The sequence below is a fragment of the Amblyomma maculatum genome, chromosome 6, assembly GCF_055883805.1.
Source record: "Amblyomma maculatum isolate TAMU_Amacu chromosome 6, ASM5588380v1, whole genome shotgun sequence".
In the NCBI taxonomy this organism is placed as follows: domain Eukaryota; kingdom Metazoa; phylum Arthropoda; class Arachnida; order Ixodida; family Ixodidae; genus Amblyomma; species Amblyomma maculatum.
The window spans coordinates 171501-242718 of record NC_139349.1 but is presented as its reverse complement, the minus strand read 5'-3'; the positions used below and the strand labels follow the sequence as shown (position 1 = coordinate 242718).

Below are 71218 nucleotides of genomic sequence, written 5' to 3'. Positions count from 1 at the left end.
TTTATATCCGTTCACGTGTGTAGCACGTTGATGACATGCCGCTGCAGCATCTACCTTCTGTGTTTTAATTTCGGGGCTGCATTCACCACGAAACTCGCGAGCGACAGCGCGAAACCAGGCAAAAGCCACTCGCCGCCGCTGAAGCAGACGCGGAGCGGACAGTGAGCAGGTCGCGCCCCTTGCAGTGGCGGAGTGCGCAACTCAAGGAGAAAAGTTCCCATTGTTCCCACGGCGATTGAGAAGGCCGTAAGAAAGAGCGCGCGCTCTCTCCCGAGACCGGCCGTGCACTGTGTAATTATAATTGCAACAACGCTAGAAGCAATCCCCTCCCCAAAACGCGCACATACGTACACACATGCCGTCCTACCACAGATCATACTTAAGTGAAATAATGGACAGAGCTATAAAGGAATGTTCCGTTTCTTGAAGGGGAATATAATTTTCTCCTTCCTTAAATAAGGGTCAGCTTTAAAGGAGAATGATCTTCTCTTGACCGCCGCTCTCCTTACTTCTGCAGAACAAATATTCATGCCCGATGTCACGATCAAAAGTTGTTGTGTCAGTCGCGAGAGTACATACTCTTTCAGCCGATTGATATTGTTCTGAATGTAACATATTCAGAACTTAGTGAAAAGTTCACTGCATTGCGCAGCCGCAATTTCAACTCTGAACAAATTTTTGCTCTTTAACCTCAATCTGTGAAGCGCCAGGAATGATTGTTGATGCCGCTTTTTAGCTAGCTAAATAAAACGGCATCAATTGAGATTCCAGGATATTATTTGAACTTCAGAAGCCAAGCAAACGCTTTGAGGATGTAATTTAACACACTGAACATGACATATAAATTTTGTGTTTGCTCAAAATTTAGAGGCAGAAAGCTGTGATAACAGTAGATCAGGAGGTTCATGCGACCATGCAGTCGCACTGAGAGGAGCGCCTGTGCACAGGATTTTTCTGCATTTTATATCTCATAGATCACAAATCTCACAACGCTGGCTGCGCAGTGTTTGTATGAACTATAAAGATTTAAATGTAAGGACTTGCAGGTTTGCAAGTGATGCGGGTGGGGCTTTTAGTGGGGGTGCGTGCTTTCCTTGCTCATGAACTGCGCTAGCTGAAGCGGAGCGGTGAGGTAGTGGAGACCCTACCGAGATGTGGAAGCAGACCCCATTGGGGAGGCCGTAAGAAGCACGCTTTCCCTCGAGACAAGCCATGACTTGTGTTGCTACATGGGTAACTGGCTTGGTCTAAATAGAGAGGGCAGTGTATGCACATTTTTTATCTTGATGAAAGCTTGAATAAATTTAATTTGAAAGTTAGCATTCATAGCAAAATTCTCCTACTTTGTCCTCCGTTTTTTACTGCGGTGTTTTCTTGAAGTGAAAGGGAGTGACAGCAGAATAGTACCTCCATTGCCAGATCAGCTTTCAGTTAATGTGTTGCTTTTGTTGCCTTACACAAAAAGATGCTGTATATAAAATTTCCTAGGAGTGATTGAGGTTTTATAAAGTTCAGGTTTACGTGCCAGCCATATTGGTTTGTACACTATATATTACAGCCAATGCCAATGCTGCAGGTGAGTTGGCATAGCCCTACCACAGTTCTACTGCAAGAATGAATACACAGAATGGCATGCAATATTCTTGCCATGGCAGCTATGCTGGATGCATTGAAAGCGTATCATATGTGAATGAAGAATTACAAGACTAAAAAAAAAAAAATTTAGAACAGGCAAGTCTTCTTTGTGCTGTGTATTCCTCCATTCACAATACACTAATTAGCATAGAGCAACTAGCTTTAAGCAATATTCTAGGGATCCTACAGATGGCACCTAATCGTAATTGTGTCGCTAGGCCCACTGCTGGAGTCTACACAAGGAGTAACACTGACTGGGTGGGCCACTGGTTGCCGATGCAGAGACAGGCCAAAGATAAGAAAACTCATTTATTAATGCAATAGCTTGCAGTCCATATGAACGGGAAAACGTGGTGTTGGCAGGAAATTTCTTGCTTGATGGAGAGGTCAGGTCATGTATATGACCAAGCGCTGATTGGTTGGCGAGGAGTGTGATTTCACAAGACTGTGCATCTTGATCTCCCCAGATTGGGTGCAATCTGCATTAATTCACAAAAGTTCCATGCCGGTTCTAAAAGTTATGTATTTGACTCTGCCCTTTTTTATGCATTGTGCAAAGTGGTGCAGGCAAACTGTCACCGAGTCAGTGGGTACTTCGAAGAGATAACAGCAGAATCCAAGGCAGTTTGTGTGCATTAAGGCTGTTGCTATTCCCATCCAAAATGTGTCACCAGTTGCCTGTCAATTAAAAAGAGTTAACTTTTAAACTCCACAACTTGAGCTTTCTGTTGGCAGGCAGTGATGGAAGAGTGATTGTCAGACATTTTACTGGCAGGCATGGGCAGACTAACGGGCGAAGGTATAGGCTGACTAGCATTCTTAAAACCAATCGCTAAAGTGGAGGTACCACTGATGCTGATGCGGAGGACACCTTGTCAAAAAGAAATGGGTCTCCGCATGTTGTATCACACACAAAAAAATAATAATAAAGCCCCTCCCGTCTGCTACACATCCACACTGACTGGCTACATATGACCACCATAGTCATCTAGCACATGGAAAGCGTGGCAGGAAACACTTTTACTGAAACAAGCATGACTACAGAGTAGTCTGCAATGGAACAAGTCGAGCAGATATTTACACGAGAAGGAGACTTGCGGGGAGGCTGGTGCAGATGACACAAAACCGCACTGACAAATTGTACTTGAGTATGCTCTCAACTGGTGTAGAAAGCACAACCTAATGGAGCCCTCTGGCCAAATTTACAGGTGTGCTGGTCGAGTCGTATGGCCAAGAACAGTGGCTGGTTCATAGTCACCTTCAATGCTGTCCATGTCTACTGTAGCAGAAAAACAACTCAAAGTCCCTGTCCAGAACCTACTATAAGTGGTAAAAATTTTTGAAAGTACAGCAATGAGCATGTCAAGCTGAAATGACAGAAACCTACAGCAAGCAACGTTGCTCAAATGCTGGCGCATTCTATTCTTAAGGTGACTTAAGAATTCCCATAATTTTTCGTCATGGCAGAAAATGAAGAGCTTTTATGTAGGACAGAGTACATGCTTTGTATGCTGTGCGTTGACTACGGAAGTCCTCCATTCCTTGAGGGGGACATTTCAAGATTTCAGATTATATGCACGAAGCCTTGCCCCTTCACACGCTGACAGCTTGCGCCCTTTCAGGCCACATGTAAATCAACTGCTCCGGGTAACTGGCGTCACACATTCCTTGGCTTCATTCTTGTCCAGCTGGTGACAGGTGAAGGCCTCAGTAGCTCTCCTTTGCTCAGAAGCCTAAATTTGTGGAACTGGCTCTAGGACTTTTTTTGAGAAGTCCAATTTTTCGTGTGGCAGTTTGCTAGCTTGCAGATGAGAATATGAAAAATGCAGATGTTCAACAGGCTACCTTCACATAGTGCATGTGATGCAGCAGATGCTAACATTTACCATTTTATGCGATAGCTTTAAAGGCCTCGTTACCCAGAAAATCCTGCGGTAGCATTGTGAACAAAATATTGCGGTCATGGTGCTAGCAGGTTGTACGGTTGTACTAGCTGGCAGCTGACATGGCCGAGCACAGATACTTCTATGGTTAGTGCAACTTAACAAGATCACTTATCAGAGAGGTGGGAGGAGCTGCCAACTCTGGTTGCTCATTTGGGGTGGGAAGGTGGAATAAGAATCAACCTTCCACTGTTGGATGCCAAGTCAGGCACGCTTATACGGCTTGGTTAAAGCGGGGGTTTACATGTTGAATGGTTGCTTACATCCGGTAGATGGATGAGGTGATAGTTTAGTACTGTATGCTAATAAGAATGTGATATATTAGAGGCACAGACCAAGAGACTGGTAAATAAGCGAGGACTACATGTATGCAAATTAACTGTAAGGGGAGCTGCAGACGCTATATAGTCATATGCTTAAAGAAAGAGCTTAAGTGTCCCCAGAATTTGCTATCTTCTACACAGTATCAGAGATAAATTTGTTCTAGAAAAATGCGCCATGAGACAATTCCATCTAAATTTTGCTTTTAGTTGGAAATGAATGTGTGGCCCTTTCTGGCTATGATGATGTTTCGCCAGCAGCAGAAAAAAAAACAAAAAAAAAAATTACAAGGGTTCAACGCTGCTGAACCAAATATTCAGCGAAAGCATTAACTGCGGGTGACCGAGCGTTCTTCTTCTTCTCTTTTCCTTCTTCCTCAGCCCACATATAAAGCCCCGCTTTAACCAAGCCGTATGAACGTGCCTTAGTGGCCTATAGGGGTAACGTGAATGCCAGGGTCCTAGCAGGCTGATTCTGACATAACCGTCCCATGTGAAACGAGAGACCCAAGTTGGCAGCGCCTGCCGGCCGCTTGAGTTGGTAGCCCAGCTCTCACCCTAGTGTCACGCGGGTAAGACGTGGTTACCGGCCGCACTACGTTGAAGGCTCGAAACCTAGAGTAGTGTTGCTTTCGCAATAAAACTCATAAATTGGATTTGAAAATTTCCTTGACACTCAATTCAAGATTATGCCACCAAACTGATGACTCCACAATCACCATATGAAATCGAAGGGTGATGTAGCCTAGCCTCAAAGGCGTGCAAATAACTTTTTCTTCTTGTGGCCCACCTAGGCCACTGCTTTGCTAATAAAGGGCCGCAAATGGGCTTTATAGCATGATACAGATTTAAATTTGAAAGTGGGACAGTATGAGACCCTTTCCACAGTCATTTCATCCCCCCCCCCCCAAAAAAAAAAAAAAGTTGTCTACTATCATGTGGAACTCTGCACGTGAGGCAGATGCTCGAGCCACTAGGTCATCACTGTGCACCTCAGTTTGCTTACAGGAATGGCCAGCAATGGTGACAACTGTATTTCATATGTAGACATTTTTATAGCTTATAAAACCCTTGTCTAGGAGAATATGCACCCATCAATGTAGGGCTCTGAAACAAAGAACTGCTTATTTATGCTGTTGATTAAACTACTAGACAGTGCTGAGGATCAGAATTCTGAATGGTCCATAAAAAGACCGTTGTGTTGTATAGTCCAGAATGAGATCTCATTACTTCAGGACCTTGATCACACCATGCATCAAATTGTGTATTCTGCAGAACAGCGGGCGTTCTCGTTACAGTTGCCGTTTTTGTTGGCAAGTAAGTGATGATCATGTACATCAATACTAATTCCATTATTGAAGTCGTACCTAAGTTTGAAACTGCCACAGTCGAACAGACAAAAATGCAGACTGCTATTAGGTGTGCAGCATCCCATGAAATATTCCAAGTTTCTTAAAGTATCCTATTTCACCTAGCTGGGTATGTGGGTTGGGCAACTACAGCTAATCCATCTTTAGTAGGAGGTAGAAGGTTGAGTGTGGTTGTGCATCGAGCGACGCCTATGCCAAGAACAAGGAACGTTGGGACAAAGTGTTAAAAAGTGCTTCACTACATGATCAGCTTCGGGCTGTCCAGGAGGCCCGCGCGGCGGCGGAGAGCTTCGGGCTCTCTGTGCCGACGTGGGAGCTGCCCTCTACACCTGGTGCCTAGCCGAGTGTCCTCCAGGACCCCTACTGTGGGAAATAAAGTTTAACCAAACCAAACCAATCTTTAGTAGGCAACATTAAGGATGGATACAGTGAGTTTAATTATAATGACAAGCCACAGCCAATACCTACCATGTTAGTGACTTTTGTTTCAAAACTTGTGCTTATATATTAAATATGTGGCAGCCGTTTACTACGCTACATACCAGGCTTTGCACGCTGTATCAAGCATACTGAACCTGTGCTTTTTCGATCCTGTAAGTACAGTTTTTATATGGACAGAACCAATGCAACCATAATAGAGTTGAACGTTGAGCTAGTTGGTCATGCATCTCTTGGAAGAAGGCAGCAGAGCAGGTAACAACACAGAACATAAGAAGCACAAACAAACACACGGACAATGCTGCACTGACAACTACATTGACTAGAACCCGCATATCTTCACCCTTCACTTCAATGGCACCAAACAGAGCTAAAGGGATGTGTGTGCGGGTTAACAACCAGGACTTCAACTCTGGATGCAAAACTTCGCACCGGACTAGGTACTCCAAGTGTTTTCAGGGGATTATTTATCAGATTCCCTTGCAATATGGAAAGAAATATATTGGACAGACAGGAAAATGTATCAATGACAAGATTAGAGAACACGCTGTGGCAATATCGGACAAGTCTGGCACTAATCTCGCGGTGCACTGCAAAGACTGCGTTGTTTGTAGAGACCAAAAATGTCCAGCTGACCTTCACAATGTTAAGGTTATGAAAAGGATGAAGGATAAGTTAGCAAGAGAAATTTATGAAGCATATGCAATCAGTGACTCGGGAGACCAATGTGTCAGTATGCCTTCAGTGGTATTGCTGAAGAAGGAATTACAATTTCTGCGCAAATCGGCAGGACGTTAAAGACAAGGAAGAAGTTGGCTGCAGACGTGAAGTGAAGGGAGAAGATGTGTGGGTTCTGGTCAATATAGTTGTCAGTGCAGTGTTGTCCTTGTGTTTGTGTGTGCTTCTTATGTTTTGTGTTGTTACTTGCTCTGCTGCCTTCTTCCAAGGGCAATGCAACCAGTATAATTTGAGTTGCCAAACTTCAGTGTTTCTCTGGCTCAGTAGAGGCTGCAAAGTGGCAGCCTCTAGAATTGATCTGTGAAGCTTACATTATTACAAGGGCACTTCAAAACATACCTCCACAGTCGAAATCGTCAATAGTTCAGCACGGAAACCTAGCCCTACTTTGGCATTGTGAAGTGGCATCCATGTGGGAAAGAGTGCTCTTTAAAAATAGGCTGTGTGACATGTTGCAATAGAAACAGTATGAAGGAAATGACTACACCTTTAGATTTTTACCCCGTTGGGGTGGTGAAGTGGTTAGGGCACTCGACTACTGTGCCCAAGGATGCGGGATCACATCCCGGCTTAGGCGACCGCTTTTCAATCGAGGCGAAAAGCTAGGCGCCCGAGTGCTGTGCAATGTCAGTGAACCTAGAAGAGCCCCACGCGGTTACAATTTGCGAAGTCCTCCACTACAGCGTTTCTCATAGCCTGAGCTGCTTTGGGACGTTACACCCCACAAACCTAACCAAACCAAACCTTAGATTTTCAACACGGATTTTGGACCATCTGCAAATTGTTTTAGAAGTCAAAATACGACAAAATCTTGTACAACTTGCACAGTAGTGAAACATGGAAGATACTAGTGTCAATGAAACATTTGGACATGACATCACAGAAACTTGTAATGCCAAGTTTCCAATATGCAAGGATTAGGGCACAGAACAATCCTCATGCCAACAATTTCTAGTAAGATTTCTTGTATCTAGTTTTTTGTGATAACTACCACTCTGCAGTGCAACATGGAGCGAAACTGAGCACGAGTGGTGATGTCATTCACTGTGTACTACATTACTTATTTTCCTGAGTACATTTCACAACTGTGTTGCCTCCAAATGTTGGAAGCCTGAGTATTTATGTTTGCATTATGTTGATATCTAGGAGCGCTTTCGAGTAATGCGCAAGTCAGTGCGGCACCCTGCAGGTGTGCTTCTGCTGTAAACTGAACAGCATTTCTTTTTTATCTAACGACCCATACACCTACATCAGTATGATTGACCAGCAGAGCTGCACTCTGGTGGTATCTGCAGAGTTGCACTGCAGGCTATATGCCAGCACAAAAGGTATTTCCGTGCATTCCACAGATTCGTCGAAGTGCAAGGCTGTTCATGCTTATATGAATGCTCAAGATGATAAGTTTCAGATAGCACTGCACTATCAGACAAATGCAGCACCCTTTCCTACAATTCGCTCCACACCCCCATGGTGCAGTCAAATGCAATGGAATGGATGGTAAAGTACTGCCACCAAAGTGCCCTCAGTCTTCTGCAATGAGAGAGCATGTGTCATTGCATGAACAGCAGCAAACCACATCACACACTACTGCCATGGCATGCAATAATTAATGGCTGCATAAATTGCGTGCATTTAGAGCCGCGGTCCCTGCTTATTCTTACTATCTGTAGCAAAACATTGGCAGTGTTGCAGAATCAAGTAATTTACGTTTAAAACTGACAACGTTCTCATGCGTATTAGAAAAACCGGCAATCGATACAAGTGTCGCGACCTTGAACTCTATCTACCCGTCCTTAACTGTGAAAATACACAAAGCGACCGAATGAGAGTCGACACTGACCACTGTTTCTGCAGCACCGAAGCTGTTCATTAATATGCCTTGATACCCCAACCAGCGCGAGCAGAATTGTTGCGCTGCCCCTGGCCAGCAGCTATTGATAATACATAAAATACGAAGGCAAAGCAATGCTGAACTATTGCAGCAGTACTGCGCGGCACACATACCACTGTGCTCATTTTAGTGCCTTTCTCGTTATTGTATGCACGTCCTCGGCAACGCCCAGTATATCCTCTGAAGCATGGCTAGGACATCAGGAAGTTTGTTTACGATGCCGCACAAAACAGTTTATTTAAATATGCACAATTCCGACTAACTCACGGGAGTCTGCCCTCTCGATGGCGGCATAAGGGAAGCAAACTGTTTCTTATGAAGCTCTTAATTAAAATCGAAGTACGTAGCGGAATAACGAGGTGTAGGCGCATCGAAAGCAATGTTTGTTGCAGGAATTATCGGAAGCTTCTGACGTACACTATAGCTATAGTGGTCATTCCCGCACAAAATTTATGTTGTCAAAGTAAAAACTCGCATTTCTCAAATCTCGCTTACACAAAAACTCGGTTCGAGCCGAAAAGCACACGCTTTAATAACATACTCACCTTGTGAGACCCATCAACAGCTGCAAGCACGCTGTTTGCTGCGTTGTGCGTCGTGTGCGTGTCGTTCATCGTTGCTGGCACGCCGACGCCAAATGAACCCCATTCCTCCAGTTCGAGGCAGACGACGAACATGCGTGACGCCATATGCATTTTGGAACGCGTAGCTGTTGCCACGGCAACCGAGAACTAAGGAACTGACGTCTCGTGACGGCGACGATGACGTCAGCGTCTGCTCTCACCTGGGCTGGAAACGGAATGTCGCGTCCGGGCCGGATTCAATATATTGCTATGAAATATTCCGATGACGATTTTATTTGATCTAGAGCCACTCGATTGCGATCCACGCATCGCGATCGCGGATGTTGCGTATCGTATCTATCTTCCTTCTGAGTGAGCGCTCAGTCAGCTCATATCCAGGTGGTTGTCCCGAATTATGGCAACTATATTCTCAATCGCGATCTAACCCGGAACGGATCGACGACGACTGTTATTGTCCGTGTGACACAGGTATCAGAAAATACCCTTAATATTTTACACTGTTCATTAATCCAACTTTGAATTTTATTTACTCTTCGGTCTTTTCTTATGGTCCATGGTATATCGCGATGCCGCAGTCAAGTGCTACGAACGTCAATACGTATACGGGCCTCATGCTTTCGGATAGGTTACGTCGACGTTTCTGCAATTCAGTCATGCTTATTGCTAAGGTGATATAGGTGATAGGTTAGTGACGTTTTATAGCGTCACATATATGCTACAGAAAAGAAGGGCGATCTTGCTTTTTATGTTTTCAAAGATCGCATTCGACAATAAACACAAGCAGTCTGAATCTGACTTCAGTTTTTGTTCTTACTCTTTATTCATTTGTTTTATTAGGAAGTCACTTAATTGTTGCTTCATACATAAATGATTATTATGCGGTGCGCTTTCTTTTGTAACAGAAGGAAAGACAAGAAACAAAAGTGGTGATTGTATCACTGATTCTTTTTTTTTTTACAAAGTCTACAATATAGTAAAATTTGAGCAAAAAGTCGCAGCAACAATAAACAAGTAAAAATATAGAAATGCACCGCTAAAGGTTTTGGAGAAAGGCCGCACATATGACACCGCAATAATTTTAAAGTAGTCTGATACCAATTTTTGGTGGTATTTTTTTTTTTTTTCACTTGCTAATGATGCGCTAGATATTCCTGTAATTCTCCACGTGGATTCTCGCTTACCACCGCTAAGTAATTTATAATTAATTTTACTTTCTTCACCAGTTTCGGCTTCGCGGTTTCAGCAGCCGAGCGGTTGTTGTACGGTCACAATTGTCTAGGTCACGCGCGGGATTTAAAAAAAAAAAAAAAAAAAAGCTTTAACCACAGACTCATGTTAGCTCCTCATTTTGCGCTTTGAATACAGCCACTTGTTCTGCGCTCCATGCCAGTTTTCTCTTAGCTCTTCTCAGAGCGCGAGAAATGTTGCAGCATTTATTTGGCTAGTTGCATGCTTTTTCCTTCTTTCTGCGCATCTTGTGTAAGCCTCCGCTGGTATTTGCATTAAGCGCAGCTAACCCCTTCAGAGTTGACGGTCAAGCGACACTTTTTCTGCAAAATATATTCCCATGAATGATATGTGCTTCCTGAATCAGCTGGTTGCAGGCCACATTCGGAACAAAGACCCTCCAGTGCACTCTGCCTATATAGCTCTATCTTCAGCTTTAGATATTGTTGTATTGTACGCGCTTGTTTTTTTCTTTTCCGAGAATATACACTGTAGTGTCCACAGAACTGCGTTCAGGCTTCCAAAAGTTATCACTTTTTCTATGTACAAAGTGACAAAGTTCTTTTTTTTTTTTTTCTTTTAAAGGCTCGATAACGCGCGTAGGCTACAGATCCAGCAGGTGCTTCGGTTAATTTGGTCCAAGTTGCAGGTATGTAAACTGAGTCAAACGGATCCCGATGCTCAAAGTTGCACGTCTGCTGCTGCGGGCATGAGTTTTCGCTCGGCTCTTCTGCTGCCAGCTCCTTGGAAGCATTGTCAAACATCCTTGACGGTGCGTGCATGGCTGTCGTCTGCACCACTGGCATTACGGCACTGCGTTTTTTGTCGTTTAGCGGCCGGTTGGTCACAGAGGTTCCTCAACTTTCTTTTCGATGTCTTCTTAGGCAGAATATGGTTCGGATAATGGTCGAATAGCATTGGCACGGTTTCGGGATTAATTCGTGGTCTATCTCTATAGCGAGCTCATTGACGATGCCGTTTACTGTCACTTTGAACGTTCTCTCGATGTAGCTCTCCTCAAAATATTTTTCGCAGACAACACACGTTGAAGTCAACTTGCGGTCCTGTCTTTTAATCAGCCGCTTCCACTACGCAAGCTGCGCAGGGTCCGATGGCACACCGAACATAGAAACCTAGTCCTGATTCGAGCGGTAGCCACATGGTAGCCACTCCGACAGAGCGACACGAAACATGTCTTTTCCCTGCCCTGATGCTTTATTTTTAGCATCATTAGTCGTTGCAAATTTAATTATCTCATATGAATGCAAGAAACAGAACGACTAAAACAAAAGAACAGCGTAGACGCGTCCAAAGCGCTCGAACCCACTGATGGCTCGGCCAGCGCAGCTGCGGCAAATCAAGGGCGCGCCGCCTGCCGACGGCGTCGACGGCACGGATGGATGGATGGATGGAATATAGGAGCGTCCCCTTTGAATCGGGGTGGTAGCAGTAGCTATCATGCTCATTTTTCTCCCTATATCTTAATTATTGATTTAGAATGGTTAACTAAACCACCATTCTATTTATTAAATTTTGCTCCTACATTACTAACATTATGTCACTTCTCTGCTTTTAAGCCACCAATCTTCCAGCCGTTTTTTGCTAGTTTCCACCGCCAGTTTATTCACCCCTGCATCAACTTCCGGATGGATACCATTGCATTCGAGTATAATATGGTCAATTGTTTCACTGCAGTTTCCACATACAGCACATGCGTCATCTCCATTGTTAAATTTCTTTTTGTAGCTGCGTGTTCTAAGGCACCCTGATCTAGCTTCAAAAAGTAGGGCACTGCCTCTTGAGTTATCAAAGAAATCTTCCTTCCTGATCTGCATTTTCCACTTTCGGTATAATTCCACACTCTGTTTCTTTTCCATCGAATTTATCCAATTTTTACCTTCTGTGTTTTTCACCTGTTGCTTAATGCTCTTTATTTCTCCGTCCTTGTTACTAGCATACTTACTAGTTAGTTTCCTAGTTCTTTTCCTCCATTGTGAGTCAACGCTTTTTAGGTACAGGTATTTAAATACCTTAGCTGCCCATCTGTTACTGTCCAATTTCCTCAGGCGTTCCTCATATAATATTTTACTCTGAGCTTCCCGTACTTCGAAAGATGCCCAGCCCATATCTCCCTGTACCGCCTCGTTTGTAGTTTTGCCGTGGGCACCTAGTGCTAATCGTCCAACGGATCTCTGATTTGTTTCTAATGTCGACTGTACCTCTGATTTTAGGCACAAAACCGCATTTCCGAAAGTAAGTCCGGGCACCATAATTCCTTTCCAAATACCCCTCAATACCTCATACCTATTGTATCCCCACAATGCCTTATGCTTCATTATCCCGGCATTCCTTCGCCCTTTGGCCTTAAGTGATTGCTCATGTTTTCCAATGTATGCCAATCCTTCGTTTACCCATACCCCCAAATATTTATATTCTGCTACTCTAGGTATTTCAAGGCCTTGAATTTTAAGACCCTGATCAGTTGAGCCGTTGAAAATCATCAGACCCGACTTAACTGCGCTGAAACTGAAGCCTAGAGCGTCCCCTTCGTCTCCGCAATACTTAACTAGAGTTTGCAATTCTTCCAGACTCTCAGCTAGCAGCACAATATCGTCTGCATACATCAAACCGGGGAGGCGCTGCTCTACCGCCTTTCCACCTAATCTGTATGACAGGTTAAAACCTAGGTTACTGTCTTGTATCCTCCGTTCCAGGTTTATCATATAAAGCATGAACAGCACCGGTGATAGAGGACAGCCTTGTCTTAATCCTTTGCATACTTTGACATCCTCCGTACTTCTTATCCCTTCCCACGTAATTTCTACTTTGTTATCCCGGTATATTTCCTGTAGGAACTCTACTATCTCATAACCGATACCTTCTTCTTTTAATATGTTCCACAGGAGTTCCCTGCTTACGTTGTCGTACGCCCCGTTTATGTCCAGGAAGGCCAAATACAAAGGTCTATTTTCCACTCTAGATATTTCGATGCATTGGGTAAGCACAAACAGGCAATCATCTAAGCGCCTACCATTTCTAAAGCCGTTCTGAAGTTCTCCGAGTATCTTGTTACTTTCAACCCATGCTTGAACCTTTAATTTCACCGCCTGCATGGCTAACCTGTACATTACAGATGTTATGGTAATCGGCCTGTAGGATTTTATGTGCATCCTTTCTCCTTTCCCTTTATAAATCAAATTCATTTTACTCTGCCGCCAGCTGTCCGGAATTTGCTTATTCGCTATGACTGTTTCCAAAGCTTTTAACAACGTTTCCTTACTTTTTGGACCGAGTTCATTAATCAGCTTGATCGGAATTCCATCTATTCCTGTAGATGTGTTTTTAGGAATATTTTTTTCTGCCTTTTTCCAGTTTAGATTAGTCAGTTCTAAGCTGCTTTGTATTCTGCTACCTTGTGTTGCTTCCTGATTTGCGGAAATTACCCTATCGTCGTTCTTAAATGACTCGGCTATAACTGATGTAATGTAGTTCACTGCATTTTCTCCCTTTAAACAATTTCCCTCGTTATCTTGAATCCGATCTTGCTTTCTTTGATTCTTCTTCCCTAGCCAGCTTCTATGGTTCCAGAATTTTCTTGCTCCGCCTCTAGAGGCATCGTGTATATCAGCCATCCAGCGATCGGTGGACTGTCTTATTTTACTTTGCACGAGGGCCTGCACTTGAAGTTTCTTTTGTCGATATGATTCCCATTTTTGGTCGATTTCCTCCTGAGAAGCCTGTGCTTTCTTTGCCATTCGGTGTTCCCTTGAAGCAGCCCGTCGTTGTTCAATAGCTTCCCTGATTTCCTTATTCCACCAGCTCCGTGGCTTCCTCTTTCCATTCCAGCGGTTTGCTACTTTAACTTCCTGAATTTTACTCCTTATGAGTAGTTCTACCTGTTCATAATCCCAGTCTTCCATGGGGCTTTTCTCTATTGCTTCCTCTATGTCTGCAGCTATCTGCGCTATTTGATCGTCTTTTAATTTTGCGTTTACGTTTTGTCTAAGTTCCATTTCTCTTTTCATCAAGGGCCCCATCTGCAGACTAATACGTTTATGATCACTTCCCAGACTACACTCCCCTTCTTCGTCTATTTCCATTTTTGTGACCTTGCTATAAATTTCCTGCGACATTAGACAATAGTCAATGGTCGTCTGCCTGTTGCGGAATTCCCACGTGATTTGGCCTTCACATTTTGTTTCTCTATTTACTATAACTAGATCGTGTCGCTCGCAGAAATCTAGCATTAGCTTCCCGTTACAATCCGTGTATCCATCCAGATCGTCGATGTGGCCGTTCATGTCCCCCAGCAGAATAATATTGGCCCCGTTTCCAAACTGGCTTATATCGTCACTGAGACATTCAACAAGATCCCTGTTTTCTTGCTTGCATTGATGTCCTGTTCCTAAATAAACTACCCCTAGCCATGTCCTTATGCCGGCAATGGTTCCTGAAACCCAGATATGTTCTTTACAAGATGATTTAATTCTTTGCCAATTTGTTCCCTGGTGTATCAACATACCTACCCCTCCACCCTTTCTTTCCGTTCTCGTTCTGTTGCATCCTTCCCAGACGTAGCCTTCTATAAACGGCGGATCTTCTAGATCCCTGAGATGAGTCTCGCAAAGAGCGTACACACCTATTTTGTCATCCTTCAACTGCTGTTCTATCTCTAGCCATTTCGCTCTTTTTCTACCTCCTTGCATGTTTATGTAGCTGATCCTAGTGTTAAATTTCTTTTTTGTACTTTTCTTTCTCGACCTACTCTTTGCCATTTTTGGGGGCTCGGCCTCCATTATTACACTTTCTTCTGCTTCACTTCTAACTACCTCTGTGCACGGAGTCCTCGCGGACCCCCTAAAAAAGCTACAGCCCTGCCTGCCAGGCGCCAGCCGATCTCTGCTCCCACCCTTCTGTTAAAATGAATGCCATCTCGCTGAAAAGCCCTACCAAAACCTGCTTTACGTACCTCCCTGTTTACCTCAACCACTTCGAAACGCTTCTCCAGGCTTAACTTTCTTATGTCCTGATTAACTGTCACCACGTCCTTTTCCATCTTTCCGTTCAATCCTAGCACCTCTGGTACTGTGCATACAACTATCTGCGTCTGATGTGCTATCTCCCTGATCTCGTCAACTCCCTTAGCTAAACTTTCCACCACTCCTGCAGCGTCACCATTTAGGACATCGTTTAGACCCGCGGCTACTATTACCATACTGCGCTCTGCGGAATCCTTCAACAGCCTATTTTTACTCTCTTTTAGTACAGCCCTCATTGTTCTCCCTGGGAAGGCTCCAACCAACACTCTCTTATCACCCCTTACACGTTCCAAGATATCTCGCTTGCACCTGTTCATGTTAGAATCTCCGGCGATAAGCACCTGGGCCTTCTCTCTCCCTCTCCCAACTGTTGGCTCCTGCTTTCGGTTATCTGTGTCCTTATCTCTGGGATTTTCATTCTTCCTTACTTCTTCCTTTTTTTCTGGCGTCTTAGCTGCTTCTAAATAACTCTGACGGTTCGGATCCGCCTGACCTACTTTGCTGATGCCTTCCATGCCAGTGCTGGCCCCAGCCACGTGGCCCGCATTGGAATGTTCGTCCTTGTTGGTTCCAAGGACAAAGTCGGCCCCTTTCTTTTCAATCTGAGTAAGCTGTCCAAGCAGTTTCTGATTTTCCGTCCTTAGCAAACGTACTTCATTTTCTAAATCCTCCACACGAGACACTAAACTGCCCCTTTCTTGATCAAATTTATCTAGACGTGCATTCAGTACGCAACATCGACACAAAAAGTCGCTGCCTTCCGCTTCCCCTACAGAATCAAAACGCGTTTCTTTGAGATTAACCTGCGCCTCACACTGAGTACACTTTACCTTCTTTTGATTGCACATCTTAAGCGCTCATCGACTGAACTATAACTGTTACGAATTCTTAGAATTCGTAACACCTTTACGATGAGCAGCGCCCCTGGCGGCCAAAGTTGGAAGGCATCGCCGGCGCGGACACCTCCTCCCATTGAGAGAGCCCTCCGCACGGCACACTAGCCAGTATATTCTAGGCACTATAATACTGACTAGTGTGTCGAGCGCGCCGGCTGGGATGGCTCGGACAGCAATGAAAGCCGCCGGCAGCCGCATAGCGGCGCTGGTTGGCGCCAAAAGCTGACGATAGCCGAAGCCAACCGCAGTCACAGCCAGTCCCATGCCTTCAAATGTTGAAACGGTTGAAACCGTTGAAACGGTGTGTGCGTGCGGCGTGTGTAGCGCGTTTGGTCGTACATTCTGTGAATACAGTACAATTTGTGTTTTCTGTGGCTTCATTACTACGTCGTGTACGTGATTTTAGTAACTTTGGCTGTAATGGATCGGCATTCGCGTGAATACCACTGCGCAGTCTTCGCCGATTTCGCGCGCACTGCAGCAAGAGTCACCGAGTTCTTTTGTTTCAGCACATTCATTGTGAGTAAAAGTCCTGCATCCGTACTGCATTTTGCTGGAGAGTGAAGTGAGTGTGGGTGCTGTTCCTAGCTCCTGAGGCACATTATTTACCAGTGTGAGTAAAAGTGCTTCCATATTTTCAGTTTGACCTGTGTTCATTCTCATGTGGAGAACTTTGTAAGCTGCGCTTTTTCCTCAGTCGCTGCCGTTGTGTACGCAGCTGAAAACGCAAGTCTCGTTCGCAGTCGGCGCAAAAGCTTTAGTGGCCTACAACTCCCTTTTGATTAAGGCGAAACTACGCGGCGACAGAAAGAACACAAAAACCTATTTAATCGCTTCTGCGCATTTTTCTTTTCACAAACATGTTTCGTCACTAGGCATGCAAGACTGCAGCTAGTATGGCTTTTGTCAATCACTTGTGCAGTGAAGGTGAATAGTGGGCTTAACATACATGTGGAAGAGCACTGGAGAGTTGAGAAAGGCAGACTGAGCAATTCATGATAACCGCATGCAGTTTATATTTTGTATGATAAAAGTTGCTTGTCAAAGGGAGAGGTCAGAGCTGTTAAGTCATTCTGAATTTTGATTTTCACCAACTAACCCAGCAATCAGTTTTATTTGACTGTATCTTGCTTGGTTTCTCAGGTATTTCTGTTGCCTGTCTTAAGCAAATATCAAGGTATGTTACAGCTTTATATTGTGTCCTTTGTAGATTCTGTCTGGAAAAATGCCGACATGTATTCGGCATCAGACATGGACCTACGTTCTGCAGTTATGGCTTGGCTCAAAAGCTGCCCCGACAGGTTTGACCGCCACCATGAATAGGTATGTTTTTCTATGCGTCATAATTTATTTCTCACTTGTTTATTTTATAGTGATTTGTAAGCCCAGGCTTCATGTTCAGGGTAAGTCTGTTCACAGTGTTGTAGTGTTTATCAAAGCCTGGAATGCCCCGATAATTAATTTATTATTTATTTAAGAATACTTCAGGCAGTTACACATGGGATTTTTCAGTGTAGGTGCGGGAATATGAGAAGAAATGGAAGTACAAGAGATGAAATGTCAGGGCGAAAATAAGAAGTAAATGTAATAAACTCCTCTTTGGCAGTAAACAGAGGGAATAATAATTGAAAGAAACGCAAACTAGGCCTATCACAGCCAGTCAGTGACAAAGTTTGAACAAAATGAAAAGTACAACCTAATAATACAACAATGCAGTTCCTGGCGAAAACTTCACTTCTTGTAAATGAATCCTAATATTGCTGTAAGGTTTCATTGTTAATAAGCTTATTTCATTCTGTTACTAGTTCTTAGAAAATGACTGGTAAAACAAGAGTAACGAATAAAACATAGCTGTTGTGCTTAATCATTGGCAAAATAGTCTTTTAGATTCTGATGAGCATTTAACTTTCCAAGTCGAAAAAAGTCAGAAGGCAGTGTACTACAGAGCTAATTAAAGTGCCATTTGGTAACTGCATAAGTATGATGAACTGAGTTAATGCTGCTCTCTAGAATTGAAGTGATTGCGAAAAATTTTCGGAATAGTTATCGACTTCAGATGGCTCTGCTCCACTCCAGTTGTATGTGCTGTACTACGGCCGATGAATAGAACAAAAGTTGGGTTTGCTTCAGAAAAGATTTTTTTTTTGTATGGTGGGAGTTAATTAAAAAGGTGTTCTGGCTTTATTCACCTTAAGTATACCTTATAGTATATACCTTAAGTAACTAAAAAAGAATATGTAAAAAATTGCTGAATATAAAATTTAAAAAAAAAAAGAATGCTGCATCCAGTGGAGACATATCAGCCAGTTAAACAGGGTGTCAGCAAAGAAAGATGCTGGTGTCATATTCCAGTTATGAGCAGAGGGCAGTTTGTGTGTTTATCATTAGTAATAGTCGACGGTCTGCAAAAGGGCTCAACAGCCTAGTTTGGTATTTATTAAGAGTCATGTTCATTTTGACTTTTTCACAGTTATTTTATTTGATTTGGGACTTCCAGCTTCCAAAAGGATTGATACATGTCCGACAATCATGTACTGCAAGGCAGCAGGGTCGCCGTGTGCACAATTCGCACAATTCATGCTGAAACATATACAGGGTCTTGAATATTTGGGGGCTGGGATTTAAAAAAATCCTATGCAAAATCTACTACCCCATTCGAGCTGAAATAACGTTCACAAAGTAGCAAAATATACTCTACATTATCAGATAAGTGATTCAACATCGGTACTTGCCTAGATTTCCCGAAATCGAGGAAAAACTGCTCTCGGCGGCGTGCAGAATTTTCGCAGAAGAGAGTCGAAAAGCTATTTTAACATGATGCATCATCTGTCGAGCAGTGAGACAAGCTCCATCCCGGCCGTTGGCGCGCTTGCCTCGCTGCCCGACAGATGACGCACCATGTCAAAATAGCTTTTCGACTCTCTTCTGCGAAAATTCTGCACGCCGCCGAGAGCAGTTTTTTCTCGATTTCAAAAAATCTAGGCAAGTACCGATGTTGAATCACTTATCAGATAACGTAGAGTATATTTTGCTACTTTGTGGACGTTATTTCAGCTCGAATGGTGTAGTAGATTTTGCATAGGAATGTTTTAAATCCCAGCCCCCAAATATTCAAGACCCTGTATATTGGACGATTGCAGCACCAAGCCTTCATTTTTGTTTACAATAGGTAAGCAGGCTCATGCATTAATTAACTTTCCGTTATCACCTCAAATTCTTTTTCATGTGTGCAGGCATCTTCGTGGTTAGAGATGGAGCAGAGATGGGCAATTAATGCAGAAACCCTCATATTGGATAGTAGTTCACCTGTACCAAGGCTTCGTTTTTGTTTACTTGAGGTAAACTAATTCATGTGCATTAATTAGCTCTGTTAGTACCTCACATTCTTTTTACATGTATGCAGGCATCTTGGGGACAGCTGCGTCCTGCTTAAAGGGACACTAAAGAGAAAAATGAAGCGGGCTTGCGTCAATAGAATGCCAGTTCCCAGTTATATAAAAGCCACTCTTTCTGAAAACAGAGCTGTTATAAGGTAGTAAGGAGGAAGAACAGGAGTACAGGTATCGCCGCCACAGCCGAAACGGCTGAGGCTCGCAACTACAAATCACGTGACGCGCAAGGGATCCCGGAGGCTGACAAATGCTAATTGCGTTGACTGCTTGAATGCGTAGTTGGTTTTGTCTCGAATATGATAACATGCTTATATCACACGTAAACGACGGCGAAAAGATGAAAAGACAATGTAAATGCTGCAAGGCAAATATAAAAATATACTAATTTCGTCCGCTTGTCGGTACATGCCGCTATCTCAGCTAACACGGCGCTATAGGCGTCCACTTCAGTTTCGGTTATGTTCCGGCTCAGGCACTTCGTGTGTGCTCGGATAGTTTGGTTTGAGCCTGTGGCGCCTGAAATACGAGCTCGGAGCAGCAGATGCGCCTGCCCTAAGTGCGTATCGAATGAAGATCATGACTCGGCACGCACCTTCGAAGTATTCTCCGCTCCCTGTGCGTCAGCAATCACGGAGTCTCCTCTTGCGTTACAGTGTGTTTCATCCTACCCTACTGCATAGTAGGAAAAAACAGCTTGCTATCGCATCGGTCGCGTTTATGGAGGTTTGTCACAACGCTAGTCAAACAGTCTTTTGTGAGGCGGTACTACCGCCGTGAATTGTTTGAGGAAAAGTGAAAATGGCACGTGCTAACCGATACGACCACGATAAGCTGGTACGGTTTATGCAGATGCGAAATGTATTATATTGAATAGGCGCCAGGTCGGGGACTTGACTTTACTACTTTTAAAAAGAAACTACTGTTAAAGTGGGTATGTTCTAACGAGGTTCTACTGTAGTGAAAGTATTCTATTTGAGCTTCAAAGAGAGCCTTATCTGTGCCAAATTTGCCCTTCATATGAGGAGAATGCGTGTTTTACAGAAACCAGTTTGGACTAAAAACACAAAGTCTTGCAACAAAGCGAAAAGGAAAGCTTGTGGCACTTTTTTGAGAGTGAAGAAAGTTCTTTTATGGACTGATGTGCACAGATGTTCTGAAGCTTGCTTATGATGCCTATGAAAAAACAAAAATTCTCCGTCCTTATGACAGGTATCCCAAATTTGCTGGCAAACATTGAGTTAGCGCCTTTTTGAATAGTAACGATGCAGTTTTATCAATTCGTATGAGAAGTGTATTAAATGGTAAATGCGCAGGCATCCTCTAATCTCGAAAGCAGTATTTCAATAAGTCTATTTTTTGAAAGCAGTATTTCAATAAGTTTTATTGAAAGCAGTATTTCAATAAAAGATTTCCAGCTTCAGGCCGTTTCATACTTGTAGTACGGACAAGACTGGTGTTTGATGTGTAGAGAGCGCCGAAGATTGTTGCCACAAAAGGGGAAATAACTATCTTCTATTACCGGTGGATAATTGGAAGGTGAAAGGCTTTGTAGCTCCAGTCTAACCTGCTCTGCTCTTCTCCTGTCATCATGTTAGAGCCCAAACACGTCCTACTGTCAGCAGGACGTGCTTGCGCAGCACGTCTGTCACCTACCTCTCCCCAAACACATATTGGAAAGATTCAGTGCATTTCCGAAATAGATGGCCAAACGAGGGAATTTCTGTGAGCTTTTTGCAGCACTTTGTCCTGAATGTCCGATGCCTTATTGTAAAAAGCTCTGATTGTTGTGTACAGCTGCAACAGCCACATGAACATTGCAGCAATGCAGTACGCTAGAGGTAATGAAATATTTGTGGAGTCTCGCCCTGCGGACACGGCACCCAAGCTACAGGAACTTGATGTAAGCTGCTTCAAGGCCTTCAAAGATGCCTTCAATGACACATGTTGCAAGCCACCTTTTCAGTCGTATCAAAATGGAGAATGTTGGTGATAGAAATGATTTAAACGATCAGTATACACCAGCAACATAACCAGTAGTTTCTAGAACTCTCGTGCGTCGCTGCATGATCTTGATTTCGACGAAGTTACATTGCCAAGCAGAACGGGACAGCTGATTTACGGTTAAGGAGAAGACTCCCGCGCTAACTGCTCCTTGCTTAATTCGACCTAAGACACTGAATAGCCTGGTCACAGTAAAATGAACATGTGATCTCTCACATGTAGATTCTATAGAAATAAAAAGAAACAGGAAGTCGGAGACAAGCACTAGTTTGAGTTCTGCAAAATGTGCCGTTGAGTCTGATGCAGTAGGAAAGAAACGAGATAAGAAACTAAAAAAAAATATGTATGTATTAGGCAAATGTTTAACTCAGGCTAAACCTAAGTTGACAATGCGAAAACTAAGATTTAAACCTGTTTTAGCTTGGCTATAATTGCAGCCATACCGTAAAGTATCAACCGAAGCATAGCCAGGCTAAATCAGGCTTAATAAAAGCTTTCGCTTTGTCACCTTAGGCTTAGCCGAGGTGAACCTTTGGAAAATTTTTTTGTCATTTTCATTATAAACAACCACTTCGACTTCTCCAGGCTCTGCTCGTCCAGAGGCCCGGGCGACAGATGCTGGCTCCTCACGGAACTGCCTGCTTGGAACTGGATACTGTTCGCACTGAGGTATGAGTTTGTCAAGCCCATTTGTGGAAAAATTTCCGAGATCACTGCAGAATCAGCACTGGACAAATGCATAAGCTTCAGCATCACAGGGTTGTCCGAGAGAGGTGTCAACGGGATTCCGTGAGTGACAGATACTGCGCCTTCCCTTTCCTGTAAACCAATTTAAAATACCGCTGAACTTCAGTGCGTTCAGGCGGAAGGCTGGTTGTGTTCACCAAATGGGGCACGATGTACCATGTGCAGCAGCAACTCTCAGGCTTTCGCATCTCTGCACTGAAGATTCTGCACTGCCCTCGGAATTTCGCAGACGGCATTTGGTTGAATACCATTCTTACACACTTTCTAATCATTCCCCACGCATTTGTGCATGCAAATCACTCCCTTTCCCGCTCATTCACGTTCAAGCATTTAAAATGTCCCGCTACCGGAAGTCAGGCTTAAGTCACCGGAAGTCGAGTACCACGTGACTCCATTTGGACATCGACATTACCCCTCCAGGCTATTTCGACGTATGATTGACTTATTTGGGTCTAATTATTTATTTAACCACATGAACCATTTCGTCACTTGCACACCTTTCCTTGACTATCTATCCGATGGTACCATGCCTTTTCCGATGTGCCAACTAGTTCCTTGTTCTTCTTCATCTTCGTCGTTTCCTTCGTCGTCTTCTTTGTTTTCTTCTCATCCTCGAGGAGCAGGGGGTCCACGGACCACCTACTACGTGACGAGTGGTTAGACCTGGCATAGTACTGCTTTCGGAATAAGATATCTGTCGATTAGTCCAGGCTTTTGTACTGAGCAGGATTGTCTACTTCCTCCTGTACCTGCAACTGCAATTCGCGGAGAGAATGAAGGTCGAGGCCCTACAGGGCCTAATCCGACAGGCCTACAAGGCTGCCCTTGGACTCTCGCACAGCACATCTACGGAAAGATTCCTGGCCCTTGGGGTTCACAACACGCTCTCGGAGCTGTGTGAGGCGCACCTTTTCTCCTAGCTCAGACAACTTACTCACGCGAACGCGGGAAGGGCCATCCTATACAAGCTACACATGTGCGAGCAACTTCCAAACCAGGACGCAAAAACACAGTTACATAAACACAGTAGGACAGCTCTATTCATTAAAGTGGTATAGGCACCAATTTTTGAAGCATCGGAAGGAATACGGTTGTTTTCCTGGTTATGCAGATGCTCCCCAAGTAATCGCAGTGTCTCATATTGCCGCGAACATATTTTAATTTGATTTTAAACACAAGCCAGGCAAAGATTCCGTTTTTCAAAACCCATCAACAGTGCCATCTCTGCGACGAAAACGTGTACATAGGTAAGCAACATGACATCATCAAACAACTGGGACGTGGAGTCAGCAGAGCAAAGAGCAGTGACAACACGGTATAGCTCACCGCGTCTGCCCTGTCTGTATTGACTGGGCGCCCCAGGGAAAGCTCTGCGCTTCTGCTCGCTTGACTCGATGGCTTTCCACACTGTCTTCCTTCCTGCATGTTATAACTACTTCACCTGGCGTCGATTTCGCGGGAGACTCTTAACGGAGGTTCTACCGTGCGAACCACGTGACCTTACAAGATCTTTTATTTGTTTTTATTTGCTTTTCAGCGCGCAGCACCATCTCATTGTATAACGTACTACGTGTTTAAAAAATTTTCTTTTTCTCTTCCAAATTCGTCGCAGCATCTCATTAGGCGAAGGGGTAGAGAGAAATACCACTTGGGTCATTCTGGCCGAGGCCGTGACCACGGTATGGGCAATTTTCTCACCTTAACAGCTATAATGCATCTCGTGGGGAAAAAAAAGGTTGTGTTTTTTTGTTTGTGTGTGTGTGTTATCATCATCATCAGCCGGACTATACCCACTGCAGGGCGAAGGCCTCTCCCATATTTCTCCACTTAGCCCGATTCTGTGCTAGCTGCGTCCACTTGACCCCTGCGAACTTCTTAACTCATCCGCCCACCTAACTTTCTGCCGCCCCCTGCTACGCTTTCCTTCCCTTGGAATCCAGTTTGTTACCCTAAGCGACCATCGGTTATCCTCTCTTTGCCCTACATGTCCTGCCCATGCCCATGCCCATTTCTTCTTCTTAATTTCCACTAGAATGTCGGTAACTTGAGTTATTTCTCTGACCCACTCTGCACGCTTCCTATCTCTTAATGTTACCCCTACCATTTTTCGTTCCATAGCCCTCTCGGTATGAAGACCCAAGTCGTTACTCGTGACGACATATGTCACAGGGTGCCGTAGGGCTGCACGTTGCGGTTCTGGGCGCTTGTTTTTCTTTCATTTCCGAGCGTGCATTTAATTGGCGGCCGGTGGCTAGAGTAGAATTAAGCGCAAAGTGAACCATGTTCGCGTGCCATGTCAAGAACGTGAATGTAATTAGATCATAGATATCGGAGTGGTCTACGCATTTGGGATCGGTCATACTGTTGCTTCTCTCTCCATCGTTGCAGTTTGGCTGCTTTTGTTCGTCCTTTAGAATACGTTTAAAAAGATTCCTTTTTTCTTTTTACATGAAAACTCGTCGCCGCATTTGGTCTAAGCGAAGTAGAAAGGACCTTTTAAATTTTTGTTTTTATTTGTTTTTGAGCGCGCAGCGCAATCTTCAGTGCTGTACTATACGTTTAAAGAGAATGACTTTTTTAATGTGGATGCTTCGGTGAGTTGGTGTTCCACTCTTGATCCGCTGCGGCCGTGTGTGTTTTGTTTGTGTCCCCTTTAACATCTGCGGCCGTTGCGCTGTATCAAGGACTTTTTTTTTTCCTTTATTTTTACCTCATAACTCGTTGCGGCAACTCGTCTAGGTTAAGGGAGAGGGAGAAATGCCACTTGGGCCATTGTAGCCGTGACCGTGGCAGGGGCATTTTCACAGCTGGTGTTCACATCCGCAATCAAAGCTAGGAAGAGGGGAAATAAACTTTTATTTTCCAACAGAAATGGTATGCGGCTAGTTGCACATGTCCACATGACAAGAAAATGTAAGTACATCGAACATGATTTTGATGAAGTGACTTCATTTGGACAAACTGTTCCTCCAGAAATTGCAGCAAAAATCCATCAGCTTGTGAGAGAAGGCACATCAGAGCAGGTAGTAAGGAAGTGCCTGAGGTACTATGTAGAAGATGTGATGTTTGCAGAAAAATAAAAACCTGATATCACCTGCCGAGCATTCTATCCGATGAACAAAGATACATTTATTATGCACTTAAAAACAAAGGTCAAGTAACATTGATCAGGATGTGGAAGCAATGGCTGAAGCTGCTCAGAGCAGTAGCACAGGTGACAATGTCGAGTCCAGATCATACCACAAAAGAGCTAATTCAGAAACTGAAGAAGGAAAGGATTATAAGTTGGAGGCAGTTGCAAAGGAATATGAGCAGGCATTATAATTTTGGTACCAGTCGTGTTTTATGAAGGATTTGCTTTTAAAATATGGGCAGAGTGCTGTTTGTTTAGATGCTACCAATAAGACAACATACTGCCTTTTTTTCTCATAGTAGTGAAAACTCTGACTGGCTACATAGCTGCCGGAGCTTTCATAGTTCAGTTCGAGACTGCATCTTGCATAGCAGAGGCACTTTCTGTCTTCAAGCGTTGGTGCCCAGAGCTTTGAAAAAATTTTCTCAAACATGCAGTGATGCTTTGCAAGTTCCACAGAAAACAGTCATTTGACTGGTGGCTAAGGAAAAAGGAGACTGGAGTAGCTGATACTGAGGTGCACTTTCTCTATTGAGGAGGCTTGCCCATGCTATGTCCCAAGAGGAATACATTAAAACAGTTGATGAATTCTGACCATTGGAAAAACATTAAACTGAGGAGTTATATATCTTGCCAATGGTTACTACTAGCAGACAAATGGAGCATGTTCAACAGAACAAAATTCTCAGTTGTGATAACCACCAACAATGGCACTGATTAATACAACAAATTGTTGAAAGAACATTGTTTGAAATCAAGGAATGGCAAGCAAAGCTTATCATTCCTAATTAACTAGCCAGTTTTTGCCTGAGCGAAAGACAGATGAGGAAGTCCTTGAAGTACCAGAGGTATCATGATACCGTACCCATCTACCTACACAATATAAACCTCCACAAGTCATAAAGCACATCATGCAAACGTTGGACACTGCCCTGCAGTACACCCAAACTGATGTACATAATTCACCTGAAAATAGTATGTTTAAATACAGCTCCAGCACTCCTGGTCAATATCACACTGTAAGCTTTAACACACCAACCTGCACATGTGCAGACTTCAAGAAGTATAAACTGCCATGTAAACACTTCTGCGCAGTTTTCCAACTGATTGAAGGCTGGGGCTTTGAGAGGCTTCCTAAGCATTACACCAGCAATGTTCAACTGCGCCTTGAAACGGGTTCAGAAAAGTCGAATGAGGTGCCACAGCTCTCTCCACCCAAAATATCAGGCAGAATTCAACTCGGTATTCTTCCAAAACCTTAAAACCAGGGGCTCGGAGCCTCAAGAGCAAGGCTACAAAATGTGACCGACAGGCTGAGAAACATGGCTGTACACTAGAGTGACCAGGAAGCACTTGATGCTGCTTATGAGCATGTTTCAGCAGCACTCAATGCACTGTCACAGGGGACAGTGTCCACCAGTGGTCTCTTAGTCAGGGAATCCTCAATAAAAGGGTGTTCTGGACATACAAAAAGACAAACACCCACTCGGTCACGCCCAGACAAATTAAAGTGCAGCAGAGCAGGGCCTACAGAATCCTGGAAGACACATGGAAGAGTGAGGAAGAAGGCAGATGCACTGAGAAAGCACATAGAAGTACATGAGATACAGATTTGAAGAGTAAATCAGCACTAGAATGCCCCATCATTTCCAGCTTCAGAAATGTCCTACAGTCGAACCCGGATATATTGAACTCGAAGGGGATCAGGAAATAGTTCCATATATTGATAATTCGATATACAGAAATCGGCTTGAGACACCACTTGGGATCGTGAAAAATGATACGGTATTTGTTGCATAATCAACCCAGTTGCATAATGAACCCACCTCCCACTTTTGCCTCCGAGAATATGAAAAAAAAAAAAAAAACAGCGTTCTGAGGCGCGTCCCTCCGTTTCGACCGTTGCATCCACAGCTCATTTATCGGCAGCGCGCCAAGATGCTACGCAGTAATAACGTCAGGCCGTATTTATCTTTTGATAGATCCAGCGGTGACAGGGAGCGAACTTGCCAGAGTGCCCGTGATGGCTTGATTGCATAAGCCTGGTTCGATTTATCACGCCGCGCTTAGGGCAGGCGTAGTCCACTGCCACAAAATTATTGAAAGTGTGATATCTGCAAATGCCGTTTGAAAACACCGACCTAAAGGTCGGTGTCATGATCGCAGCTGACCGCGTGCGGACAAGCCGAGCTGGCTTGTCCGCGCATGCGTAGTGCGTGCTGCTGTGAACGAAGACTGGGAAAGAGAGAGGAAGGGCAGAGATAAAGCTTGGCAGAAGAGTGGGCACATCCTTGCGCTTCGCTCTATCGCATTTTTCTCTTCTCCTGAACACTACTGTTGTTCATTGGCTCCCTCTCATTCCTTCATGCACATGGCTTGCAAACATCAGGTGCTGGCGCGCGGCAGCGATCACCACAGATGCGGGCGCCTTTGGGGAAAGGGCGCGGCACTGCCTTAGACCAGCTGTCGCCGAACTGTGCCCTCTCATTCCCTCCGCGCGTGGCTTGAAAACGTCACGCGGCAAACGGCCGAGGGTGATGCGATCGTCTTTGGGGAAGGCGCACCGCACCGTCCAATGTGTGATGCGGAGTTTGATACATTGAACGACCGGTGAAATTGAGTTCGATATACGACACAGCTTTCCTATACTTTTACATGGGATTTTCAAGGGGATATTTCATGAGTTCGATATAACCAAAATTCGAAATATCCGGGTTCGATATATCTGGGTTCGACTGTATTTCTTTCATTTCATTTTGTACCTTGAAGCTCCCCTGAGGCGGCATTTCATAAAGGGTAGCATAATAAGAAGTTAAAAGCAAAGCCCAAGATTAGCAGCAACACTTTTACAGAATGTACACATATAGTATAACAGGTTACAGCTGTGATGTGACGGACAGTTTTGGTTCAGTTACGTGCCATATCCTATGAAAAAAATAGCATAAAAAATATGATGAGGGCACGCTGTTGTGATATTTCGAGTGTGTTTGACGTGAAGTAAGACTGTGCCAGTGATATTCACGCTGTGCTATAATCCCTGCATTTTATAGACTGTCTTCTGCTTGCTGTTTCTTACATTCCTTTTGACTATGTGTAAAAACTAGGAAGAGATGCTAAATTCTGTGTAAGCTCATTTGATCCACTGTGCCGTGTTTTCGAAGGGATATGCTTTCGACCACTGATATGTCTGCGGTCAGCAATAAAATACTTCAATACTTAAAAGATGCGTTTTGCGTCCAACCGGACAGGAAATGACATGAGACCATTCTGGTGCGCCCTCTCTTTCATCTATCTGTGTGCAACGAATCAGCACGCCGCAACATACTGCAAATCCGACTGGGGTGTTTGGAGCACGGCATTTCTCACGGTGTTCTCTTGTCACTACTAACTTCGTAGAAATATTGTCACGTAGCCGTTTAGGCCCGCAACCAGAAGGTTGGTTTTTAATAGGGGGTTGACCTAGCAGGCGCAGGAGAGCAGGTCCAGAGCACCGAGTGACAGCAACCGACTTCAGCTTCTTCTCGAACGCCACGGGGCCACTTCTTCGAGTCCGCGCACGAGACTCTCGATGAGCAGCCGCCTAGCGGCTGCTGTTGCACACGCTACAATATATAGCAGCGACCTGAAATAGCTGCAAGGTTCACACAAGCGGCATTATTTTTTTTTTGTTTGGAATTAAACTACTGCACATATGAGGGTAGTTGTTGCGAAGCAATGAACACAAGGTCGGCATCAAAATGAAAGAGAACACAATTTCTCACACGTTCACCGTTTCACTAGATTCTTAGGGATGAACGAAAGCAGCCAAACTGCGGCGATGGAGAGATAAGCAACAGCACGACTGATCCTAAATGCGTCATGTCTATGACCTAATTACATTCACATTCTTGACATGGCACGCGAACATGGTTCACTTTGCGCTTAATTCAACTCCAGCCACCGGCCACCAAATTAATGCATGCTTGGAAATGGAAGAAAGACAAGCGCCCAGTACCGCAAGTGCAGCCTTACGACATATGTCGTCGCCAGTTACAACTTGGGTCTTTATGCAACACACACACATAAACAAAAAAACACTAAACCTTTTTTTTTCCCACGAGATAAGAAAATTGCCCATGTCCTACCCCTTCGCCTAGACGAGATGCTGCGACGAGGTTTGAAGAGAGAGAGAGACAAACATTTATTATGAGCAGGTGTGAAATATTCAGCCCTGGGTGGGCAGCCTCCTCAGTCCAGGAAGCCATGGACCCGAGCCATCTCCCGAGTCCGGCTGACCAGACTACGCTGATTCTCCAGGCTAGGGCTTGACAGCTTAGGCTCCCACTGCTCTTCGGTTATGGCCATGGATGTTATAGTACCAGTTGGTCCCTTGCATCCCCACACCATATTGTAGCGTGTACAACAGCAGCCGCTAGGCGGCTGCTCATCGAGAGTCTCGTGCGCGGACTCGAAGAAGTGCCCCGTGGCGTTCGAGAAGAAGCTGAAGTTAGCTGCCGTCTCTCGGTGCTCCGACCCTGCTCTTCTGCGCCTGCTAGCTCAACCCCCCATTAAAAACCCAACCTTCTGGTTACGGGCCTAAACGGCTACGTGACAATATGTTGTAGGGTGTTTGGCACGTTGTAAGATGTGCATTTATATCTGTAGGTGGTGGGCGAGATTCTGTGTAGTAAGGTGCCGTGGACGTGGCTGTTGGTTTGGATTTTTCGGAGGGTGACTGCTTCTTCTCTGGTTAGTTTCTTGTGGGGTGAGGAATAGTTTCTTCTGTCAAGTCTAACGCAGGAGGATGTCAGTATACTTCTTGGTTACATCATGTGTGCTTCGAAATCCCTCTGGACGTGGTGCCCGGTTAGCATATCCTCGGGCTGAGGCGTTGGCGGCCTCGTTTTCTTCCAAGTGAGTTTGTCTGGGAGGGAATGAGTTGTAGTGCGACGGAGGATTTGAAGTGCTATGCTGGAAATTCTTCCCTTTTGGTAGTTTCTGTATGCAGACTGTGAATGACGACTGTGTTCTGTATGCAGACTGTGAGAATGACGACGTGTTCTTTGCTCGTCGAGACTGCCAATCCAATTGCGGCCTCTTCGGTTGCGCCAGTCATTTGCTGGAATAGTTGCAGAGGTCTTTTCTGTAAATGTGGAATCCATGACGCTAATGGAGTGGGCTTGTCTTCCCGAGTATTTTGATGCATCAGTGTATCTCGTTTCCGGATTTGTTTCGTGGGCTTTGCTCAGGGCCCGAACTCTTGCCAGGCGCCGGTCTTTGTTGTATGTAGGATGCATACAGTATAACCTCGTTAATTCGAAGTCATCGGGACCGCGAGAAATCTTCAAATTAAGCGGGTTTTCGAATTAACCGAACACACCAAGAAATAAGACTTAGGCAAAAAAATTCGTTGCAGGAACGTGTTACCTTTATTCGGCATATTTTGAATTACTACTGAAAGTAATCAGAGATGCTGGTTTGCCGCGTCCGGTAGTTTGCGGCTCCTAAGGTCATGCTCTCGAGTTGGTCAAATAGACGAAACATCTCTGAACTTCCACCGCGGCACTCAACAAAACTGCGGATAACGTTCCGCGATCCGATAACTTCACCAAGAACAGGTGCTCGGGGAGGCTCGTCGGTGTCGTCGTCGCTGTCATCGCGCATGCTCGTACCAGCAGTGATCTCTCTCCAAGTCAGAGTAGCCAGTCTGCTCTTCGCTCTCAATGTTGATATACTCGGCGAAGCCGACTGCGTTGGACTCATCCTCTGCGCAGAGCGCATTGATGCGGTCGCAATACTCTGCTCCTTCTTCGTCAAGAGTAGTAGTACATGGGTGGTCTGCATCGGCATCAACAGTGCTTTCACTGGAAAAACCAGTGTGTTCAAAACACCGCCTGATCAATGTGGGCTCCACTTGTTTCCAAGCGTACACCATGAGGCATATGGCTCCGAGGAGGTCGATGGAGTACTCCTTGACATTGTTGTAGCAAAGGAGCATGCGCTTGAGCAGGTGGTACCGATAAATCTTCTTAGTGTGGTGAATGACGCCTTGGTCTATCGGCTGTGAGATCGAAGTGGTGTTCGGAGGTAACCAGCAGTGATCTCTCTCCAAGTCAGAGTAGCCAGTCTGCTCTTCGCTCTCAATGTTGATATACTCGGCGAAGCCGACTGCGTTGGACTCATCCTCTGCGCAGAGCGCATTGATGCGGTCGCAATACTCTGCTCCTTCTTCGTCAAGAGTAGTAGTACATGGGTGGTCTGCATCGGCATCAACAGTGCTTTCACTGGAAAAACCAGTGTGTTCAAAACACCGCCTGATCAATGTGGGCTCCACTTGTTTCCAAGCGTACACCATGAGGCATACGGCTCCGAGGAGGTCGATGGAGTACTCCTTGCCATTGTTGTAGCAAAGGAGCATGCGCTTGAGCAGGTGGTACCGATAAATCTTCTTAGTGTGGTGAATGACGCCTTGGTCTATCGGCTGTGAGATCGAAGTGGTGTTCTGAGGTAAAAATACCATCCTGATGGCCTGGAGATGTGGGATGTCGCCATGTGCCGGGCAGTTGTCGACGACAAATAGGACATTCCTGCCCGTGGCCGCGAACTTGCAGTCAAGTTGCCGCACTTACTCTTCAAATATTGCACCTGTCATCCAGGCTTTCTTATTGTGCCTGTAGACGAGTTCATCCTTTGGCGGCAGCCGCGCATTTTTGAAGCAGCGAGGCTTCCCTGTCTTCCCGACGACCAGTAGCGGCAGCTTGTGTTTACCGCACATGTTTGCGCCGAACAGCACAGTAATCCTGTCCTTGGCCTGTTTCCTACCCTTGATGGCGGTGTTCTTCACTGCGAATGTTTTTGTTGGCAGCATCTTATAAAAAAGTGCAGCCTCGTCAAGGTTGTAAACGTCGTCTGCACCGTACTCGCTAAGCAGCGGCGCCAATGTGTGGTTTCTCCAATCCTCGACAACGCTCTCGTTAGTGCTGCCGCTCTCACCACAGACGGTGAGAAAGGTTAAATTATTGCGTTCTTTAAAACGGCAAAACCATCCATTGCTGCACTTAAATTCCTCGTGCCCAAGTTGTAGAGCTAGGTCGTTGGCCTTCTCCCGCAGTAGCGTTCCATTGACGGGAAGTTGGGCAGCGCTTGCTTTCTGCAGCCAGCGAAGCAGAGCAGCTTCCACATCTTGATACGTGGGAGCCCGCACTCGTGACCGCTTCAAAGAATAGGTCTTGCCGTAAGCCTCTAGTATTTTTGACTTGTTGCTCAATATTGTGGACAACGTCGAGAGGGGCACGCCATGCCTTTTGGCCAACTCGGTCTTCGAACAAGCGCTCTTGCCTGCTTCCTGGATCAAGCAGAACTTTTGCTGCAGCGTTAAAGTCTTGTACTTTGGCATTTCTGCACTGCTACGGTCACAAAGCTAGCACTTCTGCACAGTCCCGCCCAAAAAAACGGCACAGTAGCCGACCCCTAACCACAGCGCACAACACAAAAAAATGGCGCAGGCGAGACCGGCGCGGCGGTGGTGGTGGCGTACTTGCAGCGTCGGAGGCACGGGGGAAGAGTGGGCGAAGCACACCAAGGGATGGAGTGGGGGCGAGGTCACGTGATAAAAACCGGTATGCCCGCCGTGTTGCAGTGAAGCACGTCTTCTCCTCTGCAGGCGCGTGAAAAGCGTTAGAGAAGGAAACTCTCACTGAAGACTCATTTCAAGCCTTATATAGTGACCCATTGAGGCTCTCTCGATCTTCGGGAAAGTAAGGTCAATGTGCGGAAGGGAATGACATATGCTAGATGCGAGGGCCGTAACAGCTAGCATGACTACATTGTCAAGACAGACGTTTCATCTGAGAGCAAAATAAAATCAAGGCACTGAAGGAAGTGATGGCATCTCCTACCATTCCATTTCCCACTGTCACATATTCCGGTTTACCTTACGTCGCTGGATATATCGTTAGTGAATCAACTTCGGGTGTGACGCTTGCGCTATTCTTCTTGAAACTAGCGAAAGAAGTAGCCCCATGTAGTACACTCTTCTACGAGGACAATACTCTAGTGGACTGCATTATCCGAAATCAGAGCTTGTTGCCCTATTGGACAAGCTTTTTTTTTTTTTTTTTTTCGAAAAAGCTGCCGTGCACCTACTACATACAAATGTTCTCGAAGTTCTTAAGATCCTGATTCAGTCAGCATTTCAGAATTCAACACTGAGTTGCCCGAAAGGAATTGACAACAGCTATGTTATTAGGTCTGCTTCTTTGATATTGGAAAAATTTCTCAGAATGCTTCTTCTCAATTAATTACACCAGGAAAGTGACAGAAGACCGAGAGGCCAACTCCTTATGTGCACAAGCCGTTCAAGAAGATTTTGAGACTGAATTTTCTAGATGCAGGTCGCATTTTGATGAATTGATGAACATATAGTGCAATGTGTGACTTTGAAGGACAATTTTTTTATTGTTTGCCGCTCTTTTCGATTCTGCTTAACTGTTTATGCCGATTTCCTTGATTAAAAGTAGTCGCGAGACTGCATATACATCTTCGGTCTTTCAACTGACTGATATGTTTTGAACGAAGGTAGAACAGCCCACTCCACTAGACAAGTGAAATTTTTACTATATGAGTAAATTTTTGTTCTTTACTCTGAATCTGAGACGCGCCATGAATTTTTGCCGGTGCCTCTTCTGATCTAAACGAAAACGGTAGCGGTTGACAGAATCTCCACCCAACAGTGCACCATGCACTCACGTCAGGTCGCGCTACACCTAATTAAAACATTTAAAGGCACATTGCATAGCCTGGTAAATTTATTTTTGTGCAAAACTTAGGGGTAAAAAATGTGTAAGTGTACCCGAAGCTCCATTCGATCGTGCACGTCTGCACTGACGAAGGAGCGCGCGCGTGAGCGGATTGTTGATTGTATTTTATTCCTCGTACACGATAAATGTACGATGTCTCCTAATCTGTACAAACAGTATGCGCGGAGACAGAAGCCGTTCTGCAACCGGATTCAAGCGCGGTAGCCCTTCTTGCATCGGTGGGTATTTGTACCCATTTGAAACACTGTACAGAGGAATCTTTTCATCTCTAAGGCTACTCTTGCATGTATTGCACGCCATAGCACTGGCTAAATCCTCTTCATTCCAATGCGGTAAAGCTTTAAGCAATGTAGGAAACATGAGGGAACTCACCGGCGTAAGTTTTTCTTTGTGCCACAACCGGTCACACACCGAACATGCATAGCCAAACGGATTGTTAGTGAAGCGTCTGTTGAATTCACGTGTTGCCGCTTCAAACTCCTTCACTCTCCTTGCATGTTCTTCAGGGCGCTGTGCCAGAACACTTTCATCGGTTTGAGTCCGGGTAGCTTGGGTGAGAGATCTCTCTCGTGTTTTCTTCAAACGTTCCTCTCGTTGCTCGGGTGTTTTTTCAGCATGCCGTTTTCTTTGCTTTTCATCCTGCCTCTCTAGATACGCACGTTCCTTCTCGAGTCGCTGCTGCCGCTGTTCCGGAGTTTCTTGGGCACATCGCTCCCGTTTGGCTGCATTCCGGCATTCCCAACTAGTAGTGCTGGAACGAGATGCACATTCCACACTGTCGGCCAAACCTATAACTTCCTCACCTGCTTCTGCCGTTGATTCTGCTGCCGAAGACGCTGAGCGTTTTTTTCGCCTGGCTGCATCTTGAGCTCGTCGCTTGGAAAGCCGTACTTCTTCTTCTTCTGTCTCCGTAGCTCGCTGATGCTTTCTCTTTGCAACTTGCTGAAGCGTATAGGCTGGAGGCGGCATCTTATGGGCTTGACGAGAAGAGCGGGAGTCAGGCCGCGGCCGTGGCTATGTGCCGTGCAAGGCGACGGCGTGAGATGGGGCCCCGTTTTTAAGCAGATGGTATGACGTCACATAGCGCGCAGCGCCCCTGGTGAGAGGAGTGGGAGTCGGGCCGTGGCTATGCGCTGCGCCAGGCGACTGCGTGTGATGGGGCCCCGTTTTTACACAGATGGTATGACGTCACAGTGCGCAGCGCCCCTAGTGAGAGGAACGGGAGTCAGGCCGCGGCCGTGGCTATGCGCCGCGCAAGGCGACGGCATGAGATGGGGCCCCGTTATTACACAGATGGTATGACTTCACGCAGCGAGGTTACGCGAAAGGTCAAGCGTGGCTATGCGGCCGCGGCATGGCACGGGCTGAGGTGGTAGCTAAAGTAGTATTGCTTCACAATAAAAACTTGCTAGTGTAAGGAAATTTCGAAATCCTTCATTCTTACTGCAGAGACAAGGCACAAATACATTTTTTTACTCTTTTTTTGCACGCGAAAAATACAAAATAGCGCTATTCACAACTGGAGCATTGCCAGACCTTTGCTGGCTGCCTCTTAAGGCGCACGCAAGGCAAATGGTACCATGATAAACACCAGTCACACGATGGAGTCATGAGTATCAAGATTGGTCCTGCACGCTTCACATTTCCATTGTTGCAGCCTTTGTTTACATTGTACCGTATCAGTCACGGCTAGCCAGGCATCATCTGAAAAATGAGCTCTAACAGCATTTATGTCAACATTTTCGTCTAAAACACCACAGTGCACTAACTCTGGCTGTTGCTCAATGTCTGCTTCTCCCAGTTCCTTGCCTTGCATTGAAGCTTTTGCAGCACATTCGCCAACTAACCATGTCAGAATTTTTCTTTTTTCTCTTGCTGACAAGTGCTTAAAGGGCATGCGTTCTCCAGCAACATGTTCCCGTTTCTTAATCAGCCCAACTACGGTCAGTGTGTGTCCTTTTGGCCACCCATACTTCCGCATTGCTGGCGCAACTTTGATTTGACTTAGCACATCACTTGATACATCAATAGCCTCGTTTGCTGTTGGAAGGCTTTCATTTCTCGTGTTGAAAGCAGCTTCGTGTTCCAGATTGTCATTGTGATTAAGGTCATGTGCAGTAGAATCTTCGGCAGTTGTGGAAATCACCTTATTTCCCACTGGTACAGTGTCAGAGGTGCTCGCATCAGAGACTAGCAGGTCATCAGAGGGCTTTTTCTGATCAGTTGTCCCTTCTAGGGCAGGTTCAACATTCTCTGACGAACTATCATCTGCACAGATGTCTTCAAAGGCACTTCCTGTGTTCTTGCTGCCTGCTGAACATTTGCCTTTTCTTTGCAAGTGCACCTCATAGTCATTTATCCAATGGCAAAGCAGTGCAGCAGTTCCATTCGCTCTGAAAATTTTGGCATCGAACCTTTAGCTACAATGCTCGCAAGCTTTCCTGTTATCACAGCTGCTTTTCTAAATTTTTGGTGACTTGAAAGAACTCTTGCATCTTTCTGTTTTTAAATACGCAATGGTGCTGTTTATCGTTTATCCTTGCATGTATGAATCAGCGAAAGCACGTGGTCAGCTGCTGCGATCATGACGCCCGCCCCAAGCGCGGCGTGATAAACTGAACCAGGCTAGTGCAATCAGGCCATCACGGGCACTCTGCCAAGTTCGCTCCCCGCCACCGCAGGAGCTATCAAAAGATAAACACGCCCTGACGTTATCGCTGCGCAGCATCTTGGCACGCCGCCAAGGAGCTGTGGATGAGACGACCGAAACGGACTGACGCGAGCCATCGACATGCAAGCGAAAATGCTCGCGATTTCTGCCGCCGCGGCGACGCAGAAACCTTGTTTTGAGCTGCCGTGGTGGCTCGAGTGGCGAGAGGGACGCAGTTCTAACAAATTTGAAAATTTTCGCTCTGCCGCTGCCACTCGTTGCTGAAATCGCTCAGTCGCTTGCATGTGAACGAGCTGGCCTTAACGCATTTTTTTTTTCAAATTCTCGGGTGCAAAAGTGGAGGGTGGGTTCATTATGCGAGTGGGTTGATTACGCGACAAATATGGTATCATTTTTTCGCACCGTAAGTGCCGTCACAAGCCGATTTCTGTATATCGAATTATCGATATATCGAACTCTTTCGCGATCCCCTTCGAGTTCGATATATCCGGGTTCGACTTTATGTCGACCCTCCAAATTTTGGAAGGACATTTAACAACAACAAAAAAAAAAGGCTGACTTATATGCGGCAATATATGGTAATGAAATTGTGTTGTGTCTCTGGCAGATGCTAACAGCAAAAAGCTATTACGCTCAACCGTTTTGCATGCCGACTTCTCTCTGTAATTAGGAAATATAAAACTTGTATTGCTTATACTCTGATTGTATGACAGCACCAAAAAAATGATGACTTATGTACCAGTCTTTTTTTTTTTTTTGCGCTGTCTGTATTCATGGATTACCCACTCGCCCATGCATCTGTTATAGCCGGACTTGCACTCCTTTTAAGGGGAGATGCGGGTCGAAAAACGCGGGTTTTTTCGAAAATGACTTTTTTGTTTTTACTTGTTTTGTCAAGTTTAGTGTCTCTACCTTCATGAAAATAAAAAGCTGAATGTAATCAGGAAATGGGCTGAAATTGCGTTTAAAGAGCGCACAGTGGCAGTTGAATGACCATCATTATCAGCCTGACTATACCCATTGCAGGGCGAAGGCCTCTCCCATATTTCTCCACTTAACCTGGTTCTGTGCTATCTGCATCCACTTGACCCCTGCGAACGTCTTAACCTCATCCGCCCCTTGCTAGGCTTTCCTTCCCTTGGAATCCAGTTTGTTACCTTACCCTAAGCCACCATCTGTTATCCTCCCCGCACTACATGTCCTGCCCATGCCCATTTCTTCTTCTTAATTTCCTCTAGAATGTCGGTAACTTGAGTTATTTCTCTGATCCACTAGGCACGCTTCCTATCTCTTAATGTTACCCCTACCATTTTTCGTTCCATAGCCCTCTGGGTTGTCCTCAACTTAAGTAGAACTCTCTTGGTTAGCCTCCACGTTTCAGCCCCATAGGTGAGTACAGGTAAGATGCAACTGTTGTATACTTTCTTCTTCAGCGATACCGGTAAGCTGCTAGTCATAATCTGCAAGTGCTTGCCAAATGCACTCCATCCCGATCTTATTCTTCTTGTTATTTCGTTTTCATGGCCCGGATCTGCAGTTACTACCTGTCCTAAGTACATATTCGCCTACTACTTCCACTACTTCGCTACCTAATGTAAACTGCTGTTCCTTCTCGAGGCTGGTGAACATTACCTTAGTCTTCTGCATATTGATTTTCAAGCCTACCTTTCTACTTTTCCTGTCTAGGTCATCAATCATTATTTGCAGTTCATCCCCCGAGTTGCTTAGCAAGGCAATGTCATCAGCAAATCGCAGATTACTGAGGTATTCTCCATCTACCTTTATCCTTAACTGCTCCCATTCCAAAGTTGAATGACCGAAACTACACTATTTTCGAACGTCCTGCGGCTGGCACGGCGTGGTTCCTTGCCGCTGCGGTTCGCGTGAGATCACCCAAGCCACATTCTCCCAATCACCACAGTTGCCCGTCGTCTACAGCGGAAGAAAAATTAAAAATCAGCATGCTTTTGTCGCGTTTTTCGAGCGCTGCGACTGGTTTTTAAATCACGTGGTATGAATTGGGCATCGCCATTGGCCGCCGTGCGCGCACATGTGGCGAAGCCCACTTGCTGGCTCCATGCTACATCGAAGTGCGTTTCTGAGTGACGATAGTTCGGCAACTTTATCTTCATCATGGATGAAGCACAATCGAACCAGCGCAGTCATCGAGGAGTGAAATACCGTTCTGTTCACAAATATAGAGAACGTTAGCGAAATTCGAAAGCGAAGGCTCGTCCAATGACAACTTGACCTGTGGCAGTTAGGCCTAGTGGAACCGACGCCGATCCCTCTAGCGTTTCAGATGCCTCCGGGGAATTTGAAGCAACGTTAGATTGTGTGAGTGCCTCGGAAAAAAAGATTGGGCATTTCTAAGGTGAGGAAATAGCCTGCGATGAGGCGTCATCTGTCGTTACTGACTTGGCAGCGCTGAACGTTCTTGTGGGCGGCACGATTTGCCCACGAGAACTCTGTGAGAACTCTGCCTGCCCGCAATGTGTCCTTTCCACAACATACTGATTGCGGCGAGTTGCGGCGTGCAGGGACACGAGCAAGGATGCGAGCCAAGATTGACAGTGGGAGCTCGGATGAAAGCTTCGCCGTCAACGTCAAAGCTGCTGTGGTGGCCTGTTTATAGGAATTGGGTATGAGCAGCTAGTGCGATTTTCCTCAATTATTGGACTCCACAAGCCGATGGATCAAAGCTTGGCACATCCAGAGAAATAACAATGCAGAAACAAATGTCCTTGAAGCTGACTGCAGAAGCGAACACAAATCTCCGCACACTGAAGAAAAAAAGCACATCTCTGAGTCCACTCGCAAGGGTCGTGAGGGAGCCACATATGCTGCAGGAAGTTTCTAGTGCCAGTGGCTGCTTTATGGACAATTTTCTTTTGTTCCAAAGATTGATATTAATTGAAGTGCTTTTTTTTTAAAATAAACATCCAATTATAACTTAAATGCGTATTTCTCAAAATGCAATTTTGGGCAATTTTCAGCGCTTGCCCTCCTTGTTTATGGTACTTCTGATGCTCACATCTGAATGAAATTTTGCACGCATTGTCTCTGAGGTATGAGGAGTGCCGTTATCTCTTTCAAGAATAAATACTGATCAAATATTTACTAAAAAATTAATTACCACATGGTGGTGCCTTGAAAATGTAGACTTGCCAGGTTCAAGTTTTTCACATCATTGGCATGCTTTATATGTAGGCACTTTATTATTAGTTTTTGGCACTCTACAGTTTATATGGATCAAAATGAGCCATCGATGATGTGTGTTTATGGAAGTTTAGAATGAAAAAGGGGGGGGGCAAAAGAGTATATTTTACACACTGTCACTGAACAGACAAAAACTATGCAACTTGCACTAAAACTAATTGCAGATTAGAAATCAGCATAAGAAACTGAATTATTAACCAGTTTTATAGCTTTAAGTCAAATATTAAAGAAAAAGTGTCTTCGAGTAGCATCTCCCCTTAAGTAACGGCAAACGAAAGCCAAATATGAACCACTGGTGGCCGAAAACATGCGTTTTGCCTAAGCAACCTTCAGCACGAAGCTCTCTGATCCAGTTACATCTCACATCGTGGAGTGCGATCCAAAATTTTACATTGTGATGCGCAAAATCAAGAAAGTAGAAAGCAAAACGTGTGCATTACGTGAAGGGCAGTCCCAGAAAAACACGCCGCCACTGCGCGTAAACGGCGATTTACAGTTTGCAACCTTCATGGTCGACTACCTTCGTATATTGCGTCAACAAGAGAACAGTGCACTTTAAAATGTGGTTGTACTCTCTGGAACAGGGACAGGTATGAGTAGCGAGGCACAGCATACACCTCCATGCATAAGCGGTACAGTGCGTTAACGACAGCATTGAAGAACGATCACTCACAAATACGTATTCAATGCGAGGCATCCGCATGACCCACAGTCCTGCAGTCCCCTGTTCACACGCGCCTGAGAGATGTTGCCTGGTGTTGAGAGCAGGACCGCGCTAGCAGCCTGCGCGTGAGGGTAAAAAAAAAACTGGTCTGTAACTTTTAGCTTGTTTTTCACTGTGAAAGACTGCTGCCGAGTCATGGCACCAAAACAAAGGTGGTGGTGGTGGTGAAAACTTTATTTTCCTAAAGAGAGAGAGAAAAAGAAAGAAAGACATTTGTCAAATGATCAATGGGCTTCTTTCCGTTGGCTTCGTGATGTGGCCGCCAGACCGTGTCTTTCGGTGACTTCCAAAGCCCAGCTCACCGCCCGCAGTTGTACCACAGGTTCAGAGCTGGTCACCGCAGCCTCCCATTGCAGTGGGTTAGATAATAGCCATTCGGCTTTGGGTTGGAGCTCAGGGCACATGTGTAAGATATGAGCTAGGTCGGCCTTTTTGGCATCGCAAAGCGTGCATTTGGGGGTGTACAGCCCTGGGTTGACCAGTGATAGTTTGAAAGGGTTAGGGAAGGTATCCGATTGGAGCTGCCTCCACGTCACTTGCTGGATTTTACTGAGGGATTTATCCGGGGCTGGGTATTCTAGTCTGCTATTCCTGTAATACGTGGTGATTTCTTGGTATGTTATCATGCGTTCCTTCCCCCCTCGCAGGCACGATTGGTCCACTGCTCGGTTGACGAATCCTCGGGCTATATTGTGGGCTGCTTCGTTCCCCGGGTGGGACGAGTGCGCAGGGACCCAGATAATTTTAATCTGGCGGGGAGAGAAATGTGATTTTTTTAGGATTCTATATGCCGTTTCGTGAATTTTGCCTTTTCCAAAGTTACGCACGGCCGTTTTTGAGTCGCTGAAAATAATTCCACAGGCAGTATTGGTGATTGCAATTGCTATCGCGGATTCCTCCGCTTCTTCCGCGCGTCTGCCGAGGACGGTAGCGGCGGAGAGGTGTTTAAATTTTTGGTCTACGATGGCGAACGCAAAGGCGTCCCGCTCTTCGTGTTCGGCCACATCTACGTAGACTGCCTCCTCGTAGTTCCCATAATGCTTGTGAAGAGATTTGGCTCTGGCCTGTCTTCTCTCCTTGTGGTACTCCGGGTGCATATTTTTGGGGATCGGGTGCGTTACGAGGTGCTTGAATATATCGCGGGGTACGGATCTTTCGTTCGTTTTAGTTGTTTCGAAACATATTTTTAGTTCCTGGAGAATGTGTCTCCCTGTAGGTGTGTTGGACAACCTCTCGTATTGGCCGATCCTGAGTGCTTTGATTAGCTCTTCGAGCGTGTTATGGATGCCCATTTTCAAGAGTTTCGTTGTTGGTGTGAATCTTGGCAGGTGTAGGGTTGCCTTGTACGTTTGTCTTATTAAGCAGTTGATCTTTTCCTTTTCTGCTTTAGAAAGGTTTAGGTATGGAAGGGAGTAGATGAAGCGGCTTAGCACGAAGGCCTGAACCAGTCCTCTGAGGTCCGCCTCCTTCATTCCCGCATGCTTGTTGGCGATGCGTCGAATAAGACGGTTCGTCTGGTTTACGCATGCCGTGAGTTTGTTGATTGTCGCTGTGTTTTTGCCATTGCTTTGAAGGTGCATGCCTAATAATCGAATCGTTTGGACTTCGGGGACTAAGGTGTTGTTTACGTAGATCTCTATGGGGATAGGAGCTGTTCTGGCCGATCCTTTCGGTTTGTAACGCATGACCAAGAGCTCCGACTTTGTCGGAGAGCAGGACAGGCCTATCGCCTCCGCCCGCTCCGAGACAATGTCAGCTCCCGCTTGCAGCATCTGGTCTATATCGCCGTCACTCCCTCTAGTCCATAACGTGATGTCGTCTGCATAAAGGGAGTGCGAAAGGTTCGGAACTCGCTCTAGGATTCGAGTCATTGGTATGAGTGTGATATTAAAGAGCAGGGGTGAGAGCACCGATCCTTGCGGGGTGCCTTTGCTGCCCAGTTTGAAGGTGTCCGATTTGAGCGGCCCGAAACGTATCTCTGCCGTCCTATTGGATAGGAAGGCTTTGATATAGTTTTGGGTACGCTCGCCTACGTCCAAGTCTGAAAGTGCTGCCGTTATGGCCTCGTGTTCGACATTGTTGAAAGCCTTTGTTAAGTCGAGGGCTAAGATTGCTCTTGTCCCTTTGTTATACCCTTGGCTTACCACGTCCTCCGACAGCCGGAGCACAATGTCCTGCGTGGAGAGATGTGGTCTGAAGCCTATCATGGTGTTGGGGAAGAGTTCGTGTTCGTCCACATGTGTTTGTATTCGGTTTAGGATGACATGTTCTAGGAGTTTGCCTAGGCACGATGTGAGGGATATGGGCCTCCGGTTTTGAATTTCCAGGCTCTTGCCCGGCTTTGGGATGAAAGTAACTTTCGTGTGCCTCCAGGAGGCCGGCAGTTCCCCTTTTTCCCAGCAGTTGTTGGTTACCCCGTCAGCTCCCGGTGCTGAGGAAGTGCGCAGCTGGAGCAGCGCCGCCCTTACCTCCGCTACGGTGATCTCCTCGTCCATTTCTGGATTTGGCGACCCGTCGTATTTCGGGAGTTTTTTTGGCATGGACTTGACTAGGTACTTGTCTCTGAGCGATTCGAGGAGTTTGTCGTCCTCGAGCGGGTGTGCGTGTATGATTCGGCTAATGTTTTTGTTGTGCGTCGATTTGCAGTTCTCCGGGTCTAGGAGGTGTCTAAGAAGGTGCCACGTGTCTTTGAGTCCGAGCTTGCCGCTCATTTGGTCGCACGTTTAGCCCCATTGTTGTTTAAGCAATTCTTGCGCATGCGATTTTATGTCTTTGACGAGGCGTGCAATTTTAAGTTTTAAATGCCTATTATTCTTTTGTTTCATCCACTTCTTCTGGAGGCTTTCGTGCGCCTGCCACATGTGTAGTAGTCTACTGTCCACAGATAGCGTTTCCGCCGTGACTGGTACTGCCTCGGTCGCAGTTTCGACGTCTTTTTCTAGCTGTTTTAACCAATCTTCGAGGTTCTCTATTTTACCCGCTTCGTTTTGAGTTCGAACGAGTCAGAATTTATCCCAGTCTGTGATTTTGATTTCTTTCCTTCCCTTTTTCTTGAGCGACGTTGCCGGGATTGTAGTTTCGATAATGTAATGGTCGCTGCCTAGGCTACACGCGGTGTTTTTCCACTGCCCGTTTCCCACGTTCTTGCAGAGCGTAAGATCCGGGCTAGTGTCAGCTTGCACGCTGTTGCCTATTCGTGTAGGTTGTAGCGTGTCGTTTAGCAGTGTTAGACCTTCGTCTTGGATGTGGTTCCAGATTACTGTGCCTTTCTTGTTGTTAATTTTGTACCCCCAGGCCATGTGTCTGGCGTTGAAGTCACCCACAATAATCAGTGGTCTGCGTCCACTAATTTTGAGAGCTTTGCTTATGTCTTCCGTTACCGGAGGGTGTTGCGATTTCGGTGCACTATATACGTTTAGAATAAAGAGGCTCGCGTTTCCTCTTTTTGTCGGTATGAGTTCTACGAGGAGGCAGTCTGCGTCCGTCGTATTAATTTCGTGCTCAACGGCCGTTACGTTTCTATTTACCAAAACGGCTGCGCACGAGTTTTCATATGTTTTAGAATTTCTGAGCTTCACTTTGGTGTTGGTTTCCTGAAGTGCGATGACGTCCGGGATTTCCGAGACGCTCATATTCTGGATGTGGAGCTGCAGGTTCTCCCGCTTTTGGCGAAAACCCCTGCAGTTCCACTGCCATACTCTGATTTCCTTAAGGTTTCCCGCCATATTGGAGCTGTGCCTGAGAATTAAAGGGGTTGGGTTCTGAAGTTGTTGAGGCTGCAAGAATTTCCACATGGTTCTTGAGTTGGGTTTGCATAGCAGCCACTGTAGCCTCCGTTTGGCTGAGTCGTGCTTCAAGGGGGTCCATGCGGCTGTTTAGCTGGGTGGAAAGCCCGCCTATCTGGCCTTTTATATCGGCTCTGTTTTTCTCAGCGGTTTTCATAATCTTCTCTTCCAAGCTAGCGTTAGAGCTTTGTATGAGTTGAATTATGTCTTTTAGGGTGGGGTTCTCCGACTCAGTTGTCGTTTCCATGGTTCGCTTTTTAGCCGGGGGGCTGTTACGCTGTGGTGAAGTGGCTCGCGAAGAGCTCACGGATGCGGGTACCGAATTGTTTAGGTTAGCCCGTGGGGCATATTCTATCGGAGGGCTCGGAGTCTCCTTTTGTGGGGGGAGGGGTGGAGACTTCTTTTCTTTCTCGTTTGAAATCATCGTCCTAAGTTCACTGATTGCTTCGTTTTGCCGGTGAATTATTGCCCTGAGCTCCGCCATTCCCCCTCTATCTTGGGAGTGGTGCTGCGGTTTCCTGCTCACCTGTTTAAGGGCGCTCTTTGCTCTCGGCTCTCGGTAGGGGCGGGAAGGAGTCGGATCGGCCTCTGCTCCTCCGGTTTCTCTCGTTGAACTTTGATCTGCTCCGGGGCTCGTGTTGTCCCTGGCTGTGTTGAAGTGGTTGTTCGTGCAGCCGCGCGTCGTTGAAATCGGTGGCTGTTTTTTTTCCTCGCGGGGGGTTCCCGGGTCTCTCAAAACGCACCTTGCATTTCTTCGTTCCAGTGAAGTGATCTCCGCTGCATAGGATGCATATTGGTGTGCAATCTGGTTCTTTTTTTGCTGGGTGCTCCTTACCGCAGCGCTTGCATAAGTTCATCCTTTCTCTTGGGCAAACGTCAGCCCTGTGGCCAGCTCGTCGGCAATTAAAACAGGCTTCCACTTTGGCTCTGAAAGGGTAGCACGGGTAGAGCCCTCCGTAGAATCGAATTTGCCTGGGCGCTCTTTTGGTCCCTGTGAAGGTAATTAGCAGTGCCGATGTCTTGCCCAGCCGCCTGGCGTCGGCAATCTGGCAGTCCCTGTTCAGGTCGGTGATGTCCTTGAGGATTTCCTCGTGGGTTTGGTCGTCCAATGCATTGTAGACGATCCCTTTGGCGGCTTCGTCCGGGGCCGCCACGTAAGCGCTGACTTGGTAAATTTGGTCCTGTATTTCCAAGTTCTGAAGGGGCACATATTTGCTGGCTCTCTCTCGCAACGGGGAGCTCACGGTGAATGAATTGTTGGCTGGATTTATGCGTACTTGGTCTTGCTTTCTGGCAGCAGCGAAATCTACTTCGGAGCCCAGGCAGACCTTCTGCAGAAGGTTGTTGGCGGTTTGGGAGCGGAGGTCAAATCCTCCTTTGGGTCTGAAAACCACTTTATAGTCCTCTGCCGGGAGGCGTGGAAGCGGTTTCCTCTTCCATATTGGTCGACCCTTCGTTGAAGAAGTCTCCAGCTTGACGGTCTTGCCGGGGCCGTCCTTGGGTGTAATATCGGCGTTTGTTTTCTTCGGGTGCACCCGGTCGTGGGCCTTGAAGGCGTGGGTCCATAAATCGGGGTTGTCATATTCTTCCGGAGGAATCTTCTCTCCTTGCATGGTGTACTGCATTTCGCTCGGCTAGACGTAGACTGGCGGTGGGTTCCCTAGTCGTGCTAGGCCTAAAATAGGCCTGGCTCGCCCATATGCGGGTCGAATGCAAAAGTACCCAAAAACGGGCTGTCGTGCTAGGCCTAAAATAGGCCTGGCTCGCCCATATGCGGGTCGAGTGCAAAAGTACCCAAAAACGGGCTAAACTTGGCGGTTCCTTCCAGGAAAGGGGACGGCAGGGTAGTAGGCACCCTTACTGACCTCGGTAAGATGTTTCCGGGTCCTTTAGGTCCGTATTTTCGCTCAGTGATGCGCAAATCTCCGGAGCCCATGCGAAACACGTCCACACTGCTCGGTGGCAAGATGGCGACCCAAACAAAGGCAATCAGTGCAAATTGGGTCAATAGGGTGTTGAAACAGCACCTGACAAGAGGCCTAACAACCGCTGGCTGAACAAAGCGACCAATGGCATGGAGAATAAAGACTATTCTATGGATGTGGATTTGCCTACGCCTTCTGTTTGCTTCTTATCTGTTTGACAAGCGTTGATGACTATGGGAGTGGTGGACTACATGGGGAGATTGCGCATTGTTGCGCAACGACCACTTCAGCTTAGAGTTCTTTCTCGGCGTTGACCTGCCTTTCCTCCTCGCCGCGAACGGATCTTTGGTAGCCATCAGTGACCGAGCAGAAGGGCAGCTTGTGGGCTATTTAGTTTCGAGTTCGCATCTCAGCTTTGGTAACACCAGCGCTGATGCTAAGGTATCCACTTCAAAATTCGCGCCACGCTGTTGGCTATCATATCACTTGTGACCTACTCCCGCCTCGACATGGCCTCATTTGAAGCGGCACATAGCTAGAAGAATTTGCGGCGCAAGTGTTTCTTCTTGTTTCTGTTGCTGCGAAAAGTTCACGTGAAAGGCACAGGGTGAGCCAGGCGAGCTCACCAAGTACTTGGCCACAAAATCAACCTCTTTTTTAGCTTTAGAGCTAGCACACTTTCCAAGGAGCAAACAAGCTGCTTACCGAAAGCTTGTTTTCCTATCAAAGAATCTGTTTCCAGCCATAAGTTGTCGCACTGAAAAAAACTTCAGCGCCACCGGGTTCAATATCCAGGAGTGCCGCAAATACCTCGATTCAATGGATAACTTTTTTTTGTGCACTAAGTTAAATCTACGTATGTTCTGTGCCCCATATATTCAGCAAATTTGTAATTTCAAATGTGACAACTCATTTAAGAGCTTGGGTAAACTTATCATTATGAAATTATTTTCTTTTTCATCCCTTCAACTGCAATTACAGTATGACGGGCCGGGCCCGAGCCTTAAATCTAAGCACTGGGTCGGGCTGGACTTGGGTTTGTAGCGTTGGGCTCGGGTTTGTAGCATCGGGCCAGGCTCAGGCTGAAAATTTTGGCCCGTGCACACTTTTAGCAGGAACACGGCCAGCATGAATTTCTAATCAAGACAGCACCAATAACTTGTCAATGCCAAAAATCAGTAGTGAAAAAGTTTGGCCATTTCTACTCAGCTGTTAGGTGTATGCATATGTGTGTCCAGCAAGCATCCACTGTCTAGTCTCAGTTCTTCTCTGTCTGCCACCTCACTGCATGCAAGGAGTTGAAAAGCTGGGTTAGGCCTCATTCTCACAGCCGGTTTTTCTCTCCTCCGTCGCCTCCGTCGCGCCGGCGCTCGCCCGAGAAGAGGAGTGAATGGTGCCAGTACTCCCCGAAATCGGGTGGCCGGCGCCGTGGGGTTGCGCTCCAAGGCGGCGCCCCACGAAAGACGGACCAGTGAGCGCGCTCGCTTCTCTCACGTGACTCTACGTCACGGCTTGCGTGTCGCGACCAAGCGAGCGCCGGCGGAGCGGCCGCGCGGCCATCGCGGGCTCGCATGCAGACGGCAGTGCGCGAGCACAGAGAGAAAAAAAAAAAGCTGGAGTTGCCCTTCTCTCTGGTGCCCCGCGAAGCGCGCGCTGGCAAGAGACAACAAATGCTGTTCCTTTTTTTTTTTTCATTTCTCAATGCACCGGGTGTCGCAGCTGAACATGACCTCCTGCAAAACCTTGCGATGTTTCAGTTGTATATTTGAATGGGTTTATCAAAAGAAATCTTGCAAGTTCTGGCGACCCATTCCTTTATTGATGACAGAGTTATTATATGTTCGATTTCGCTGACTGCCATGAATAATATTATAAATAATATAGGAGTGCGCATTTTATGCTGAGCTTGGATACTGCCTTGATATATATTCGTACCCATTTGTTGTTTCGTAGTACGTGCGGTGTTTGTACTGAGGCTGAGATAAGAAGGCGTTCCAACTCCGAACTGCTGCGAGAAGTCGCGACACTAAATGTGGAATGCAAGAGACGGGGATTTTTTTTTTTTTTATCAGGGGCGCTGAAGTAACAGTACTATTCTCAAGTAGTAGATTTGGAATTTCACTCACTTCCATTCCGGAGCTACGCAAACGATACCTCGTTGCAAACAGTTAAGCGGGTAGTTTTTCTCGCAAACCTAAGCCGATCCAAACGCAGAACAGGTGCTTGGCAAATTTAAATCATATAAAGCATGTGGCTCATAATTTGAGCTAAGATCCATTATATAGACACAACCAGAAACACAAACAAGTACGGCGTAGCAAACAAGGTTCGGGACAGTAAAGATTCGGACGGGCGGAAAATCTATTGGCTAGGCAGGTGAAGAAGTCAAAATGACTGCCGCACAGGTGAAGGAAAAGAAAGAGGTAATGGGTGAGGTGAGGAAAGGAGCAGAGGAGAAAACCGAGCAAAGAAAAGAGAGAAAAAAAAAGCAAACAGTGGGTGAATGGCGCGGCAAGAAAACATCATGAATGGGGGGAGGTCTAAGGAACGAAATAAAGAAAAACCATACAATGGGAAAAAAAATTCAAGAAAAGGACGCAGCCTTCCTGCCAGACAGAGGACCCCTTTTATGAAAGTTGTGACGAAACTGCTTATCAAGAGTAATATAACTAGAGTGTGCATTTACACTACGTTTTAGTACTCGCTGCTTATAATCGTTCCCATTTGCTTCCGTGCTGTACGCGCGGCGCTTTGCAGTAAACTGTGGAGTTGCGTACAGCTACTGAAGCTAAGATGGCAATGCCTTCCAGATCCAAAGCACAAGAGGCTAACAAAAAATGCCGATTTTATTTAATTTTGCAATATGCAGGACGACACAGCTAACCTCGACTTCCGACAGATTTGCGTGAAATATTATTTCAGTCGGTGCCATTCTAACTTGATTTTTAATGCTTGTATCAAAACCATATTGCCATGCTGTCGCGAACAATTCTTTTATTGATAGAATAGTTCATTATGCTTTCTGTGATTGTGCTGATTGAGAAGAATAATTTCGCTGATTGTGAAGAATAATGTTATTGGAGTGAGCATAATTTTCTGCGGTTTAATACATGGTTGCTATAATTATACTCATTTGCTTTGGCGCAGTACGCGTGGTGTTTGTACTGTTACCGAAGCTGAGATGAAAACGCATTCTAGCTCCAAACTGCTGTTAGAGCACGTGAGACACCACGCTTCTTTTTTTTTTTTTCCGTACAGACGCGGAGCACACGACTTCCACTGCTGCAGGGAGGGCAGCCGCCCTCCGCATTTTTTTTTTTTTTTTTTGCAGGAGAAAAAAAAAAGCGCTCTGACGTAGAGTCGCGTGTGAGCGGCGAGGCCCCGCCCAAACAAGTTTGACGGCGTCCGGCGCCCTTTTCTGTTTGAACATCGCGCCGCTCCATCCGTCGTGCAGTGTCCCCCGCCGGTGCCGCCGCGACGGAGAGGAGCACCAGCTGTGAGAATGAGGCCTTAGTTGCATTGCAGTCAAGCTGGTTGAGGAATGCTAATGAAGTAACATTAAGCTATTTGAAGGAGCTAACATTTAAGTTGTAACCACTTGAAGCGACAATCCTTGGCGATGCGTCGTGTCATGACTATGCTAATGCCTGTCGTTGTCACTGGTGCACACCGCACAAACGACGGGACTCTGCAACAGAGCGGCGCATTTTCAGCTTTGCTCTGTTACTGCTGCCTCGCCGTTTGGTCTAGGAAAGTACAGTTAGGCTAATACTCCATTTCTAACACTTAACAGCGTGAAGTACGATATAACACTGATGAAATTTCATGTAACACATTGGATTTCTAATGGAAACACCACATTGGTGCGTGGTGTGCTCCTACGCATCGATGCAGACTTGCATTGGAAGCAGTGACTTCCTCCGGCTCTTTTCGAAAGTTAACAATATTTAGCCACTCGGTAACATTCGTTGGCATGGGCAGGACATGTAGTGCGAAGAAAGGATAACCGATGTTTGCTTAAGGTAACAAACTGGATTCCAAGGGAAGGAAAGCGTAGCAGGGGGCGGCAGAAAGTTAGATGGGCGGATGAGGTCAAGTGGATGCAGCTAGCACAGAACCGGGTTAATTGGAGAAATATGGGGGAGGTCTTCGCCCTGCAGTGGGTATAGTCAGGCTGATGATGATGATGAACCTTCGTTTTAATTATTACTCTACCACTCAACCAACTCGATGCCTTCGTATATGCATGGACGAAATGAAGTGATTGTCTGCAGGATCTTCCTTCGTCCAAACCGGATTATAGAAAAACTTCACTTACAGAAATAGCCAGAACGGAAGTTGAATACCCCAAAGCCCTCTGCAGTTGGCTGTCTCGCGATTTTATTCCGGGCAACATGCAAATTTACTAAAAACCCAGAACCTGAGCAACAGCAGTGAGCGGCATTGGTTAGCTGCCCTCAGTCCACTGTGCGATGCTTTCGCACAGTGTGTCTCCACGAATTGTTATTGCTTAAGGGGTGAGGCTACCCTTGAACACCAACTTCTTTATTTCTTGAGATATTTGAATGAAATTTTCAAGGTAGGTTCATAGTACAAACATTTGAAGAACTACCAAGTTTAATTGAGCTGGGCTGATTGATTCTCAACTTAGAGGAGTATATCAAGATGGTTTACATAGGTCCCTTGGGGCAGGCCTGGAGAATTTGCAAAACCTGCTGGAACTATGAAATTTGTTATGGTCATTCCTGGATAGTTCCCCCGGGACAAGACAATTCCCTTTTTCCAAATTTCCTCGCTGAAAAATTTTAGCACAGTACCAAAATGAGTGTTATCAGGCTTGCATTAACCAAGTTTTAATTATTTGTCATTAATTCCAGACACAATATCTCGAAAAAAGGAAATGGTCTTGCCCTCAGAAATTTGTTGAGGTATGGAATAAAAGAAACCTCATGAAAATCTGATAAGCGGTTCCCGAGATACGGCTGTCCTAAGCAGCCACATTAGGCAAAAAAGTGATTCTGAGAAAACTGCCAGAAGGTTAAGAGAACGCTAACGTTTTTGTTAAAATATCTCAATGAAATTATTAGGGCAGGCTCATAGCATGACATTTGAATAACTTAAGTTTCATAAAGCTGTGTATGTTGGTTCTCAAATTACAGAAGTATATAATATTGGTCACATGGATCCAGGCCTGTAGAATTTTCGGAATGTGTTGGCATTGCGAAAGTCATTGAGGTAATTTCTGGATAGTTATCGTGGGGCAAGACTAGGGGCTTTTTTTATTTCATTGTTTTCTAAGTTCCACTGTAACAGATACTAGGACGCTTTAGGCGTCGATGCAGTCGTCGTCGGTGCGCCTCAACATGAGGACAGGCTTTGCTTCCGTGCACTGAACGCGTGTCGCATCTCGAGGCATCGTGAGCAACCACACAATGTTTAGCACGCTGCTGGAAATTGTTCAGAGGGCATGATGAGAGATAGTAAATCCGGCTATCGCAATTGCGAAAGGCGAACAGAACGCACGAAGTACGACAGCAAAGAGCCGGAGCAGGTGACGCAGTGAAGTAGCAGGCGGAGATCGCGTTGGCGGGCGCAGCAGCCAATAGCAGTCGCCCGATCCCCCGCGTTCTCGCAGAGCGCGCGCTTTGCCCTTGCAGCTTTGAATTCGAGCGCGGGAAATTCGAAAGTTGTCGCGAGGCTCCCAATCCGAAGCAAGCCACGCCTCGACCGCGCCGCCACCGCCGAGGGTGGCAGAAGAAAGCGCAAGAATTCACAAACAAAACAAGACCAAGATGGCGGCGCTCGTTCGGCAGGAAAGGAATGGCGCGCACGCGATGTTTGGGAATTTTCGGCGCTTGCTTGCTGCTCTGCGGCAGCCGCCGCTTGTTATATAATTAATTTAGAGTATTTCTACGCAGAATTGGGCATTGATAATTACAGAAAGGGTAGTTTATAAGACATACTACCGGAATATATAATCTAAAAATCGACTGTTTCGTGATTTTTTGGTTTTCAAAGGTCGTGTCCCCCTTAAACCAATCATTTCAGAAGAATAATGTGATTGAATGCTCAAGTAGCCCTGTTGCAGTGACTCAGTGGTTAGGGTGCTCGACTGCTGAACCCAAGGATGCAGCATCGAATTCCGGCGGCAGTGGGCACTTTTCGAAGTTCATGAAAAGCAAGGCGCCGCTGCGCTGTGCAATGCCTTGCATGTGAGAAAGAACCCTAGGTGGTATAAATTTCTGGAGCCCTCCACTGCGGCGTCTCTTACTGCCTGAGTCACTTTGTGATGTTAAACTACATAAACAACCATTGAAGTACTTTTTGAAAGCATCTTAGTGTTGTAAATTTTCATTATGAATCATCATCATCATCATCATCAGCCTGATTATACCCACTGCAGGGCGAAGGCCTCTCCCATATTTCTCCACTTAACCCGGTTCTGTGCTACCTGCATCCACTTGACCCCTGCGAACTTCTTAATCTCATCCGCCCACCTAACTTTCTGCCGCCCCCTGCTACGCTTTCCTTTCCTTGGAATCCAGTTTGTTATCCTCAGCGACCATCGGTTATCCTCTCTTCGCACTACATGTCCTGCCCATGTCCATTTCTTCTTCTTAATTTCCACTAGAATGACTTCATTCATTCATTATGTCATTCATTCATTCATGTCATTATGTCATTCAGTCATTCATTATGAATGACTCTCTTTTTTCCACCCTCTATATATACATATTTTGTGTGCCAATTCTGTGTTTGCAGGTTCACTTGGGGTCGATCCTGTACGCGGGAAATGGTAATGGTATTTCTGGACACCTGCGACATTGAGAGAGAGAGAAGCCTCATGGGCTAACATTGCAGAAGGACTGCAGGCAGTGTTCCAAAGATGCCGGCAACCCCTGATAAAGTGACGGTAATCATGACTAAGTTTTGTTATATTGTCACGGGTTCTTCGCTACCCGGACGGCAGTCCAGAAGGACAGTGTAAGGCCACTTCTAAAGCGTTAGAGAAGGAAACTCTCACTGAAGACTCATTTCAAGCCTTATATAGTGACCCATTGAGGCTCTCTCGATCTTCGGGAAAGTAAGGTCAATGTGCGGAAGGGAATGACATATGCTAGATGCGAGGGCCGTAACAGCTAGCATGACTATATTGTCAAGACGGACGTTTCATCTGAGAGCAAAATAAAATCAAGGCACTGAAGGAAGTGATGGCATCTCCTACCATTCCATTTCCCACTGTCACATATTCCGGTTTACCTTACGTCGCTGGATATATCGTTAGTGAATCAACTTCGGGTGTGACGCTTGCGCTATTCTTCTTGAAACTAGCGAAAGAAGTAGCCCCATGTAGTACACTCTTCTACGAGGACAATACTCTAGTGGACTGCATTATCCGAAATCAGAGCTTGTTGCCCTATTGGACAAGCTTTTTTTTTTTTTTTTTTTCGAAAAAGCTGCCGTGCACCTACTACATACAAATGTTCTCGAAGTTCTTAAGATCCTGATTCAGTCAGCATTTCAGAATTCAACACTGAGTTGCCCGAAAGGAATTGACAACAGCTATGTTATTAGGTCTGCTTCTTTGATATTGGAAAAATTTCTCAGAATGCTTCTTCTCAATTAATTACACCAGGAAAGTGACAGAAGACCGAGAGGCCAACTCCTTATGTGCACAAGCCGTTCAAGAAGATTTTGAGACTGAATTTTCTAGATGCAGGTCGCATTTTGATGAATTGATGAACATATAGTGCAATGTGTGACTTTGAAGGACAATTTTTTTATTGTTTGCCGCTCTTTTCGATTCTGCTTAACTGTTTATGCCGATTTCCTTGATTAAAAGTAGTCGCGAGACTGCATATACATCTTCGGTCTTTCAACTGACTGATATGTTTTGAACGAAGGTAGAACAGCCCACTCCACTAGACAAGTGAAATTTTTACTATATGAGTAAATTTTTGTTCTTTACTCTGAATCTGAGACGCGCCATGAATTTTTGCCGGTGCCTCTTCTGATCTAAACGAAAACGGTAGCGGTTGACAGAATCTCCACCCAACAGTGCACCATGCACTCACGTCAGGTCGCGCTACACCTAATTAAAACATTTAAAGGCACATTGCATAGCCTGGTAAATTTATTTTTGTGCAAAACTTAGGGGTAAAAAATGTGTAAGTGTACCCGAAGCTCCATTCGATCGTGCACGTCTGCACTGACGAAGGAGCGCGCGCGTGAGCGGATTGTTGATTGTATTTTATTCCTCGTACACGATAAATGTACGATGTCTCCTAATCTGTACAAACAGTATGCGCGGAGACAGAAGCCGTTCTGCAACCGGATTCAAGCGCGGTAGCCCTTCTTGCATCGGTGGGTATTTGTACCCATTTGAAACACTGTACAGAGGAATCTTTTCATCTCTAAGGCTACTCTTGCATGTATTGCACGCCATAGCACTGGCTAAATCCTCTTCATTCCAATGCGGTAAAGCTTTAAGCAATGTAGGAAACATGAGGGAACTCACCGGCGTAAGTTTTTCTTTGTGCCACAACCGGTCACACACCGAACATGCATAGCCAAACGGATTGTTAGTGAAGCGTCTGTTGAATTCACGTGTTGCCGCTTCAAACTCCTTCACTCTCCTTGCATGTTCTTCAGGGCGCTGTGCCAGAACACTTTCATCGGTTTGAGTCCGGGTAGCTTGGGTGAGAGATCTCTCTCGTGTTTTCTTCAAACGTTCCTCTCGTTGCTCGGGTGTTTTTTCAGCATGCCGTTTTCTTTGCTTTTCATCCTGCCTCTCTAGATACGCACGTTCCTTCTCGAGTCGCTGCTGCCGCTGTTCCGGAGTTTCTTGGGCACATCGCTCCCGTTTGGCTGCATTCCGGCATTCCCAACTAGTAGTGCTGGAACGAGATGCACATTCCACACTGTCGGCCAAACCTATAACTTCCTCACCTGCTTCTGCCGTTGATTCTGCTGCCGAAGACGCTGAGCGTTTTTTTCGCCTGGCTGCATCTTGAGCTCGTCGCTTGGAAAGCCGTACTTCTTCTTCTTCTGTCTCCGTAGCTCGCTGATGCTTTCTCTTTACAACTTGCTGAAGCGTATAGGCTGGAGGCGGCATCTTATGGGCTTGACGAGAAGAGCGGGAGTCAGGCCGCGGCCGTGGCTATGTGCCGTGCAAGGCGACGGCGTGAGATGGGGCCCCGTTTTTAAGCAGATGGTATGACGTCACATAGCGCGCAGCGCCCCTGGTGAGAGGAGTGGGAGTCGGGCCGTGGCTATGCGCTGCGCCAGGCGACTGCGTGTGATGGGGCCCCGTTTTTACACAGATGGTATGACGTCACAGTGCGCAGCGCCCCTAGTGAGAGGAACGGGAGTCAGGCCGCGGCCGTGGCTATGCGCCGCGCAAGGCGACGGCATGAGATGGGGCCCCGTTATTACACAGATGGTATGACTTCACGCAGCGAGGTTACGCGAAAGGTCAAGCGTGGCTATGCGGCCGCGGCATGGCACGGGCTGAGGTGGTAGCTAAAGTAGTATTGCTTCACAATAAAAACTTGCTAGTGTAAGGAAATTTCGAAATCCTTCATTCTTACTGCAGAGACAAGGCACAAATACATTTTTTTACTCTTTTTTTGCACGCGAAAAATACAAAATAGCGCTATTCACAACTGGAGCATTGCCAGACCTTTGCTGGCTGCCTCTTAAGGCGCACGCAAGGCAAATGGTACCATGATAAACACCAGTCACACGATGGAGTCATGAGTATCAAGATTGGTCCTGCACGCTTCACATTTCCATTGTTGCAGCCTTTGTTTACATTGTACCGTATCAGTCACGGCTAGCCAGGCATCATCTGAAAAATGAGCTCTAACAGCATTTATGTCAACATTTTCGTCTAAAACACCACAGTGCACTAACTCTGGCTGTTGCTCAATGTCTGCTTCTCCCAGTTCCTTGCCTTGCATTGAAGCTTTTGCAGCACATTCGCCAACTAACCATGTCAGAATTTTTCTTTTTTCTCTTGCTGACAAGTGCTTAAAGGGCATGCGTTCTCCAGCAACATGTTCCCGTTTCTTAATCAGCCCAACTACGGTCAGTGTGTGTCCTTTTGGCCACCCATACTTCCGCATTGCTGGCGCAACTTTGATTTGACTTAGCACATCACTTGATACATCAATAGCCTCGTTTGCTGTTGGAAGGCTTTCATTTCTCGTGTTGAAAGCAGCTTCGTGTTCCAGATTGTCATTGTGATTAAGGTCATGTGCAGTAGAATCTTCGGCAGTTGTGGAAATCACCTTATTTCCCACTGGTACAGTGTCAGAGGTGCTCGCATCAGAGACTAGCAGGTCATCAGAGGGCTTTTTCTGATCAGTTGTCCCTTCTAGGGCAGGTTCAACATTCTCTGACGAACTATCATCTGCACAGATGTCTTCAAAGGCACTTCCTGTGTTCTTGCTGCCTGCTGAACATTTGCCTTTTCTTTGCAAGTGCACCTCATAGTCATTTATCCAATGGCAAAGCAGTGCAGCAGTTCCATTCGCTCTGAAAATTTTGGCATCGAACCTTTAGCTACAATGCTCGCAAGCTTTCCTGTTATCACAGCTGCTTTTCTAAATTTTTGGTGACTTGAAAGAACTCTTGCATCTTTCTGTTTTTAAATACGCAACGGTGCTGTTTATCGTTTATCCTTGCATGTATGAATCAGCGAAAGCACGTGGTCAGCTGCTGCGATCATGACGCCCGCCCCAAGCGCGGCGTGATAAACTGAACCAGGCTAGTGCAATCAGGCCATCACGGGCACTCTGCCAAGTTCGCTCCCCGCCACCGCAGGAGCTATCAAAAGATAAACACGCCCTGACGTTATCGCTGCGCAGCATCTTGGCACGCCGCCAAGGAGCTGTGGATGAGACGACCGAAACGGACTGACGCGAGCCATCGACATGCAAGCGAAAATGCTCGCGATTTCTGCCGCCGCGGCGACGCAGAAACCTTGTTTTGAGCTGCCGTGGTGGCTCGAGTGGCGAGAGGGACGCAGTTCTAACAAATTTGAAAATTTTCGCTCTGCCGCTGCCACTCGTTGCTGAAATCGCTCAGTCGCTTGCATGTGAACGAGCTGGCCTTAACGCATTTTTTTTTTCAAATTCTCGGGTGCAAAAGTGGAGGGTGGGTTCATTATGCGAGTGGGTTGATTACGCGACAAATATGGTATCATTTTTTCGCACCGTAAGTGCCGTCACAAGCCGATTTCTGTATATCGAATTATCGATATATCGAACTCTTTCGCGATCCCCTTCGAGTTCGATATATCCGGGTTCGACTTTATGTCGACCCTCCAAATTTTGGAAGGACATTTAACAACAACAAAAAAAAAAGGCTGACTTATATGCGGCAATATATGGTAATGAAATTGTGTTGTGTCTCTGGCAGATGCTAACAGCAAAAAGCTATTACGCTCAACCGTTTTGCATGCCGACTTCTCTCTGTAATTAGGAAATATAAAACTTGTATTGCTTATACTCTGATTGTATGACAGCACCAAAAAAATGATGACTTATGTACCAGTCTTTTTTTTTTTTTTGCGCTGTCTGTATTCATGGATTACCCACTCGCCCATGCATCTGTTATAGCCGGACTTGCACTCCTTTTAAGGGGAGATGCGGGTCGAAAAACGCGGGTTTTTTCGAAAATGACTTTTTTGTTTTTACTTGTTTTGTCAAGTTTAGTGTCTCTACCTTCATGAAAATAAAAAGCTGAATGTAATCAGGAAATGGGCTGAAATTGCGTTTAAAGAGCGCACAGTGGCAGTTGAATGACCATCATTATCAGCCTGACTATACCCATTGCAGGGCGAAGGCCTCTCCCATATTTCTCCACTTAACCTGGTTCTGTGCTATCTGCATCCACTTGACCCCTGCGAACGTCTTAACCTCATCCGCCCCTTGCTAGGCTTTCCTTCCCTTGGAATCCAGTTTGTTACCTTACCCTAAGCCACCATCTGTTATCCTCCCCGCACTACATGTCCTGCCCATGCCCATTTCTTCTTCTTAATTTCCTCTAGAATGTCGGTAACTTGAGTTATTTCTCTGATCCACTAGGCACGCTTCCTATCTCTTAATGTTACCCCTACCATTTTTCGTTCCATAGCCCTCTGGGTTGTCCTCAACTTAAGTAGAACTCTCTTGGTTAGCCTCCACGTTTCAGCCCCATAGGTGAGTACAGGTAAGATGCAACTGTTGTATACTTTCTTCTTCAGCGATACCGGTAAGCTGCTAGTCATAATCTGCGAGTGCTTGCCAAATGCACTCCATCCCGATCTTATTCTTCTTGTTATTTCGTTTTCATGGCCCGGATCTGCAGTTACTACCTGTCCTAAGTACATATTCGCCTACTACTTCCACTACTTCGCTACCTAATGTAAACTGCTGTTCCTTCTCGAGGCTGGTGAACATTACCTTAGTCTTCTGCATATTGATTTTCAAGCCTACCTTTCTACTTTTCCTGTCTAGGTCATCAATCATTATTTGCAGTTCATCCCCCGAGTTGCTTAGCAAGGCAATGTCATCAGCAAATCGCAGATTACTGAGGTATTCTCCATCTACCTTTATCCTTAACTGCTCCCATTCCAAAGTTGAATGACCGAAACTACACTATTTTCGAACGTCCTGCGGCTGGCACGGCGTGGTTCCTTGCCGCTGCGGTTCGCGTGAGATCACCCAAGCCACATTCTCCCAATCACCACAGTTGCCCGTCGTCTACAGCGGAAGAAAAATTAAAAATCAGCATGCTTTTGTCGCGTTTTTCGAGCGCTGCGACTGGTTTTTAAATCACGTGGTATGAATTGGGCATCGCCATTGGCCGCCGTGCGCGCACATGTGGCGAAGCCCACTTGCTGGCTCCATGCTACATCGAAGTGCGTTTCTGAGTGACGATAGTTCGGCAACTTTATCTTCATCATGGATGAAGCACAATCGAACCAGCGCAGTCATCGAGGAGTGAAATACCGTTCTGTTCACAAATATAGAGAACGTTAGCGAAATTCGAAAGCGAAGGCTCGTCCAATGACAACTTGACCTGTGGCAGTTAGGCCTAGTGGAACCGACGCCGATCCCTCTAGCGTTTCAGATGCCTCCGGGGAATTTGAAGCAACGTTAGATTGTGTGAGTGCCTCGGAAAAAAAGATTGGGCATTTCTAAGGTGAGGAAATAGCCTGCGATGAGGCGTCATCTGTCGTTACTGACTTGGCAGCGCTGAACGTTCTTGTGGGCGGCACGATTTGCCCACGAGAACTCTGTGAGAACTCTGCCTGCCCGCAATGTGTCCTTTCCACAACATACTGATTGCGGCGAGTTGCGGCGTGCAGGGACACGAGCAAGGATGCGAGCCAAGATTGACAGTGGGAGCTCGGATGAAAGCTTCGCCGTCAACGTCAAAGCTGCTGTGGTGGCCTGTTTATAGGAATTGGGTATGAGCAGCTAGTGCGATTTTCCTCAATTATTGGACTCCACAAGCCGATGGATCAAAGCTTGGCACATCCAGAGAAATAACAATGCAGAAACAAATGTCCTTGAAGCTGACTGCAGAAGCGAACACAAATCTCCGCACACTGAAGAAAAAAAGCACATCTCTGAGTCCACTCGCAAGGGTCGTGAGGGAGCCACATATGCTGCAGGAAGTTTCTAGTGCCAGTGGCTGCTTTATGGACAATTTTCTTTTGTTCCAAAGATTGATATTAATTGAAGTGCTTTTTTTTTAAAATAAACATCCAATTATAACTTAAATGCGTATTTCTCAAAATGCAATTTTGGGCAATTTTCAGCGCTTGCCCTCCTTGTTTATGGTACTTCTGATGCTCACATCTGAATGAAATTTTGCACGCATTGTCTCTGAGGTATGAGGAGTGCCGTTATCTCTTTCAAGAATAAATACTGATCAAATATTTACTAAAAAATTAATTACCACATGGTGGTGCCTTGAAAATGTAGACTTGCCAGGTTCAAGTTTTTCACATCATTGGCATGCTTTATATGTAGGCACTTTATTATTAGTTTTTGGCACTCTACAGTTTATATGGATCAAAATGAGCCATCGATGATGTGTGTTTATGGAAGTTTAGAATGAAAAAGGGGGGGGGCAAAAGAGTATATTTTACACACTGTCACTGAACAGACAAAAACTATGCAACTTGCACTAAAACTAATTGCAGATTAGAAATCAGCATAAGAAACTGAATTATTAACCAGTTTTATAGCTTTAAGTCAAATATTAAAGAAAAAGTGTCTTCGAGTAGCATCTCCCCTTAAGTAACGGCAAACGAAAGCCAAATATGAACCACTGGTGGCCGAAAACATGCGTTTTGCCTAAGCAACCTTCAGCACGAAGCTCTCTGATCCAGTTACATCTCACATCGTGGAGTGCGATCCAAAATTTTACATTGTGATGCGCAAAATCAAGAAAGTAGAAAGCAAAACGTGTGCATTACGTGAAGGGCAGTCCCAGAAAAACACGCCGCCACTGCGCGTAAACGGCGATTTACAGTTTGCAACCTTCATGGTCGACTACCTTCGTATATTGCGTCAACAAGAGAACAGTGCACTTTAAAATGTGGTTGTACTCTCTGGAACAGGGACAGGTATGAGTAGCGAGGCACAGCATACACCTCCATGCATAAGCGGTACAGTGCGTTAACGACAGCATTGAAGAACGATCACTCACAAATACGTATTCAATGCGAGGCATCCGCATGACCCACAGTCCTGCAGTCCCCTGTTCACACGCGCCTGAGAGATGTTGCCTGGTGTTGAGAGCAGGACTGCGCTAGCAGCCTGCGCGTGAGGGTAAAAAAAAAACTGGTCTGTAACTTTTAGCTTGTTTTTCACTGTGAAAGACTGCTGCCGAGTCATGGCACCAAAACAAAGGTGGTGGTGGTGGTGAAAACTTTATTTTCCTAAAGAGAGAGAGAAAAAGAAAGAAAGACATTTGTCAAATGATCAATGGGCTTCTTTCCGTTGGCTTCGTGATGTGGCCGCCAGACCGTGTCTTTCGGTGACTTCCAAAGCCCAGCTCACCGCCCGCAGTTGTACCACAGGTTCAGAGCTGGTCACCGCAGCCTCCCATTGCAGTGGGTTAGATAATAGCCATTCGGCTTTGGGTTGGAGCTCAGGGCACATGTGTAAGATATGAGCTAGGTCGGCCTTTTTGGCATCGCAAAGCGTGCATTTGGGGGTGTACAGCCCTGGGTTGACCAGTGATAGTTTGAAAGGGTTAGGGAAGGTATCCGATTGGAGCTGCCTCCACGTCACTTGCTGGATTTTACTGAGGGATTTATCCGGGGCTGGGTATTCTAGTCTGCTATTCCTGTAATACGTGGTGATTTCTTGGTATGTTATCATGCGTTCCTTCCCCCCTCGCAGGCACGATTGGTCCACTGCTCGGTTGACGAATCCTCGGGCTATATTGTGGGCTGCTTCGTTCCCCGGGTGGGACGAGTGCGCAGGGACCCAGATAATTTTAATCTGGCGGGGAGAGAAATGTGATTTTTTTAGGATTCTATATGCCGTTTCGTGAATTTTGCCTTTTCCAAAGTTACGCACGGCCGTTTTTGAGTCGCTGAAAATAATTCCACAGGCAGTATTGGTGATTGCAATTGCTATCGCGGATTCCTCCGCTTCTTCCGCGCGTCTGCCGAGGACGGTAGCGGCGGAGAGGTGTTTAAATTTTTGGTCTACGATGGCGAACGCAAAGGCGTCCCGCTCTTCGTGTTCGGCCACATCTACGTAGACTGCCTCCTCGTAGTTCCCATAATGCTTGTGAAGAGATTTGGCTCTGGCCTGTCTTCTCTCCTTGTGGTACTCCGGGTGCATATTTTTGGGGATCGGGTGCGTTACGAGGTGCTTGAATATATCGCGGGGTACGGATCTTTCGTTCGTTTTAGTTGTTTCGAAACATATTTTTAGTTCCTGGAGAATGTGTCTCCCTGTAGGTGTGTTGGACAACCTCTCGTATTGGCCGATCCTGAGTGCTTTGATTAGCTCTTCGAGCGTGTTATGGATGCCCATTTTCAAGAGTTTCGTTGTTGGTGTGAATCTTGGCAGGTGTAGGGTTGCCTTGTACGTTTGTCTTATTAAGCAGTTGATCTTTTCCTTTTCTGCTTTAGAAAGGTTTAGGTATGGAAGGGAGTAGATGAAGCGGCTTAGCACGAAGGCCTGAACCAGTCCTCTGAGGTCCGCCTCCTTCATTCCCGCATGCTTGTTGGCGATGCGTCGAATAAGACGGTTCGTCTGGTTTACGCATGCCGTGAGTTTGTTGATTGTCGCTGTGTTTTTGCCATTGCTTTGAAGGTGCATGCCTAATAATCGAATCGTTTGGACTTCGGGGACTAAGGTGTTGTTTACGTAGATCTCTATGGGGATAGGAGCTGTTCTGGCCGATCCTTTCGGTTTGTAACGCATGACCAAGAGCTCCGACTTTGTCGGAGAGCAGGACAGGCCTATCGCCTCCGCCCGCTCCGAGACAATGTCAGCTCCCGCTTGCAGCATCTGGTCTATATCGCCGTCACTCCCTCTAGTCCATAACGTGATGTCGTCTGCATAAAGGGAGTGCGAAAGGTTCGGAACTCGCTCTAGGATTCGAGTCATTGGTATGAGTGTGATATTAAAGAGCAGGGGTGAGAGCACCGATCCTTGCGGGGTGCCTTTGCTGCCCAGTTTGAAGGTGTCCGATTTGAGCGGCCCGAAACGTATCTCTGCCGTCCTATTGGATAGGAAGGCTTTGATATAGTTTTGGGTACGCTCGCCTACGTCCAAGTCTGAAAGTGCTGCCGTTATGGCCTCGTGTTCGACATTGTTGAAAGCCTTTGTTAAGTCGAGGGCTAAGATTGCTCTTGTCCCTTTGTTATACCCTTGGCTTACCACGTCCTCCGACAGCCGGAGCACAATGTCCTGCGTGGAGAGATGTGGTCTGAAGCCTATCATGGTGTTGGGGAAGAGTTCGTGTTCGTCCACATGTGTTTGTATTCGGTTTAGGATGACATGTTCTAGGAGTTTGCCTAGGCACGATGTGAGGGATATGGGCCTCCGGTTTTGAATTTCCAGGCTCTTGCCCGGCTTTGGGATGAAAGTAACTTTCGTGTGCCTCCAGGAGGCCGGCAGTTCCCCTTTTTCCCAGCAGTTGTTGGTTACCCCGTCAGCTCCCGGTGCTGAGGAAGTGCGCAGCTGGAGCAGCGCCGCCCTTACCTCCGCTACGGTGATCTCCTCGTCCATTTCTGGATTTGGCGACCCGTCGTATTTCGGGAGTTTTTTTGGCATGGACTTGACTAGGTACTTGTCTCTGAGCGATTCGAGGAGTTTGTCGTCCTCGAGCGGGTGTGCGTGTATGATTCGGCTAATGTTTTTGTTGTGCGTCGATTTGCAGTTCTCCGGGTCTAGGAGGTGTCTAAGAAGGTGCCACGTGTCTTTGAGTCCGAGCTTGCCGCTCATTTGGTCGCACGTTTAGCCCCATTGTTGTTTAAGCAATTCTTGCGCATGCGATTTTACGTCTTTGACGAGGCGTGCAATTTTAAGTTTTAAATGCCTATTATTCTTTTGTTTCATCCACTTCTTCTGGAGGCTTTCGTGCGCCTGCCACATGTGTAGTAGTCTACTGTCCACAGATAGCGTTTCCGCCGTGACTGGTACTGCCTCGGTCGCAGTTTCGACGTCTTTTTCTAGCTGTTTTAACCAATCTTCGAGGTTCTCTATTTTACCCGCTTCGTTTTGAGTTCGAACGAGTCAGAATTTATCCCAGTCTGTGATTTTGATTTCTTTCCTTCCCTTTTTCTTGAGCGACGTTGCCGGGATTGTAGTTTCGATAATGTAATGGTCGCTGCCTAGGCTACACGCGGTGTTTTTCCACTGCCCGTTTCCCACGTTCTTGCAGAGCGTAAGATCCGGGCTAGTGTCAGCTTGCACGCTGTTGCCTATTCGTGTAGGTTGTAGCGTGTCGTTTAGCAGTGTTAGACCTTCGTCTTGGATGTGGTTCCAGATTACTGTGCCTTTCTTGTTGTTAATTTTGTACCCCCAGGCCATGTGTCTGGCGTTGAAGTCACCCACAATAATCAGTGGTCTGCGTCCACTAATTTTGAGAGCTTTGCTTATGTCTTCCGTTACCGGAGGGTGTTGCGATTTCGGTGCACTATATACGTTTAGAATAAAGAGGCTCGCGTTTCCTCTTTTTGTCGGTATGAGTTCTACGAGGAGGCAGTCTGCGTCCGTCGTATTAATTTCGTGCTCAACGGCCGTTACGTTTCTATTTACCAAAACGGCTGCGCACGAGTTTTCATATGTTTTAGAATTTCTGAGCTTCACTTTGGTGTTGGTTTCCTGAAGTGCGATGACGTCCGGGATTTCCGAGACGCTCATATTCTGGATGTGGAGCTGCAGGTTCTCCCGCTTTTGGCGAAAACCCCTGCAGTTCCACTGCCATACTCTGATTTCCTTAAGGTTTCCCGCCATATTGGAGCTGTGCCTGAGAATTAAAGGGGTTGGGTTCTGAAGTTGTTGAGGCTGCAAGAATTTCCACATGGTTCTTGAGTTGGGTTTGCATAGCAGCCACTGTAGCCTCCGTTTGGCTGAGTCGTGCTTCAAGGGGGTCCATGCGGCTGTTTAGCTGGGTGGAAAGCCCGCCTATCTGGCCTTTTATATCGGCTCTGTTTTTCTCAGCGGTTTTCATAATCTTCTCTTCCAAGCTAGCGTTAGAGCTTTGTATGAGTTGAATTATGTCTTTTAGGGTGGGGTTCTCCGACTCAGTTGTCGTTTCCATGGTTCGCTTTTTAGCCGGGGGGCTGTTACGCTGTGGTGAAGTGGCTCGCGAAGAGCTCACGGATGCGGGTACCGAATTGTTTAGGTTAGCCCGTGGGGCATATTCTATCGGAGGGCTCGGAGTCTCCTTTTGTGGGGGGAGGGGTGGAGACTTCTTTTCTTTCTCGTTTGAAATCATCGTCCTAAGTTCACTGATTGCTTCGTTTTGCCGGTGAATTATTGCCCTGAGCTCCGCCATTCCCCCTCTATCTTGGGAGTGGTGCTGCGGTTTCCTGCTCACCTGTTTAAGGGCGCTCTTTGCTCTCGGCTCTCGGTAGGGGCGGGAAGGAGTCGGATCGGCCTCTGCTCCTCCGGTTTCTCTCGTTGAACTTTGATCTGCTCCGGGGCTCGTGTTGTCCCTGGCTGTGTTGAAGTGGTTGTTCGTGCAGCCGCGCGTCGTTGAAATCGGTGGCTGTTTTTTTTCCTCGCGGGGGGTTCCCGGGTCTCTCAAAACGCACCTTGCATTTCTTCGTTCCAGTGAAGTGATCTCCGCTGCATAGGATGCATATTGGTGTGCAATCTGGTTCTTTTTTTGCTGGGTGCTCCTTACCGCAGCGCTTGCATAAGTTCATCCTTTCTCTTGGGCAAACGTCAGCCCTGTGGCCAGCTCGTCGGCAATTAAAACAGGCTTCCACTTTGGCTCTGAAAGGGTAGCACGGGTAGAGCCCTCCGTAGAATCGAATTTGCCTGGGCGCTCTTTTGGTCCCTGTGAAGGTAATTAGCAGTGCCGATGTCTTGCCCAGCCGCCTGGCGTCGGCAATCTGGCAGTCCCTGTTCAGGTCGGTGATGTCCTTGAGGATTTCCTCGTGGGTTTGGTCGTCCAATGCATTGTAGACGATCCCTTTGGCGGCTTCGTCCGGGGCCGCCACGTAAGCGCTGACTTGGTAAATTTGGTCCTGTATTTCCAAGTTCTGAAGGGGCACATATTTGCTGGCTCTCTCTCGCAACGGGGAGCTCACGGTGAATGAATTGTTGGCTGGATTTATGCGTACTTGGTCTTGCTTTCTGGCAGCAGCGAAATCTACTTCGGAGCCCAGGCAGACCTTCTGCAGAAGGTTGTTGGCGGTTTGGGAGCGGAGGTCAAATCCTCCTTTGGGTCTGAAAACCACTTTATAGTCCTCTGCCGGGAGGCGTGGAAGCGGTTTCCTCTTCCATATTGGTCGACCCTTCGTTGAAGAAGTCTCCAGCTTGACGGTCTTGCCGGGGCCGTCCTTGGGTGTAATATCGGCGTTTGTTTTCTTCGGGTGCACCCGGTCGTGGGCCTTGAAGGCGTGGGTCCATAAATCGGGGTTGTCATATTCTTCCGGAGGAATCTTCTCTCCTTGCATGGTGTACTGCATTTCGCTCGGCTAGACGTAGACTGGCGGTGGGTTCCCTAGTCGTGCTAGGCCTAAAATAGGCCTGGCTCGCCCATATGCGGGTCGAATGCAAAAGTACCCAAAAACGGGCTGTCGTGCTAGGCCTAAAATAGGCCTGGCTCGCCCATATGCGGGTCGAGTGCAAAAGTACCCAAAAACGGGCTAAACTTGGCGGTTCCTTCCAGGAAAGGGGACGGCAGGGTAGTAGGCACCCTTACTGACCTCGGTAAGATGTTTCCGGGTCCTTTAGGTCCGTATTTTCGCTCAGTGATGCGCAAATCTCCGGAGCCCATGCGAAACACGTCCACACTGCTCGGTGGCAAGATGGCGACCCAAACAAAGGCAATCAGTGCAAATTGGGTCAATAGGGTGTTGAAACAGCACCTGACAAGAGGCCTAACAACCGCTGGCTGAACAAAGCGACCAATGGCATGGAGAATAAAGACTATTCTATGGATGTGGATTTGCCTACGCCTTCTGTTTGCTTCTTATCTGTTTGACAAGCGTTGATGACTATGGGAGTGGTGGACTACATGGGGAGATTGCGCATTGTTGCGCAACGACCACTTCAGCTTAGAGTTCTTTCTCGGCGTTGACCTGCCTTTCCTCCTCGCCGCGAACGGATCTTTGGTAGCCATCAGTGACCGAGCAGAAGGGCAGCTTGTGGGCTATTTAGTTTCGAGTTCGCATCTCAGCTTTGGTAACACCAGCGCTGATGCTAAGGTATCCACTTCAAAATTCGCGCCACGCTGTTGGCTATCATATCACTTGTGACCTACTCCCGCCTCGACATGGCCTCATTTGAAGCGGCACATAGCTAGAAGAATTTGCGGCGCAAGTGTTTCTTCTTGTTTCTGTTGCTGCGAAAAGTTCACGTGAAAGGCACAGGGTGAGCCAGGCGAGCTCACCAAGTACTTGGCCACAAAATCAACCTCTTTTTTAGCTTTAGAGCTAGCACACTTTCCAAGGAGCAAACAAGCTGCTTACCGAAAGCTTGTTTTCCTATCAAAGAATCTGTTTCCAGCCATAAGTTGTCGCACTGAAAAAAACTTCAGCGCCACCGGGTTCAATATCCAGGAGTGCCGCAAATACCTCGATTCAATGGATAACTTTTTTTTGTGCACTAAGTTAAATCTACGTATGTTCTGTGCCCCATATATTCAGCAAATTTGTAATTTCAAATGTGACAACTCATTTAAGAGCTTGGGTAAACTTATCATTATGAAATTATTTTCTTTTTCATCCCTTCAACTGCAATTACAGTATGACGGGCCGGGCCCGAGCCTTAAATCTAAGCACTGGGTCGGGCTGGACTTGGGTTTGTAGCGTTGGGCTCGGGTTTGTAGCATCGGGCCAGGCTCAGGCTGAAAATTTTGGCCCGTGCACACTTTTAGCAGGAACACGGCCAGCATGAATTTCTAATCAAGACAGCACCAATAACTTGTCAATGCCAAAAATCAGTAGTGAAAAAGTTTGGCCATTTCTACTCAGCTGTTAGGTGTATGCATATGTGTGTCCAGCAAGCATCCACTGTCTAGTCTCAGTTCTTCTCTGTCTGCCACCTCACTGCATGCAAGGAGTTGAAAAGCTGGGTTAGGCCTCATTCTCACAGCCGGTTTTTCTCTCCTCCGTCGCCTCCGTCGCGCCGGCGCTCGCCCGAGAAGAGGAGTGAATGGTGCCAGTACTCCCCGAAATCGGGTGGCCGGCGCCGTGGGGTTGCGCTCCAAGGCGGCGCCCCACGAAAGACGGACCAGTGAGCGCGCTCGCTTCTCTCACGTGACTCTACGTCACGGCTTGCGTGTCGCGACCAAGCGAGCGCCGGCGGAGCGGCCGCGCGGCCATCGCGGGCTCGCATGCAGACGGCAGTGCGCGAGCACAGAGAGAAAAAAAAAAAGCTGGAGTTGCCCTTCTCTCTGGTGCCCCGCGAAGCGCGCGCTGGCAAGAGACAACAAATGCTGTTCCTTTTTTTTTTTTCATTTCTCAATGCACCGGGTGTCGCAGCTGAACATGACCTCCTGCAAAACCTTGCGATGTTTCAGTTGTATATTTGAATGGGTTTATCAAAAGAAATCTTGCAAGTTCTGGCGACCCATTCCTTTATTGATGACAGAGTTATTATATGTTCGATTTCGCTGACTGCCATGAATAATATTATAAATAATATAGGAGTGCGCATTTTATGCTGAGCTTGGATACTGCCTTGATATATATTCGTACCCATTTGTTGTTTCGTAGTACGTGCGGTGTTTGTACTGAGGCTGAGATAAGAAGGCGTTCCAACTCCGAACTGCTGCGAGAAGTCGCGACACTAAATGTGGAATGCAAGAGACGGGGATTTTTTTTTTTTTTATCAGGGGCGCTGAAGTAACAGTACTATTCTCAAGTAGTAGATTTGGAATTTCACTCACTTCCATTCCGGAGCTACGCAAACGATACCTCGTTGCAAACAGTTAAGCGGGTAGTTTTTCTCGCAAACCTAAGCCGATCCAAACGCAGAACAGGTGCTTGGCAAATTTAAATCATATAAAGCATGTGGCTCATAATTTGAGCTAAGATCCATTATATAGACACAACCAGAAACACAAACAAGTACGGCGTAGCAAACAAGGTTCGGGACAGTAAAGATTCGGACGGGCGGAAAATCTATTGGCTAGGCAGGTGAAGAAGTCAAAATGACTGCCGCACAGGTGAAGGAAAAGAAAGAGGTAATGGGTGAGGTGAGGAAAGGAGCAGAGGAGAAAACCGAGCAAAGAAAAGAGAGAAAAAAAAAGCAAACAGTGGGTGAATGGCGCGGCAAGAAAACATCATGAATGGGGGGAGGTCTAAGGAACGAAATAAAGAAAAACCATACAATGGGAAAAAAAATTCAAGAAAAGGACGCAGCCTTCCTGCCAGACAGAGGACCCCTTTTATGAAAGTTGTGACGAAACTGCTTATCAAGAGTAATATAACTAGAGTGTGCATTTACACTACGTTTTAGTACTCGCTGCTTATAATCGTTCCCATTTGCTTCCGTGCTGTACGCGCGGCGCTTTGCAGTAAACTGTGGAGTTGCGTACAGCTACTGAAGCTAAGATGGCAATGCCTTCCAGATCCAAAGCACAAGAGGCTAACAAAAAATGCCGATTTTATTTAATTTTGCAATATGCAGGACGACACAGCTAACCTCGACTTCCGACAGATTTGCGTGAAATATTATTTCAGTCGGTGCCATTCTAACTTGATTTTTAATGCTTGTATCAAAACCATATTGCCATGCTGTCGCGAACAATTCTTTTATTGATAGAATAGTTCATTATGCTTTCTGTGATTGTGCTGATTGAGAAGAATAATTTCGCTGATTGTGAAGAATAATGTTATTGGAGTGAGCATAATTTTCTGCGGTTTAATACATGGTTGCTATAATTATACTCATTTGCTTTGGCGCAGTACGCGTGGTGTTTGTACTGTTACCGAAGCTGAGATGAAAACGCATTCTAGCTCCAAACTGCTGTTAGAGCACGTGAGACACCACGCTTCTTTTTTTTTTTTTCCGTACAGACGCGGAGCACACGACTTCCACTGCTGCAGGGAGGGCAGCCGCCCTCCGCATTTTTTTTTTTTTTTTTTGCAGGAGAAAAAAAAAAGCGCTCTGACGTAGAGTCGCGTGTGAGCGGCGAGGCCCCGCCCAAACAAGTTTGACGGCGTCCGGCGCCCTTTTCTGTTTGAACATCGCGCCGCTCCATCCGTCGTGCAGTGTCCCCCGCCGGTGCCGCCGCGACGGAGAGGAGCACCAGCTGTGAGAATGAGGCCTTAGTTGCATTGCAGTCAAGCTGGTTGAGGAATGCTAATGAAGTAACATTAAGCTATTTGAAGGAGCTAACATTTAAGTTGTAACCACTTGAAGCGACAATCCTTGGCGATGCGTCGTGTCATGACTATGCTAATGCCTGTCGTTGTCACTGGTGCACACCGCACAAACGACGGGACTCTGCAACAGAGCGGCGCATTTTCAGCTTTGCTCTGTTACTGCTGCCTCGCCGTTTGGTCTAGGAAAGTACAGTTAGGCTAATACTCCATTTCTAACACTTAACAGCGTGAAGTACGATATAACACTGATGAAATTTCATGTAACACATTGGATTTCTAATGGAAACACCACATTGGTGCGTGGTGTGCTCCTACGCATCGATGCAGACTTGCATTGGAAGCAGTGACTTCCTCCGGCTCTTTTCGAAAGTTAACAATATTTAGCCACTCGGTAACATTCGTTGGCATGGGCAGGACATGTAGTGCGAAGAAAGGATAACCGATGTTTGCTTAAGGTAACAAACTGGATTCCAAGGGAAGGAAAGCGTAGCAGGGGGCGGCAGAAAGTTAGATGGGCGGATGAGGTCAAGTGGATGCAGCTAGCACAGAACCGGGTTAATTGGAGAAATATGGGGGAGGTCTTCGCCCTGCAGTGGGTATAGTCAGGCTGATGATGATGATGAACCTTCGTTTTAATTATTACTCTACCACTCAACCAACTCGATGCCTTCGTATATGCATGGACGAAATGAAGTGATTGTCTGC

At 46.3% G+C, this 71218-nt stretch overlaps 3 protein-coding genes across 4 annotated transcripts; 1 reads left to right on the top strand and 2 right to left on the bottom strand.

Moving 5' to 3' along the window:
* The first annotated feature begins 16356 nt into the window (after positions 1–16356).
* LOC146184919 (uncharacterized) lies at positions 16357–53383 on the top strand. 2 transcript variants are annotated; one of them, XM_084605883.1, is made up of 4 exons: positions 16357–16600; positions 17292–17404; positions 22060–22143; positions 53239–53383. In XM_084605883.1, exons 1-4 carry the CDS (start codon positions 16502–16504, stop codon positions 53327–53329), a joined length of 387 nt encoding a protein of 128 aa, XP_084462009.1. In that variant the 5' UTR covers positions 16357–16501; the 3' UTR covers positions 53330–53383. The 2 variants fall into 2 exon arrangements, with proteins under 2 accessions (XP_084462009.1, XP_084462010.1); XM_084605884.1 differs by lacking the exon at positions 53239–53383 and adding an exon at positions 39364–39916.
* LOC146184920 (uncharacterized) lies at positions 34258–35160 on the bottom strand. Its single transcript, XM_084605788.1, has one exon. The coding sequence runs from the start codon at positions 35119–35121 to the stop codon at positions 34258–34260; it is 864 nt and encodes a 287-aa protein (XP_084461914.1). The 5' UTR covers positions 35122–35160.
* A 1344-nt stretch (positions 53384–54727) lies between the features above and the next one.
* LOC146184918 (uncharacterized) lies at positions 54728–55591 on the bottom strand. Its single transcript, XM_084605842.1, has one exon. The coding sequence runs from the start codon at positions 55589–55591 to the stop codon at positions 54728–54730; it is 864 nt and encodes a 287-aa protein (XP_084461968.1).
* Between the last annotated feature and the right edge of the window lie 15627 nt (positions 55592–71218).

Bases quoted from the DNA above. Each gene is read 5' to 3' on its own strand.
- LOC146184919 (XM_084605883.1), top strand. From the start codon at position 16,502: ATGGATCGGCATTCGCGTGAATACCACTGCGCAGTCTTCGCCGATTTC. The intron at 16,601-17,291 runs GTGAGTAAAAGT...TGTCCTTTGTAG, and splicing joins TTTGTTTCAGCACATTCATT to ATTCTGTCTGGAAAAATGCC. The intron at 17,405-22,059 runs GTATGTTTTTCT...CGACTTCTCCAG, and splicing joins TTGACCGCCACCATGAATAG to GCTCTGCTCGTCCAGAGGCC.
- LOC146184920 (XM_084605788.1), bottom strand. From the start codon at position 35,121: ATGCCGCCTCCAGCCTATACGCTTCAGCAAGTTGCAAAGAGAAAGCAT.
- LOC146184918 (XM_084605842.1), bottom strand. From the start codon at position 55,591: ATGCCGCCTCCAGCCTATACGCTTCAGCAAGTTGTAAAGAGAAAGCAT.